The 72,089-nt window shown below is 34.7% G+C and overlaps 2 protein-coding genes across 4 annotated transcripts; both read right to left on the bottom strand.

Moving 5' to 3' along the window:
* Positions 1 to 56,176: 56,176 nt before the first annotated feature.
* LOC116006494 (protein PHOX1-like) lies at positions 56,177 to 60,384 on the bottom strand. 3 transcript variants are annotated; one of them, XM_031246892.1, is made up of 4 exons: positions 60,257 to 60,384; positions 57,657 to 59,691; positions 57,317 to 57,554; positions 56,177 to 56,620 (listed from the first exon to the last, which is right to left on the bottom strand). In XM_031246892.1, exons 2-3 carry the CDS (start codon positions 59,614 to 59,616, stop codon positions 57,412 to 57,414), a joined length of 2,103 nt encoding a protein of 700 aa, XP_031102752.1. In that variant the 5' UTR covers positions 59,617 to 59,691; positions 60,257 to 60,384; the 3' UTR covers positions 56,177 to 56,620; positions 57,317 to 57,411. The 3 variants fall into 3 exon arrangements, with proteins under 3 accessions (XP_031102752.1, XP_031102751.1, XP_031102753.1); XM_031246891.1 differs by having other exon boundaries at positions 57,322 to 57,554; XM_031246893.1 differs by lacking the exon at positions 56,177 to 56,620 and adding an exon at positions 56,659 to 56,853 and having other exon boundaries at positions 57,322 to 57,554.
* Positions 60,385 to 66,545: 6,161 nt separating this feature from the next.
* LOC116007052 (calcium uptake protein, mitochondrial-like) lies at positions 66,546 to 71,175 on the bottom strand. The gene is made up of 7 exons (XM_031247628.1): positions 70,797 to 71,175; positions 70,580 to 70,647; positions 69,763 to 69,986; positions 69,520 to 69,603; positions 68,768 to 68,981; positions 67,592 to 67,888; positions 66,546 to 67,065 (listed from the first exon to the last, which is right to left on the bottom strand). The coding sequence occupies exons 1-7, from the start codon at positions 71,143 to 71,145 to the stop codon at positions 66,838 to 66,840; spliced, it is 1,464 nt and encodes a 487-aa protein (XP_031103488.1). The 5' UTR covers positions 71,146 to 71,175; the 3' UTR covers positions 66,546 to 66,837.
* Between the last annotated feature and the right edge of the window lie 914 nt (positions 71,176 to 72,089).

The raw sequence follows: 72,089 nt of genomic DNA, 5'->3' as shown, positions 1-72,089 counted from the left end.
GTCTTTTTCTCAAGTTCATATATTAATTTGGAGCTTTTTCAAGTTCAATGGCTTAAATGTTGTTTTTGTAAAACTTGAATGATTTATTTGACATTTATCCCTTAAGAGATTGAGAGTTGATTTTGAGAGATAATTTTAAAAGTGATTATGGAGACAGAATTGAGAATGTGAGGAGAGGGTAGAAGATATGGGGAAGTGATAAAGAGAGGAGAGAGAAAATGTAGTGCTATTATCTTAAATCTCATGAATTTATGCATGGGTAGATCTTTTATCCCAACTAGTATTTTCGCCCGTGCGTTGCACGGAATGAATTTTTTATAATGTTTTAAGAATATTTAGATCGATATATAATTATATAAATTATCAATATTATATAATGCAAATGATGAAAATGGTTGGATCGATTATGTTTTATAATGTTATCCTTGCTTGAATTCAAGTAAATAATTGCTCAATTACCAGTGCGATGCACAGATAAATATTTTAAATTATATATTTGGATAATAAAATTAAAGATAGAATAATTAAAAAAATTCTAATATTGAACGTGCACAATTATTTTATTATGTGATTAATGTAAAAATATCACTCAATATATAGTATAGAAGTATAGATTATATAGATATAGATTATTAGCATATATATATATATATATATATATATATATATATATATATATATATATAATATGATTGACATTCGTAATATATTAGCATCTATATAATATAATATGATTGACATTCGTAATATATTAGCATCTATATAATATAATATGATTGACATTCGTAATATATTAGCATCTATATAATATAATATGATTGACATTCGTAATATATTAGCATCTATATAATATAATATGATTGACATTCGTAATATATTAGCATCTATATAATATAATATGATTGACATTCGTAATATATTAGCATCTATATAATATAATATGATTGACATTCGTAATATATTAGCATCTATATAATATAATATGATTGACATTCGTAATATATTAGCATCTATATAATATAATATGATTGACATTCGTAATTTTTGTATCTCAGCCAGAATTCGTAATTCGTGTATATTCTTTTTTAGACAATATTCGTGTATATATAAATATTACTAATTTTTATTGCCAATTACGATAAATGATTGACATTCATAATTTGATTTAATTTTACATGGCAATTGCCAATTACAATTATTAGATATTATTAGCATATATAAAATAATATGATTGACATTCATAATTTTTGTGTCTCAGCCAGAATATGAGTACATTTAGGTAAATATCACTAAAAATTGTAACAATCAAAACCACATTCTTATCACATTAATATTATTCTATCATAATAATTACCATAATTACTAATAACCTATTACAACCAATTATAATTAATATTATTCTATAATAATAATAATAATAATAATAATTAAGATTACTATTATTACCATATTACTAAAATACCCCTACGTTTGGGCGGGAAAATTCTAGAGGAGGATAATGCTTTTATATATAGTATAGATTATTATTATTATAAATATTTTTAATTTTTTAATAGCGTGAAAAATAAAGTCTTTTTGGATTAAAAATATTTTTTCTAGACTTCTATCTTTGTATTTCATATGTCTTTTTGGATTATGACATTATGTTTCTTACTTTGTATCATTATAGTGAAATCTAAATGTTTAAAAAAATCTCTTTTCCCTTATCTTTTTGTCTCTCTATAGTGAAATCTAAATGTTAAAAAAAGAATCTGTTACAATGTAGTATTTGTTCACTGAGACTCGAACCCACAACCTCCCAAATAGGAGTATAACCTTGTGTCACTAAATATTTAAGAAATATGCAAACTAAATTACTCTGTATATTGTAATTTTACTCTATTATTATATTTATATTGCAATTTTACTTTATTATATTTAATTAGATTGCATCTCAAAATAAAAATAGTGAAGGTACAAATTAACTATTACATAGGGGCCTCTATTTTTAATAAACCGGCTTGATTACAATGCAAGCTAATGTTCCCAAAAATGTGATGCAATGCAAACTAAATTGCAAAATGATCACTTATTCTTGAGAACCATTAATTAATTTTTTTAATACAACTAATCCTATTACATTATAGTATTTAGAACCATTAATTAATTAAGCAGTCCACAAGACACACCAGCATCATATCATATCATATCTGCTTCGCATGGGTACCAGAAGTTGAGGAGCACATTAGATCATTGCTTCAATTCCTAGCTTGAAAACCTACACCAGATCTGCCTGCAAAACCAACCATTCCAATCAAAACATAACTAAATATGCCAAAAATCCATCACATTGTACTATGCTTTTAGACAATTCTAAAACACTTTTTGTTTTCATATATTTACTATATGTATGTAGGAACTTACCACATCGAGGGAATGAGAGATGGAGTTTGATTTTGGTAATGGCTCAGCAACTAAAATGTAATAGTAACCCATGACCCCGTATGCATTTGGACATTGCTATAATTTGATATAATAGTTAGCTTCTCCATTTGAGCAATATTGACTGAACCAGGTTGAGGGTAACAGGATGACATTTCAATGACGTAACCAACTTCATTTCCTGCTTCTGTTCCGTTCCCATAAATTGGAAGTGAATTGCAGAGAACCTGTCCATCCTAAAGCATCAATATTGCAGGTATTGTATCGACCAGATTTCTTAATTAAATTTGTTCATTTAACTATCTATATACATATTATCAAGTAGATAGCAGAGAAACATAATAAGTGGAAGAGAGAGTGCACCTAACAGATCAGATGTATCACTGTATCAGTCCATTAGAATGGAACTACCATGTTTGGCAGGCAGGGAGAGAGAGAGAAACCGACACTAATAGCTTTGCAACACTTAGGATGCACATGGAGAGTGAGGGGAGAAGGCGTGTAAATCTGGTGTGATCACCAGATCTGGAGAGATACAGTGAGGAACGTGTTTGGTTGGTAAGAAATGGAGTACATAGACAACTTACCACCGATGTATTTGATCGCACCGAAAAGATAACCTCCATGCAACTCATCATCCCCGTCGATGGATATAAAGCATATGAATGTGAGATAAGAAAGGAGAGTGGGGTGATATATATAGAGTCATAGCTAAGATTAAAGCGAAAATTGAGAAGAAGAGTTAAAAGGGAGAAAAGCTGGCGTACAGTATATAAATTTTCTTGCAAACCAATTACAACTTTCTTTATTCATATCCATTCCCTAAAATCACTCCATTTTAATCTTCTTAAAATTTCGAGAGAAAATGGTAAGGTAAACCAATTACAACTTTCTTTATTCATATCCATTCCCTAAAATCTCGCCATTTTAGTTGCCTAATTCCATTTTGCGGGCAACGGAAGAAACCACCCGATTTCTAATGATAAAGATTCAATTTTCTCCAAAAGTTTGATATATATAATTACTAATAACCTATTATAACCAATTATAATTAATATTATTCTATCATTAATATTATTCTATAATAATAATTAATATTTAATATTATTATTATTATTATTATAATTACCATATTACTAAAATACCTTTACATTTGGGCGGGAAAATTCTAGAGGAGGATAATGTTTTTATATATAGTATAGATGCGTGCATGAACAAATTTGAGGATAATAAATTGAGGAGAGAGAAAGATAGGGGTATTCGCAAATTATACTATGGACCGCGCATCAAAATGAGTCGTTTTGATTAATGAAAACAGACGGATGAAACGGCCTCCGTTCCGCGCCTTTCACTTTTAGTTCATATACACTACAGTTATTACATTTCAACACAATTTCAGTATCAATTCATATACACTGTAGTTACATTTCAACACAACTACAGTTACATTTCGATATAACTACAGTTTCATTCGATAATATAAAAACACAAATGTGAAATGTTATTCAGTATCAGTTCATATACAATGCATTTACATTTCAACACAACTACAGTTACATTTCGATATAACTACAATTTCATTTGATAATATAAAAACACAAATGTGAAGCTATTATTCAATATCAGTTCATATACACTACAGTTACATTTAGGGTCCGTTTGGAAAGCAGTAAAATGACTTCAGGAAAATGTTTTTCGGAAAATGAGTCATTTTCCGGAAAACAGTTTCATTTCCTGTGTTTGGATGTAATATGGAAAACTGTATTTGTGTGTTTGGGTTGTTTTCTGGAAAATGAGCAGTCTCCATTAACATACAAAGCAAAAACAATCTCCATTAGCATACAAAACAAAAATTACATCACAAACATATACGGAGTATACATACATATATATATATATATATATATATATATATTTGTTCAGTATTACAAGATCTGGTTTCCGCACAGATAGATGCGGAAACCAGATCTGGTTTGTTCGAACTGGAAACCAACCAGTTCGAATTGGTTTCCAGTTCGCGCGGCGAACTGTGAACCAGTTCGGCGGACTGGTTCTGAGTTCGCCGACGAACTGGAAACCAGTTCGTTTACTGGTTTCCAGTTCGTCGGCGAACTGGAACCTCTAGTTCGCCGGCGGTTGGCGAACTGGAAACCAATTCGTTTACTGGTTTCCAGTTCGTCGGCGAACTGGAACCTCTAGTTCGCCGGCGGTTGGCGAACTGGAAACCAATTCGTTTACTGGTTTCCAGTTCGTCGGCGAACTGGAACCTCTAGTTCGCCGGCGGTTGGCGAACTGGAAACCAATTCGTTTACTGGTTTCCAGTTCGTCGGCGAACTGGAACCTCTAGTTCGCCGGCGGTTGGCGAACTGGAAACCAATTCGTTTACTGGTTTCCAGTTCGTCGGCGAACTGGAACCTCTAGTTCGCCGGCGGTTGGCGAACTGGAAACCAATTCGTTTACTGGTTTCCAGTTCGCCGCCGGCGAACTGGAACCTTCAGTACGCCGGCGGACTGGTTTCCATAACGAGTCCGCCGAACTGGTTCCAGTTCACTGGCGGACTGGTTTTGAGTTCGCCGGCGGACAGGTTCTAGTTCGCCGTCGCCGGCGAACTGGTTTTGAACGATGATGGTTTCGAATGCAGAAATCAGGCGAGAAGGAAGGCGTTGGTGGAGGCGTGTTGCTTGAAGGAAGGCGTGAACAAAATGTAAAATGACTTACGCCAAAAAAAGGGGTAAGTCGTTTTACAAGGAAATGAGTGGATTTTACATTGACTATGTTGTCATTTTACGTTGACTTCCATTTTACATTGCTTACCAAACACTAGAACCCGGAAAATGATTTCCGAAAATCATTTTCCGGGTTTCCAAACACACCCTTAAACACAATTACAGTTACATTTCGATATAACTACAGTTTCATTCGATAATATAAAAACAAATGTAAGACAATATCTTTTGAGATGAACTGTAGTATCAGTTACAGAGCTCCGTTATCTGCTTGGTGATTTCTTGCTTGAGCATAATAAATGCCACTGAAAAGTAAATTGACTTTTCTCAAATTTATTCTCAGCTCCGAGTAGCAAGAATATTTGAATTCACCTTTAGGAGTCATCCCCATGCCATATTCAGGAAAAATAATATTTCTCTTTTTAGAAGTGTTGTTGGCAGTTTGGACTCCTTTGGAATAAATAAAAATAGGTCATCCTATTTTTATTATTGATCACGCCGTAGCCAACCTCAAAATAAAATGGTTGCATTTCTTCCCCCTAAGCAGACAACCTGATGAAATGGATGGTAACCTGCTATCAGGTGAAATTGCATACATTTAGAGTGTTCAGTGGCCTATTTGCACTTTTTTTTTGTTCAACGACCTAATTGCACTTTCATGTTACGTTCAGTGGCCAATTTGAAGCTTATTCCAATGAACAAATATATAATTTATGTACACACACACACACACACATACACACACACACACACACACACACACACACACATATATATATACATATATATGTATATATACACACACATATATGTGTATATACACACACATATATGTGTTTATACACACACATATATGTGTATATATATATGTATGTATGTATTAGATTATATGAGAACGACAAGTTTTTAGGAGAAAACTAAAGATAGTGTATTCCATCATGACTTTTATAGACTTTTATGAACTTTAAAAGTTTGAAGGTATTCGATTCAAACTGTTAGGGAGTCTTTAAAGCTTTGGCAGTATTCAATCAATATTTTTAAAGAGTCTTTCAAAGTCGAGTGGTATTCGATTAAGTCTTTTAAGAGCCTTTAAAATAAATATATATTTCATACACACAACACACACACACACACTTACAGTGCACATTTTTGCCTTCCAGAGTTCTAGTGCACATTGTTCCTTCCTCCAGAGCACATTATTGTGCCTTACAGTAAGATGGCTACTTAGACTAGAATTGTACTGTGGTCCTGTTTTCTACATCAAGTGGAAGTCTTGCTGATGGGCCCAAGAAAGCTGAAGAAGTGGATTCTCACACCACTACCAACTTAGAAGATGATGATGATTAGTAGGTGTAAAGATTAGGCCATTGTTGGATGGAAATCTTGTGAATCTTGTATCATCTTTGATCATCTAGTGGAGTAGTTGGGTTTCACCTTTGTGTGGCCCCGTAGACGTAGGAGAAGTTCTCCGAACTGCGTGAACATATTCTGGTTCCATTTATATTTCCTGCACTATTTTATTATTTATCATGTTTCTAATACAGTAATAAACCCAGATGATTAATTTGTTTTAGAAACAAAGTAAGAACCAGGTAGGTCATCACCTGCATTCAAGATTCACAATATTTCAGTTATATTTCCTAAAAGTTTGATATACCCTATCCCATTTGGCCAATCTAATGGGACGTGTCCAAAAAATGATCAAACAGGACTAATGACCATAACGTGTCATTATTATATATGATTTTTGTAAACAATTGATTTAATTTTATAAACTTGGTATCAACTTATCTCAAAAAAAATAAACTTGGCATCAACCGTTTAAATTAAAGTGTTTTTCTTTTTAAAAAAAAAATAAACTTGGCATCAACCGTTTAAATTAAAGTGTTTTTCTTTTTTTTTTTTTAAAAACTTATACATAAATTCAACTTTGAAGCAATTTTAGTAGGAAAAATAATAAATTAAAATGTAATGCACTTACTAATAAGTGTAAAAAATTAAGGTGAGATCTCTAACTAGGTGAAAATCAAGAAATGATAAGTTTAATGCATCATGCACTAATCCTCTCACCTTATGGGGTCATGAGTCGCGATGATTTACATCTCTACTATCTTGTCAAGTCGGGTGTGGGTCTCAGTGAGTTCTACTATCTTGTCAAGTCGGGTGTGGGTCTCAGTGAGTGAGCAGTGAGTGAGTTTCGCCTTTCATGTTTACTACTGTACCCTTAATTATTCTCCATGTGAGTTTCGCCTTTCATGTTTACTACTGTACCCTTAATTATTCTCCATGTGAGTTTCGCCTTTCATGTTTACTACTGTACCCTTAATTATTCTCCATGTATAGAGTTTCAACAGAGTTGCCTCCACTGAGACTCGAATCCACTCCCATGTGGAAGTGTAAACCTAGACACCGGGTGCCACTAGACCGCAAGGTCTTTGGCTGCCGAAATTATTATTAATATATTAACATATTATTAAAAATATCTTATTGGTATCTAATAATAAAATCAGTTTTACAAAATATATTATTAAAAATATCTTATTGATATCTTTTTGAATGATATGATACTCATATTAATATATTTTGCATCGTAGTTATTTATTAATGGACTTACAATATTGATAAAATAAACCACCTGTATTGTGAAGATGAATCTCTAGTATTCTCTTAATGAACATATTTTAGTTGCATTATTATTGTAAAGATGAAAATTCTGTATTGTAAAAATGAACTATTAATATTATAAAAATGAACTATTAATATCATTCTATTTAACCAACATGGCTGACGTGGTGGTTCAGCACATCGTTCCTTAAGCATAAGGTTGCGATTCGATTCCCGCCCATGTGAATGGAGCAAACTGCAAATCATTTGGCAAGTGTCTTCATTGAAGAACAAGCCGCATTCTGGAGGCCCTTCAGCTAAAGTGTCAAGTCAAGTCAACTGAGTGGAGAATCATAAGATTTTCTTGATAGAGATTTTGTACCTGCGCAATTTGAAATTTAAATATACATATTTTGTTCATCTTTTTCTTGTTCACCGATTTTGGCATGCCTAGTGGGACAACTCTGCCTCTCATCTCTTCATAGGCACATACCCCTCAACTGATATGGGAGTAAACCGTGTATAAATTTGAAATGGAGCAAGCTAAACGATACTCCTTGACACGAGTTAAAACGGCCTCATATCCTTCAAGGCTCCTTGGCACGAGTCAAAACGGCATCATATCTTTCAAGATACTCATTGGCACAAGTTAAAAATAGCCTCATATCTTTAATTATCGCCATATGAATCTTTAATTATCGCCATATAAGTTGTAGTGTCGAGACTTCCTTGCATTATATACTCTTGATTGGTATATGCTCTCAAGTGGTGTACAAGCAAATCTCGATGGGCCATTTGTTGACATATAAAATTTTATTATTAGTATGATTATTTTCTAATATTAGTATAATTGANGCCTTTCATGTTTACTACTGTACCCTTAATTATTCTCCATGTATAGAGTTTCAACAGAGTTGCCTCCACTGAGACTCGAATCCACTCCCATGTGGAAGTGTAAACCTAGACACCGGGTGCCACTAGACCGCAAGGTCTTTGGCTGCCGAAATTATTATTAATATATTAACATATTATTAAAAATATCTTATTGGTATCTAATAATAAAATCAGTTTTACAAAATATATTATTAAAAATATCTTATTGATATCTTTTTGAATGATATGATACTCATATTAATATATTTTGCATCGTAGTTATTTATTAATGGACTTACAATATTGATAAAATAAACCACCTGTATTGTGAAGATGAATCTCTAGTATTCTCTTAATGAACATATTTTAGTTGCATTATTATTGTAAAGATGAAAATTCTGTATTGTAAAAATGAACTATTAATATTATAAAAATGAACTATTAATATCATTCTATTTAACCAACATGGCTGACGTGGTGGTTCAGCACATCGTTCCTTAAGCATAAGGTTGCGATTCGATTCCCGCCCATGTGAATGGAGCAAACTGCAAATCATTTGGCAAGTGTCTTCATTGAAGAACAAGCCGCATTCTGGAGGCCCTTCAGCTAAAGTGTCAAGTCAAGTCAACTGAGTGGAGAATCATAAGATTTTCTTGATAGAGATTTTGTACCTGCGCAATTTGAAATTTAAATATACATATTTTGTTCATCTTTTTCTTGTTCACCGATTTTGGCATGCCTAGTGGGACAACTCTGCCTCTCATCTCTTCATAGGCACATACCCCTCAACTGATATGGGAGTAAACCGTGTATAAATTTGAAATGGAGCAAGCTAAACGATACTCCTTGACACGAGTTAAAACGGCCTCATATCCTTCAAGGCTCCTTGGCACGAGTCAAAACGGCATCATATCTTTCAAGATACTCATTGGCACAAGTTAAAAATAGCCTCATATCTTTAATTATCGCCATATGAATCTTTAATTATCGCCATATAAGTTGTAGTGTCGAGACTTCCTTGCATTATATACTCTTGATTGGTATATGCTCTCAAGTGGTGTACAAGCAAATCTCGATGGGCCATTTGTTGACATATAAAATTTTATTATTAGTATGATTATTTTCTAATATTAGTATAATTGAATATATTTTTGATAATATTGATATTATCTAAATTGTTTAATTAGATAATATCAAAAGAGTTTGAACATATCCAAACTCTTATCTTATAGTTATAAATAGGAGTTCTATTTTCTATGTACAAATCCTAAGAAAATTATGTAAACACTCGAGAGGCATCCTAGAAAGCTTTGAGGCTTATTTAGAGATCATGATCCTGAAAATAAAAGCTCCATGATCTTGAAAGTAGAAAACCTCATGAAGATCATGACAATTATGTTGATCCAAACCTCCAGATGAAGATCAAGCCATTTGAACCCAGAGGCCCTTCAAAAGAACAAACATATAAGTTTTTCTTTGAAGATCCAGCCACTTGAATTCCAGACACCCTTCAATGGAGTGTTAAAAACATCTAGTTAAAGAATCGGATGACTAATCAGAGCTTGTACCCACACCACATTTATACTACATTTAATGAGAAATTTAAATTTTAATATATATTCAAAATTTCTTTGTTCACAGATTTTGGCACGCCTAGTGGGACATCTCTACCTCTGATCTCTTCACAAGGATCTAAATGGCATCAAGAATTTCAAGGTCCAAGATGAATTATACTCAAGCTACTAGCTCCAAGGCATCATCCGTGGCCAATTTCAATGATAGTCGCGAGATGCAAGGTCTAATGACTAGGAGTCGAGCGAGGAACCTGAGAGAGCAAATGGATGAAACTCAGACACTGGTGCATAATATCATCGGAAGGATTAAAAGCAACTCCGCCATGCCAAGGAACCCTACATATGATAGGGTTTATCCTCAACAACAGAGACCGTTGGTCGCAAGCACTACTACAAAAAAATGATATTACGTCACCTAATTAACGTCGGTTATTTACTAACCGACGTTATAAGTCAATAAAATAAAACAAAAATAAATTATATTATTTACGGCGTCAATTTTTTCCAAAACCAACGTCATATGTTTAATTTTTTTAAAAAAAATAATTTAATATGACATACAACATCGGTTCGTCGACTAACCGACGTGGTATGTTCTATTCTAAAAAAAATTAATATGACATACGAATCAAAGTCGTATGTTCTAATTTAAAAAAAAATTAAAATTAATATGACATACAACGTCGATTCGTTAACTAACCGACAATGTATGTTCTAATTTTATTTTTAAAAAAAATTAATATGACATACGACGCGTCCTATGTTCTCATTAAAAAAAATAAAGTACAACATTGGTTTTAACCGACGTTGTATGGGGAAAAAGAGATTCTACAAAATTATACGTTGTAGTAAAACACTCTGGCAACCATATTTAACAGAGTTGGCAATGGTAAGGGCGCTTGGTGCAAATAAATTTAAGAATATATAATAGAATAAATGCTAAAGTGTCATCCCGCACCATGAACCATAAGCGATTCTTCATGCAGCACCTTGTTCTTTCAATTATTCGATCCACAATCTATTAAATTTTTTTCACCTAGAACTTTTTGTAGGTTTCCAGGTTATATGATGACATGGCATAGTTTATTAGCTGATGTAGACTTTCTTTTTAAATTAACCCCAAAATTTTAAGTCAGCTCCTAAAATACTACGGTTGAAACTCGAAACAAAGCTCGCGAAAGAGAGTTGGGCTATACATGACAACCCGTATTTCTCCTGGAGTCGGGGCAAACCTTCTCGGTCAACATTCCGCTGAGCGCAATCAAAACGCCACAACCTACGTCGGAAACCGATGGGACATCCTGACCGATTGGCGCTTTCAAAAGCATGTGCTCATTCATTTCATTAGAGTTTCTAAATTTTCGCAAACTTATATACTAGAAAAACCTGTACATTTAAATCTTAACCTTACCACTAAAATTCATGCAACAGGAACAGCTTCAGTGTCGTTCAGAACATTAATAATCACATCTGCAGTAACCTTCACATGAATCTGCTATATGTTCTTTTACTTTGATATTTGGTACAGATGATATAGAAATATTCAAGTTCATGTTATCGTTTGGGTATTGCTTGTATAGGTTTGGGAGGATGAACTCCCACCGAGCAGTGTTTAAAAGGAACTGATCAGGTACTTCATCAACAATCCAATGCATCTTACCAGCTTGAACAAGGAACAACAATTAAATCGCAATTTAATCAAAGTCGAGTACATAAATGCAAGTTAAATGTCGATGATAATGCAAGCCTGAATGAAATGAAGCCCTTTAGCATCATACAAATAGAGTTAAATTTTCACATATAGACCCAAGGAGATGATTAAGAACTTACTTTGTAATAAACAGATAATATTGATTTTATAACAATTTCATGTAGAAAAATTGTGAAGATTCTGGAGAAGAGTATCATCTTCATCACTCGCACTTACTAGCCCATTGATTGCAAGAGCAAGAGAATATTTGCTTATAACATACTAGTGATTGGAACTTCCTGGAGAAGGGACTGCAACAAGAATCGAGTTTTGCAACTTGCTCGCTTATTTTACTCGAAATAGCATTTTCAACAGCAGAGGTTAGTTTACCTTCAAAAGCATCTACTACCCTGCAGAAATTCTTAAATGGTACATAACACACGCAAACACCCTAATCATACAACAAAAAAGAATTTTAAACAGATTTTTCACCATATTAGCAGCAAAATTGCAAGTCTCTGTGTTCTAAGGAGCTCAATAAAGTTCTTACTCTCAGCTTTGAGAAGCGGCGGAACAACTCTGTGTCTTCACGGCTAATGAAGAGGGATTTGGTTCGGTGATATCTGAAGGGTTCGGCTGTTCAATGTCCAGATGAGATTCGCAACCTGTGGCTAGCTGAGAAGGTGTTAGAAGGAAAAAAAAAAAGAAAAGTCAATGTCAGCATAGTTTACCAGTAACTTGTAGGTAACCTGCAAGAAGTTCTAGAGGAAAAAAATTTAATGGTTTGTGGATCCAATAATCATTTATGAAAGAACATGGTGTAGCATGAAGAATCGCTTATGGTTCATGGTGCGGAATAAATAACCTCAAAGCCAATTCACACAATCACACATATGTAAATACAGCCAAAGCAAAGAAACAAAGGTAATAGAGACCTTCAACAGTACCGCTGCAAAAATAGTGTGAAGACGTTAGCTTGGTGGCAGCATGGACTAGTCGGCGGTGGCAGCGGTGTGGACGCTCTTGTTGAAGAAGAAAGATTGAGAAGTCAGATTTAGGCAATGCGATTAATGCATATTAACGTAACCTTATAATCTAATATTAGGATTATGGATTAATATGATGGATTAGGAACTAATGATAATAGTTAACTCTTCATTTCGGTGTTGGCTGCTCAAGCTTTAACTCCTGAGCTTATTGCATGGAAAGGATCGATCGACGAGAGTATTGCATGTACTGGCTCAAGCTTCAACTCTTCAACCTCACTACTGATTAGAAATCGATCGACGAGAGTATTGCATCGGAAGTGTTAGGTGTTGGCTGCTCATTCGGAGATACGATTGCATCATATTCATGGTTGTATTTTTTTTCTTTTATTATTTTTGTTTTTCTTTAGATTTCATCTATATCATCGGTAAAGGAGCTGGTGTGCATATTTGTGAAGCTTAAGCAAATGATATGAAGAAGGAGAAGCCGGTGTCGCATGGCATGTTGTACCACCGGAGATGAAGCTGGTGTCGGTTATGAAGAGAATATTTGTAACCGCCCTACATTCCATGTCTCAGATTTGTGAAGCTTAAGCAAATGATACCAAGAAGAAGGAGCTGGTATCGCAAATCTGTGGTCGCCCTCCATTTCCTCCATGTTGCAGACGGACATTTTTTTTAAGATACAACGTCATAACCGACGTTGTATCTATTATATTTTTTATTTTTAAATTGTTACACAACGTCGGTTATTACACATAATCAACGTTGTAACTATTTTATTTTTTTTAAATAGATACGATGTCGGTTATGTATAATAATCGGCATCGAATCCTTACTTTATATTTTTTTAAATGACATACGACGTCGGTTTTCGGAAACCGACGTCGTATCATTAATTTACTATGTCGTCCACAACTACGTCGCAAAATAACCAACGTTGTATGCACAAAAAAAAATCGACATTAAAAGAATTTTTTGTAGTACTGAAGAGTCCTACTCCCTCAAGGAAAACTACTGGAAGCGGAAGTCCTTCTCCTACTCCTTCGAAAGGAACTGCTAGCAGTGGAAACTCATCTCCCATATCTTGATTACCACCTCTATGGAAAGCAACATCAGAATGGACTCGTGTTTACACAATCATGCCCGCTATGGCAACTAATGCAGCTTTGGTGGAAGAGCAACTAGTAAGCATCACCAAAACTCTTGAGGGGGTGACTGTGCTTTTTCATAACCAAAAGAGGCAGATAGATAACCTAGCTAAAAAAGTAGATAGCGTAACGAATGGATAAACAAGTCGAGCTTATGAAAAACAACCCGAAGCCCAAGAAGAAGTTGACATAGAGTTACCAACTCATGGCGGTAGGCCCACTGTAGGGATAGAAGAAGCTTTATCTCGCCCACCACCTGTTGAAAAGAGCGTTCCAATCTCTGGGGGCATGATATATGTTGAGCAACTAAATGACTACATCATGGGAGCCATCAAAAAGCTTGAGGGGGGACAACGTTCTTATACATATGCCAAGCGTTACATTCAAAAGATTGGGGAACTAAGGTTGCCACCTGGGTATCAGCCACCTGGATTCCAACAATTTGAAGGAAAGGGGAATCCTAGGCAACACATCGCCAATTTCGTGGAAACTTGCAACGAGGCTAGTACATATGGTAACTACCTAGTTAAGCAATTTGTTCGTTCGTAGGGAACAGCTTTTGACTGGTATACTAATCTTGAGCCAAGTTGTATTGACAGTTGGCATGACATGTAGCGTGAATTCTTGGATTGTTTCTATAGCACAACAAGAACTGTCAGCTTCGTGGAACTCACCACTACCCACTAGTGGAAAGGAGAGCCTTCTGTTGACTACATTAAAAGGTGGAGAATCTCACACTTAAATTGTCAAGAAAGGATATCACAACGTGATGTTATTGATATGTGCATTCAAGGAATGCGATTTGAGCTTTCCTACATGTTCCAAGGGATTAAGCCTAAAACATTTGTGGAACTATCTAGCCGAGCTCATTACATGGTGCTGAATATCGCAGTCAGAGGTGGGTTGAGTGCGTTCTCTTTGAAGGATAACGGAAAACAAGATTTTAATAAAGGAGGCAAACACTTTCCAAAGCATGAAAAAGGAGAAGCAATGAATGTGAAAGCTGGAATAATTAAAGTTTTTACTAAGGCGACGGAAATCCCAAAGCCAAGGTCATTCTATGGTCCACCAAGCGGAAATAGGATGATGACTATAGAGGAGAAATAAGAGAAGCAATACCGATTTCTAGAATAAGATGTTTCCCCTATGTTTGATGAATTGTTTAAGCTAAAGTTGATTGAGCTGCCAGAAATGAAGTGTCCCGAGGAAGCTTCTAAAGTTAAAGATCCTAATTATTGCAAGTATCACCGCCTCATTAGTCATCCTATTGAAAAGTTCTTTATTTTCAAGGGCAGAGTCATGGCGTTAGCTCGAAGTGGAAAGATAGAACTTGTTGATGTTGCTGCAAGCACTAATCAAATTACAATATCACTTGGAAGGTTTGCTCCACTTCTCAAGGAAGATTTTGGAGAAAAGAAGCAATATAATCGTGCACTCCCGTTCGTCGTTAAGCATGCTACTCAAGCAAAGTTGCAACAAGTTGATGATACCTCTAGGAGTGACTGGTAACTATTACCCATAAGAAGAATAAGAAGGTGGCCAACACTGTGAGATCGCCAAGGCAAGTAACAAAGAAATGGATTGAGAAGGATATATTAGAAGGCCCTATTTACAAGCCAAAGATGAAGAAACATATTAACAAAATGCGAACCCCTATGACACTGGCTCAATATATACCAAAGGAGTTTGATTTGAAAAAAGTAAGCATATCTAGCTCATGTTTGAACACTAGTGATGCGCTAGTTGAAGCAGCAGAATGCTCATCCCATGTAGAAGACAAAGGGGAGAAAGTCCAAATGTATAAGGTTATTTCTTATTCTGTTAAGATCACATTCAGTGATGAATATTTTCTACTTAGTGGTACACCTCAAAATCGCCCGTTGTTTGTGGAGGGTTATGCATGTGAGAAGAAACTTAAAAGGATTCTAATTGATCAAGGGTTAGCTATCAATATTTTGTCCCTTCAAGCCTTGAAAGATCTTGGTACCTCTTTAGATTATCTCGCTCAAAGCTTAATGATCCAAGGGTTTAATCAAGGGGGGCAAAGAACATTGGATATCATTAAACTTTATCTGACAATTGGGAAGCTAAGTTCAAACACATTATGTCACGAGAATGGGGTGATTCCATCTTCATGGCATGAGAAAAATGGAGTAGTGGAGAAGGTGGTGGTTGATGAGAGCCCATTCACCGAGGCTGAGTCTTATTTCGCTGATGCGAAGTTCTATATGAAGAAGCAAATTGTCGTGGAAGAGATTGACAAAAGTGAAGTTGATGCACCTCCTGAGCCATAATGGACATGGAAACAAGTTGTTGAGCAGCATCAACCAAGCAAGGAGCTTGTTTTTCCTCTTACAAGTATTGACATGCTTAAAGCCAAGACAGATGCTTGAAGATAGAAGCAATGATAGAACAAATTAAGTGTTGTCCATGTAGCGCACTGAGGGCTTTGATCCAAATGCTTATAAACTCTTAGCTAAGTCCGATTACGATCCTAAGGAGCCGCAAGTGTTGGGAAAGCTTATCCCAGAAGCTAGTGGCAAAGGGATTTCAAGACAACAGGAAGTTCATACACATAAGGGGTTGGAGTATGTTCCACCAAGACCCGTGAAGATATTCATAAATTGAGATGTAAGTAACTGCATTACTATTGGGGAGCATAGTCAAGATAAGAAACAATATGTTTTTGATAGGATTTGAAAGATGGAGTCACGACAATAAGTCTTTAACAGGTTGGGGTCAAGTCCTAAGGAAGCCAAGAGGAAGTATGTGCATGAGAGACTTGGACTTATCCCTGTCATTAAGAAGTATACCAATTTCTCTCTTGGGGTAGAACCATCAAAGGAAATCAAGAGTGTAGCCCCTTCTCGTATGGGACGAGAAGTTGATATCAATATTTTGTGTGGGGAAGTTTTAAAGGTTTAGCCGAAGAATATCGTGCACACTTCTATACAAGAAGAAAATGAAGAAAGTATGGAACCAAGTTATACGACATATCAAAATGGTCAAGATGTGGAGGCACAAGAGTTAGGGGTGACAACATGGCCATGGTACATTAATGAATGGCAAAATCCACCAAAAATGTTGCACGTAGGTAAACTGCTAAACATCTCGCTTGTCTATGAGTGGGCCCAAATCATAGACACTCCTAATCCACATGAGCCTAAACTGCGTACGGTGAGCTCCTGACCCAGAAGATTTTAAACTGCGTACGGCATTAACTATTCAAAAGTTCATTTTAACTATGTTTGACTTGATCTCCTTCATGGGAGAGCTTAGACATTTTATTGTCTAAGTTCAGTCATAATAAAAGAAAACTCCCATTTGTGTAAGGATAATGATGCTTTACGTTAAGCATACATTAATTATTAGCATGGAGAAGAGGGAAGAAGCATAGGAAGTATTGCAAGACTTGGAGTAGAAGAGAATTGTCAAGGCATGCATTCACGAAGCAACTAACCACTGTTTAGTATTTTGGTCATATCTCGGCCTACATTGATCCGATTGAGGTGATTAGGTGAGGTTGGAAAGCTAACTTATCGATCTACAAATTTCATGAAGACATCTAGGCTTGAATACGACTTTTTAAGGCTTAAAAGTTTGAGGGGAAGTGAAGGCATGAATCTGTCCAGAATTTCCTGTGTTCAAATTTCATTTAAATCTTTTAAGGAGAAGGTTTACGAAGAGTTGTTATGATTCTCTTTCATGTTCCGTGCCAATAAAAAAATATTCTTGTATTAAAGTGAGAGAAGTATGCTTTAACAATTCGATAAAGGAAGAACGAACTAAAACGAAGCAATCATGCGAATCCGAAGCTATAAGGGAAAAAGCGAACTAAAGCGAAATAATGATAAAAGTTTGAAGCTAGAACAAGTTGAGATTCGTGAGGTCCTCTTTGTGTTCTTACAATTCCTTCTTAGCATCATTCAAGTCCTCTTTAGTATCATCAATTAGCACATCGTTGTTTTGAATGCGCAAAACCTCTTCTTCTGCATTTGAGACGACACCTTATGCGTCATCGAGTTGTTGTTGGGCCTTAGTGATAAGAGCTTCAAGATTTTTCTTTTGATCATGGATTTCCTTGAGCTTTGCTTTGGACCTTTTTATTAGCTTTTTAGCATCCTTAATCGTGATCTCAAGATCATCTTCTTGCCCGTTGGAGTCTGCCAAAGCTCTTCGGTGATCAAATAGTAACTCTTGAGATTTAGAGTATTCTTCTTGGGCATTTTGTAAGAGCATCTTGTGCTGAGGATAACATGTTGTCTTAGATTTTTGTGAAGTTGCCTCCAAAGTCTTAGAATGAATTTAGTCGTAATCCTGAACCCTCTCAAAGAAGTTGGCCACTCTTTGCTCTAAAACTGATAGATCTACTCCGTCCCTTTTCATCAATTGAATGTTCCTTTCAGTGATTTCTTTAAGAGAGGAAATCTCATTGATCAGGGTCGCACTCAATGTTTCATGAATTGTTCTCCAAAAGTTAGCAACAAATGTCTTATATGTTGAAATGAAGTGATCTGTACGTTGGAAAATAGAAGCCTAAGGTGTCAGTCTCAATACTTGAGGCATGACGGAAGGGGTCTTTTCGTGAACTTTCTCTAAAGAGTTTGATGGTTTAATATAGTTTAATTCCTCATTATTCTCTTTGTAACATGTGAATGGAGGTTGGTTTGAAGACTGCACATCTTTGGTCGTATGATGTTCGATTATGACCTGTTCAAGGGAGAAGAAAACATTTAGAAGATGTTTGTAGGAAGGGTGATTTGCGGAAGAAAAAAAATAGAATGATTATAACCTCTTCTGATGAGTCTTGTTTAGGTCTTTTTTCAATGCCGACCCTTGCGGCTAGGGGTGTTCTCGTTCGAATTCTTCTCAAAATGATCTTCTATCCTTGATTTTCTTTTATGAGCATGATCAGAAGATAGTTAGGAATCTTTGTCTTTCTTGAGAGTAATAGGTTTTTTGTCTTCTCCTCCTTTGGATGTGGATTGGTTTTCATGAGTGATTAATTTTGAGATGTGATCTTCAAGTAAGTTGGCATTCACTTGTCGAAGACAAATCGTATATTTGCTAGAATGATGTTTCTTTTGCGCTATTGGGTTCGTATGAAATGTCGCCTTTGATTGGGATCTAGTATGAGATATTGACGTCATTGTTTTAATCCTTCGTCAAGTGAGATGCGACGTTGTTAGTTGTCCACATAATAATCATGTTGTGAACAATTAATAGCTTCGCATCTCACTTGACGAAGGATTAAGACAATGGCATTAATATGCTCATACTAGATCCCAATCAAAGGCGACATTTCCTACGAACCCAGTAACACCAAAGAAACATCATTCTAGCAAATACAGGGCTTGGCTTCAGCAAGTGAATGACAACTTACTTGAAGATCACATCTCAAAATTAATCACTCTTGGAAACCCATCCACATCCAAAAGAGGTTAAGACAAAGAACTTATTGCCCTCAAGAAAGACAAAGAGACCAAACTATCTTCTAATCATGCTCATAAAAGAAAATCAGTGATAGAATATCATTTTGAGAAGAATTCGGACGAGAACACCCAAGGGTCGGGATTGTAAAAAACCTAAACAAGACTCGTCAAAAGAGGTTATAATCATTCTTCTTCTTTTTTCACAAACCACCCTTCCTACAAACATCTTCTAAATGTTTTCTTCTCCCTTAAAGAGGTCATAATCGAACATCATACGAGCAAAGAAGCGCAATCTTTAAACCAACTTCCATTCACATGTGATGAAGAGAATAATGAGGAATTAAACTCTATTAAACCATCAAACTCTTTGGAAAAAGTTCAAAAACAAGACCCCTTCCGTCACACCTCAAGTATTGAGATTGACACCTCAGGCTTCTATTTTCCAAAGTAGAGATTACTTCATTTTAATATATAAGACATTTGTTGCTAGCTTTTGGAGAACAATCTGTGAAACATTGAGTGCGACCCAGATCGATGAGATTTCCTCTCTTAAAGAAAGCACTGAAAAGAACATTCAATTGATGAAAAGGGATGGACTAGATTTATCAGTTTTAGAGCAAAGAGTTGCCAACTTCTTTGAGAGCGTTCAGGATTACGACTAGATTCATTCTAAGACTTTGGAGGCAACTTCACAAAAAATCCAAGGCAGCATGTTAACCTCAGCACAAGATGCTCTTACAAAAGCCCAAGAGGAATACTCTAAATCTCAAGAGTTACTACTTGATCACCGAAGAGCTTTGGCAAACTCCAACGTGCAACAAGATAATCTTGAGATCACGATAAAGGATGCTAAAAAGCTAATAAAAATGTCCAAAGCAAAGCTCAAGGAAATCCATGATCAAAAGCAACAACTTGAAGCTCTTATCACTGAGGCCTAATAGCGCAGCAACTCGATGATGCTGAAGAAGAAGTTTTGCGCATTCAAAACAACGATGTGCTAATTGACGATACTGAAGAGGACTTGAATGCTGCTAAGAAGGAAGTGGAAGAACACAAAGAGAACCTCTATCATGAATCTCAACTTGTTCTATCTTCAAACATTTATCATTATTTCGCTTAGTTCGCTTTATCCCTTATAGCTTCGAATGCGCATGATTGCTTCATTTTAGTTCATTCTTCCTTTATCAAATTGTTAAAGCATACTTCTCTTGCACATCTTGACCATTTTGGTGGAACATACCCCAACCCCTTATTTGTATGAACTTCATGCTGTCTTGAAATCCCTTTGCCACCCACTCTAGGATAAGCTTTCCCAACCTTTGCGGCTCGTTAGGATTGTAACTGGACTTCGCTAAGAGTTTATAAGCATTTGGATCAAATCCCTCAATGCGCTGCGTGGGTATTGATTTGTTCTATCATTGCTTCTATCTTCAAGCAACTATTTTGTCTTGGCTTTAAGCGTGTCAATCCTTGTAAGAGGAAAAATAAGCTCCTTGCTTGGTTGATGATCTTCAATCCACTTTAGTTTGGCTTGATTTCTTCAATCCAGAGCTTCTCCAAGTAGAGCTGTCAAAATGGGCTGGCGGGCGGGCCATACGGGCTTATGGGAGGTTGGCCCACCCCGCCACGCCTTAAGCCCGCGAGCCTTGGCGGGGGCCCACCAAATTTTAAAATTTTAAATTTTAATAAAAATTAATATTAAAAAATGTAATAAGTGTATATTAAAATAATTTGAATAATTTAAACATATATTGATGCAATTGTAATTTTTTAAACACAATAATAATTACTGTAATAAATAATCAAATACATAATGTATTAATTCATAAGTCAATAACAAATTATTTATACAATATACTAATTTTTTTAACTCGATTATATATATATATATTTGAATTTGGGTTTACGTACACTGTACCAAAATTCAATTGTAAATTGAATTTTTGAATTTGAGTTTACGTACAGTGTACCAAAATTCAATTGTAAATTGAATTTTGGGTTTATGTACAGTATACACTAAACTGTAACAAAATTCAATTTACAATTGAATTTTGGTACAGTGTACCGTGTATGTAAACCCAAATTCAAAAAAAAAAAGAAGAAATTATATATATAAAATACATTTGGCAGGCCCCCGCCAAGCCCGCCAAAATACATGCTCAAAATATCAAAGTCCGCCCCGCCTTTTTTACGGGACGGGGCGGGCTAAGCCCGTTTTGACGGCTCTATCTCCAAGTGTCTTAAATTCTTCAAGTGTGATATTTGGAATGAATGAAGGGCTCTATTTATAGGGGAGGATATGAATGACTTTCGCTATACTTCAAACTTTTTAATATTATCCTTATATTATCAATTAATATTTAGGATAATATGAATATTTATCCAAAATGTATCTTGCCACTATTGCTTCCAAGTTCATGATCTTATCACATATTTAAATTAAATAATTAATTTAAATATATAAATATTTCTTGTCGAGTCAAATATGAATCAGTCCATCCTTATAATTTGAGTCCACTAGTCTTCAATTATATTTAATTTAGATAATTAGGTCAATTTAATTGGACAATTTAATTAATCCTAATAAATCAATAATTAGCCCAATTAAATAAAAAATGAAGCCCAGAACATATGAATCAACCATAACAGAAGGCAAAGACCCGCTTAAACTTAAAAGCATCTAGATCGTGGGCCACCTGGTTCGCCACTTGCCAAAGCATTTATATATGCAGTCATAAATTAACCCCCTTTTTAATTAATGCATTAAAAGGCAATATTGTTGGTCTAATAATCATAAAACAAAATGATCTTACTACCTCTGCCATCAAAATCCTCCCAACACTCAAAATCAACAGCAAAAAAGTTTTGAAAGTTTAAAACCAATCAATCAAAAACATTAGTGTATATATATATATATAGGTGTTATATAATATCAAGAAAATAAAATAATTTTCATATTACAGCAAAAAGAGGAGCTAATTAAGTATCAAATTCAACATGAAAAAAAAAAAAAAGAGACAAATTATTATAACAGATGCAGATTTCATAGCAAAATAGCAAATTAAAAGAATTACCACAGAAATAAACAAGGAAACAGAGAAAAATGGAATCAAATACCATGTAGAGAATGGCAGCAAAAACAGTGCATTGAAAGACGGTAGTGTCCGTTGCAAAGCTGAGAAGCCACTCCGTTATTGCAGCATGAAAACCCAAAACTTCGCCCACTGCTTCCATTCCGATCCTCGGTTGGCTCCTTGGGGGTAAATTGTAGGGAAATTAATGCCGGAGAGAAACTGAGAAACAAATGCAAAGTGATATATGCGTCGACTATGCATTGTAGCAGTGAAACAGAAGTATATAGATATAGATATTCAAAGAGATTTCTTGCAAAATCCTAATTCGAGTATACAAGTTGAGTGAGAATTCTGCATGATTTTAATTAATTCTTTAATTTTTACAACTAGAGTTTTGCTTGGAGTGCTCCAGAGGTTTTTTTTTTTTTTTTTTTTTTTGTCATATTTGTGTCATATAAATAATATAATTATTAGTAGCTTGCATCATATGACAATGTTTGCTTTAAAATATTAGAATTGCAATCATAATTGGAATAAAATACTTGATAATTGTAATAGATTTAACTAGATCGAATTTACTTGATAATAAAAAGAATTAAAATTAAATAAATAAAAATAAATAAATATATAATTCTCACACACACAGTGTGTGTATTGGATCATATAAGAACAAGTCTTTAGGAGAAAATTGATAACCAATTTTAGCTTTACATCTAGAAAAAATCGAACGAATCAGATCAAAATTAAAAAAAAAAATTATGATAGTATTTTCGTAATTATCATCAACTTTATTATGCAAACTTGAACACTAAAACCTACCATTGTCAAAATTTTTTTTTAAAAAAAAAACCTACAATTCTCAAATTTTTTCAAGTTTGTACATTTAATAGTAACATATTGCACATTTAGTATTAAAAAATTGCACTTACAAAAATGCGAAAGTGCATTGCACTTAGGGTTTGGATTCTAGAGTTTATGACTGAATTTTTTATTTTATTTGGTTTAGGGTTCACTTTTTACTGCTTAGGTTCTAGCATTTACAGTTTAGATTAAAATTTTAACTTTTTTATTGATTTTTAAAAATTTATCCAGGTTTGGATATTTAGTTGTTGCATATTGCATATTTAAGTGTTCATGTTTGCAAAGTGAAGTTAACTATAATTACAAAAATAGCGTTGCCTTTTTTATAAATATGGTATGATCAGTCCAATTTTTATAGATGTAAGGTTGAGATTGGTTTTAGTTTTCTCCTGTGAGTAATATTACAAATCAGATGCAGTGCTTCTCGCTCTTAGGTGAAAAACGGGAGATCAAGCATCCAAAATGAAGAAATTTATATATATATATATATATATATATATATATATATATATATATATATATATATATATGCGGTGGCATTATGATAATTTTGTGTAAGTTCATATTTATTTTTCTTTGGGTGCATTATTTTTCTTCTCCGAGTGCATATTGTTCCTTCTTCTAGTGCATAGTTTGTCTTCTATAGTGCATATTTAGTTTATTAGCTTCTCAAAAGATGGGTTCATTATTTTCTTTCTTCGAGTGCATATTGTTTTTTCTTTGAATGCATATTGTTCCTTCTTTTGAGTTCATAGTTTCTCTTCGAGTGCATGTTTACTTTATTAACTTCTCAAAAGATGGGTGCATTATTTCATTCTTAGTGTGCATCACTTTCCTTCTCTTTAAATGCATAACTTTGAACATTCGAATGCATGCATAACTTAGAACTTAAGGTGCATAACTTTAGATCGTTAGGTGTTCGTCACCTTCAATCTTGCGATTTGAATAATTCAATTTTCAAAAAGCTAAGCGTTTTTTTTTTTCCTTCATTCTGGCAGTTGATCTAGATCAACATCTCAAAATAGCCCATGATAAAAGAATGAGAGGTAAATAGGTAATTATAGGTGCAATGCACTAAATTAACAATATTCATTATACCATAGACTATGGTCTACCATACACTAGTACAAAAAAGGTCATAAGCTACACTTGTAAAAGTGTTTTCGCTACACCTGTAGAGGTGTAGCCTATGCTACTAACGCTAAAAGGTAACGCTTTCCGCGGCACCGGTAATGGGTGCCGCGGAAAGCATTTAATTTTCTTTTTTTTTAATAAATACTTTCCGCGGCACCTGTAGCCTAGCAGGTGCCGCGGAAAGTAATAAAATAATAATAAATAAATACTTTCTGTGGCACCTTCTCCGCTACCAGTGCCGCGGAAAGTAATTTTTTGTTTTTTTTTTTAAATACTTTACGCGGCACCTGCTAACATTTTTTTTTATTTTTAAATTTAAATTACAAATATTCCAATTTTTTGTATTTAAAATCTGCTCAGAATTTTCCAAATCATCCCACTCAACATCAAAATTTATAAACCTATATCTATTATCTAGCTATTCACAATTATATTTTCAAACTAACAAATACATGACTAATTTCAAATTAATAACCAACCCAAATAACAACTTTCAAAGAAACACAAATATTTAATTTTAAACAAACACACATACTATTTAAAATCAATACAAACATCACCATCCACCAACACTTACATGCAAACATCACCACAATTCACAATATCTTTCACAATTAATAATAACAAAAAACAACATGCATCACAATATATATATAACAATAGAGATAATCATGTTTATAAAACGAAATAAAGTCTAAACGCACTTTTCTAGAAAATATTTTGCCCACAACTCTCAAACTTCTTCTATTTCATTCATTGAGTATGTGGTATCTTCCAATGCCTACAAAACAAATTAATTAGGGTTATTAGTCAACATATTAATTTATAAATTATAGTTTAACTATACATATATATATAGATCTATTTAAATTTCTTACCGTATCTAAACGATCAAGCATTGAACACTTGGTAACGATATCATAATGAATCGCATTGTGTAGTATCCACATTCAAAACCTCCGGGTTGTTGTGGACACTACAAAATATAGATATATATTAGTTCATGTTAATATATAGCATATATATTAAAACCATAAGAAAACACTAAGGTTAGTATCATATATATATACAAAAACTTTAATTTTAACTTTATACCTTGCATTCCTTCCAAGCACTACTACAAAAAAGCACATAAAACACTACCATTTAGCTACCGTTCTTGTTAGAACGGTAGTGTATTCTTAAAAAAAACGCGCGGTGGCAATTTTGTAAATAAGTGAAGAATATTTCGCTACTGTTGTTTAAAGAAACGGATGCGGATTTAAAAAAAAAACGCTCATGATATTTCGCTACCGTTCCTAAAGGAAACGGTAGCGAAATACATATACATTTCGCTACCGTTTCTACATGAAACGGTAGCGATGTAATTTAAAAAAAAAAAATTCGAACAAATTAAACGAATAGATCAGAATTGGACTTCTAACGAAAAACCTCCGCTATTCGAACACCGCACGCCGCAGCCACTGCCTCCGCCTCCACGACCACCGCATCCACGACCACCGCATCCACCGCCATCGCCACGGCTTCGAACGAATTCGCAACCCCGCCTCCGATCCGCCTCACCATTCAAACACCGCCACCGTTGCAGCCTCCACGGCCACCGCCACCGTCGCAGCCTCCACGGCCACCGCGTCTGCACCAGCCACCTCCGCCTCCCCCTCAGCGACGCCGCCGCCTCCGCCTCCGCACCAGCCTCCAGATCTGCAGGTTAGGTTTTTTTTTTTTTTTTTGTTAATGATATAAATTTTTTGTTGTTGCTAGTGTTAATTCTGAATGATAATCTGGTAGTGTGAATTAGGCATAATCTGGATGATAATCTGGTAGTGTGAATTAGGCATAATCTTGAGTGATGCAGTAGTGAATTAGGCATAATCTGGTAACACAATTTCAATGTTTTTTCTAGAACCAGACAATAATTATGATTAATCACCAATTTAATTTAGTTTAATATTTATTTTCGATGGGTCCACTGATCATTGATTTGGAGAGCAATCCAGTGGTTCCATTTGAGAAATCTCAACGAGAAGAATCCATAGTTTCACATTCTTAACGTTGTAGAAGAATCCATAGTTTCACATTCTTAATGTTGTTTGTTTGAGAGATTTTGGTTAAAGATTGGAATTGTTACGTGAGGCATTTGTAGTATTATGAGACAAATGAACATGTTGATTAGATGATTAGATGATTACAAAGGGTTCGTGTGAAACGTGAAGGTGTTCAATTTAACTTACACACTCTTCATAATTCTCAAAGTAAAGTTAATCACTTACACCTAATGGTCGGTTGTGCTGTTGGTGACTTTGTCACGTTTTGTGTAGCTTTTAGTGCTTTGTTCAATTAGGCATAATCTTGAGTAACAGTATAGTGCTGCTGTTTTATTCTTATAAAAGAGAACAGAGGTGGTGGAATAGTGATTGAAGTGGTGAGAGTGGTCTGTGGAGTGGTTTATGTGATTTAATTGCAAAATAAACTTTGTGAAATAGATGAAGGGTAGCTTTAATTGATTTCAATGCTGCTGCAATTTTGAGTGGAAGTACAGTTCATGTTGCTAAAGCAAGGTATTGCTGCTAAAGTTCGAGGCTAACAATGTCATCTGGCTAATCTTCTGAAATGTTTGAGAAAAGGAGTAGTGCAGAAGTATGTGTTTTTAATGTGATTGATGAACCTATTATGTTTTTAAATTTTTTATTTTTATTTTATCAATTCATAGTTTTAAGAGTTAATTCGCGCAAGATGAGAAAGGGTGACTAAAAATTGTATGGATTCGGTGGGAATTGTAAAAGAATTTATGGGAAAGGATAAGGTGTTTGAGAGTGACAGCTCTTGCGTGCATAGGGTGAAATGTCAAAAGATATTTGTATGATAAAACGGAAAGTCTGTGACTCCCCGAGTGTCGGTCTCGAAGGAGGGACGTGGAGGTGTGTCAAGCGTTCGGGAGTTTACTTGATTGGATCATGCATAAGACTCGAGTGTGGTGAAGGGTGGATTTGTGAGTGAGAGTAGTTCATTTTGTTGGTTTGAGTGCAAGAGGGTAGTAAAGTAAAAGTGATTTTGTGAATTATGTAAAAGGGGTAGGGATTGGATAAAGTTCATGAATATTGCATAGTGGAGTGTCTAAGGTCAAGGATTAGGATTGCTAGGATATTGTCTATTCAAGAGTGTGTTGTCTTAGTCCTTTTCCACCTTGTGTACTAAGGCTTCTTTGACTTAGGAGTGCCTTCAAGCATCCAAAGTTCTAAGAGGAATTTTATCAAACACTTAAGCTACACACTATCCTACTATTCTTAAGAAGTCCATAGGAACTATGATTGTGTCAAGCTTCAAATCCTAACTCTAATCAAAGACATGAAAGAGTCAAAAACTCAATCTCTCATCTAGATTGGCCAAATCCAAACAAGATCTCATCAAAACAACAATCAATAGACAAGAATAGATAATCCATCAACACAAACTCATAGATCCAAGATATAGAGATAAGATCATCACACAAACAATATTCAATCACACAATCCAAATCCCTAGACTAAACTAGCTACTCATAGTATGAAATGCAAACAAAAGCTAATTTAATCCAAGAATAAGATAGCTAAAATTATAGAAATGAAATAGAGATCACCTAGAGAGAAGAAGATCTTCAATCCAAGCTTGTTGTCTTCTACAATGGAGATTGATCTAATCTAAAAAGCTAAGAAAAATGGAGAAAGTTCTCCAAAGGAAAAACTAAGAAAAGGAAAACTAAATTTCTGGGGACCTCCTTTGAAAATTCATCAAAGGGGTTTAAATAGTCTTCGAAATGACAACCCTAGCTGAAATTCGCGCATCACCGTCTCCATGCCTCTCACACGCGTGTGAGCGTGCGTGGGAAGCTTCTGGAAAGTTTTCACGCCTGCTCACACGCGTGTGGCCTTCCAGTTTTGTCCTCTAGGGCTCCGCTCTTGCCTGGTTTGCTCTTTAAGCTCAACTTTTGGTCCTATTTGCTCCCGGGGCTCCTGTTTTACTTTTTTTAAGCTAAAAGTAGCTTTTGTGCATCAGTTAGTGATTTTCAAGCATTTACGCACATAATTTACCAAATAAGGATGCTATAGACGCCATAAAACACCCTAAAATGTGCCTAAAATAAGGGTATCTCGGAGTCTTATCAAATTTTCCACACTTTGTTTCTTGCTTGTCCTCAAGCAAGACATTTTTTCCACACTTTGTTTCTTGCTTGTCCTCAAGCAAGACATTTTACTCTCTAAGCATATAATGCTTGTCCTCAAGCAAGACATTTTACTCTCTAAGCATATAAATCTCTGAGATACTCTCTCATGCAAAACAAAGCTTTTGGCAAGTCAAAATGATGGGTGTCTAGGACTGTTGAAATGGGGGAAATCATTTGTGTTATCTACAAAGGATTTTAGTCAGATGTCAGCAACTCAAGAAATATTTTCGGGAAATAAAACCTTTCGTAGATAAACAAGTAAAACAAGGGATCACACTTCTCGCACCATACGCAAGCATGCATTTCCGAAGTTCTGGTTCACCTTTTATTTAAATAGGACATAGCCGATTCCACTAGTGGGAACGATGTGCACTAGCTAATCAACTTTCCATCCTTATACGCCAAAGCCCAACGTAAATGTAAATGAGGGTAGGGGCATGGACCACTCACCGCTTTTGGCTTAGCGCGGTCCCTCTTTCTTCGCACTTCCTAGGATAACGTCATCGAGCCGCCCGACTTCACATGGAGATCCATGGTTTTTCGAAGGTCAGTGCAATGGGTACTCGAATCCTAGCAAAGCGGCTCACCTCAGCTCTATTTTCTCAATTCTTGGGATCTTTTTATGTGAACAACCGACTCCAGATAAAGCTTTTTGCTTACCGAAGACTATGGTTTGGACACAACCCAACGAATTGGCTTCCCTCAATTTTAAACTCTTTGGTGATTGGCCTTTTGCTTTTTCGACTTCTCCTCATGTCAACCCCTCATGCCTTTTTCTATTTAATGTTTAAGGGTTTTGTTTTCTCATTAAGCTCACCATTAGGCTCACCTTTTGCCCCATGCCCTACCAAGGTTAGTTCAATTCCGGGCCTCGCTAGTTTTATCTTTCTCAAATTAAAGAGTGCACACTCCCACTTCGAGAGATCCTTGACTAAGGTCCTACGTAAATAAGAGGTGAACATCATGCAAGCAGGCAAGAATATAAACTTATTTCGCTCTAAACACTCTCATGGGTGCGAAAAGTAACTTCCTCAAAGATATTTCGAGAGTAAAAATTTTTGGGCATCCAGTCAAAATTCTCCCTAGATAACACAAATAATAACTCTCTTTTCAAAACTGCAAATGCACCCGCTTATCAATCCCAAGAGCTTCAACTTCTAATACTAAGCATGTAAGCATGTAAAGCACGAAGTGCGTCCTTTCCACACTTTAAAGTAAACATCATCCTCGATGTTTCCATACGTACAGGGTAAAGGAATGAAACAGAGATTCGAAGGATAGACAAATAAAAATCCCTTTCCACACTTTGGAAATTGCTCTGGGATATAGGGTATGCATCAAACGATCCTATTAATCATGGTAAGCTCTAATATACTCATACACAAAGCTATAAAGAAAATATTTCCACACTTTAAAGATCAAAACGGAGTTTAAAATTAGAAAAGGGATAAGAGGATAAACCAAGTATGCATCCCTCTTTCCATACTTTAGCTTCCAGCATAGGCCTGCTCCCGTTATAGATGCTCTATAAGAAATGGAGACATAACATACAAAAAAAAAGGGGTTTTGGAGTACTATTCAATTATTATAAGCTGATAGAAATATAAAAGCAATAAAGATAACAAAAACTTAGATAATAAAGCATATAAATAAGTAGAATTATTCGAATAGAAATGCAGAAAAGTAAAGCAGTTGGAAATTAAATAACATAAAGCGATAAAGATAAGTAAAGCATAGTAAAGAAATAAAGGAAATAAAAGTCGGAACCCCGCGCATAGGGATCCTAATGTTCAAATGGGGCTAGCAACCATAGTAACCACTGTCAAGGAACTCAGTATCAAATGTCAATAGGTCAGGATCGAGAAAAATCGAAGGAAGGCATCAGTCATCACCGAAGGGATGGAATTGCCTGTCGAATCTAGCTTCAAGAGCAGCAATTCTCCTATCATTATCCTCCACCGCCTGTCTCATGCGGTTGAGGTCTTCGGTGTGGACATCCTGTCTCGCGGAGATGGATGTGAAGTGGCCTTCTTGCCATGTATGCTGCTCATGCCAAAAGTTCATTTGTTCCTCATGGAGCTGTCTATGAAAATTCTGCGTCGTGGCCCAATCCATTGGAATAGGGCCTTGCTCTTGTGCAGCATCCTCCTCCTCATTCTCTTCCTCGTCCTCATCATCATTATTAGAAGCCTCTAGATTAGGTTCGTCATCACCTCCAAGCTTTAATTCTGCGGCAAAGAACTCACCCACGGAGAAAGAAATTGTGCAACCTTCAGATCTCTCTCCCATCAACCAGTCCAACAGGCCCAACCCGATGCACAGTTTAGTAACAAAAGGTCCAATAAACACAGTCTGAACCTTAGGCTTTTGCTGGGTCTGGAGCCACTTTCTAGCTTGAACGCCCATGTTGATGCCAACATCATTCTCCATGCACCACATGTAGAATAGATCCTGCTTGTATACCTTGTTGCGATTTGTGGTTCTGCCTGAGAGATTTATAGCAAATACTAATCTAATAGCCTTCAGAGCATTTCGGGTGATGAGTTTTGCCTTCAAGTTTGAAGAGTTGTATGGGGCGTTGTTTGTGATGCTTCTCCAATATTGTCTAGCAACTTCGTCTGAATCAAAATCTTCCTTGAAGTCTCTGAAATATGGCATGGACACGCTCACTACATCATGGAAACCGAGTGTAACACCCAAAGTGTTGACAGACATACAGTAGTGGTTGCCGAAAAGAGTGAATGAAATAGACTCTCTTGCATTGTTGACTTCCCTTCTAATTTCCAAGGTCGCCAAAAATTCATAAGTGACAGGCGCATAGGTGGGTCCTCTCCACTCAAACAGATAGCGGAGCTGTGGGTGCCTAAGAAGCCTATTTACTTCGTTCAAACAACCAAATTCTCTTAAAACATTATCTTCGAAGTGACGACCAACAGAAAGCTGCTTCCCTTTATAGTTATCCACTGTTGCGAGTTGGATGGGTGTCAAGTGTCGTAATGACCTTGACCCTGGCTCTTGTGTAGCCTGTTGAGCTGTAGCTTGCTGTCGTGTCCTTGATCGACTCGATTCTCCTTTATCATGCTTTGATTTCTTCGCAATTTCCTTCGAGCGTCCCATCCTACAAATTATAGAAATTAACATTCATGGTAATTGGCTTTGAATAAGTCACCATTATATTTGTGTAAAATTCCTTGTCAAGATAATGGATTGCAACATATAGGGCTAAGGATTTTCGAAACTTTTGCCATAGTTTCCCCTATATTTTGGACAATTCTATCATAAGAATATCAATAATATCATTCCATTATCACACACATGCATAAATTCATCATAAGATATATCAATTCGATAGTCAAATAAGAAGTCAACTACAAAAGTCAAGAATTTCAAAAAGTCAACTTCATCTTCTTCCCCAAATTCAAAATTAGGGTTTGAAATTGAAAATTCAATTTGGGCAATGTAGCATGTGAAAATTCAAATTGATGGCATATAATAGTTCTACAACAAGTTTATTCATCAATTCAAGCATCAATTTCATAATTTAAACAAGAAATCTAACAAACTCATTTGTTCATCCATGGTGTTCACACTTGAAGCTCAAAAATATATAACAATCTATCAATGTAACAATCAACAATGAAAGTAAACATCAAAGGATAGTTCTATGAGGCATTATAAACCAATTTAATCATTCAAAACATTCAAAATCATGCAAGGAATGTAGAATAAATTTCACATTCAAGCTCTTCCAAACTCATGAATATTCAAGGATAAAGAGTTAAAAAGATGAGAAATTACCTTGATGTTGATGTATAAAGAGTTAAAAAGATGAGAAATTACCTTGATGTTGATGTTTTTGATCTTAAAAAGATGAGAAATTACCTTGATGTTGATGTTTTTGATCTTCTTTGAAGGTGAAATTACCTTGATGTTGATGTTTTTGATCTTCTTTGAAGGTAAAATTACCTTGATGTTGATGTTTTTGATCTTCTTTGAAGGTAAAAGGTAAGAGATATGTTCAAACCTTGAGTTTGGTTTCACCTTGCGTGGAGAAGAGAAGAGAAAAATAGTGTTTTGGGGCAAAATGGCGTGGAGTGGCCGAACAAGGGTTTTAAATCCGTAGGGGGGCTTCCACGCCGGTCACACTCGTGTGACCGTGCGTGGGAGCTCTCTGTCTCGCTCCCACGCATGGCTACACGCGTGTGAGCGTGCGTGGGAGGCTACTGCCTCGTTCCCACGCACAGCTACACACGTGTGAGCCTCGTGTAAGTCCACTGCATTGTTTTCTTCCGATTTTTTGCTTTTCCCTTCATACCTATGTCCAATTTAAGCCTTTCCAAAGCAATTTTCAGTCCCGACTCCTACAAGTTAGTCCTCAAAACATGGTTCCATTTGATTGTAGCAATTTATTAGAACAAAAACATTAAAAACGAAAGCATAAAAATGATGTAAAAACATATTATTAAAACCTTGGGTTGCCTCCCAAGTAGCGCCACGGTTTACGTCATTGGCTAGACGCATTATACATTGGTTAAAATTCAACCATATTCCTTGGTAGTGGGTAGAAAGCATTTTGGTACCCACGTGTTCTTCCATGTAAGCTTATCATTCCTCCGCTTCGGTTTTGGTTTCATCTTTGATTTGACCTTTGCCCTTTCATCATCATCAGTTCCTTCTTTTGCTTTTTCCTTGTCATCATTCGTGGCTTGTCCCTCGAATCTCAGGGTAATTTCACCTGAACTAACATCTATTCGTGCACGACAAGTAGCCAGAAATGGTCTTCCAAGAATTAAGGATTCATGGGGATCATCATCACCCATCTTACAAACAATAAAATCGACAAGCACAATAAATTTTCCTATTCTTACTAAAACATCTTCCGCCAAGCCTTCAGGATACCGTGTGGTTCCGTCAGCTAAACGTAGAGTCAGCCTCGTCGGTTTCAAACGTGGTAAGTTCAATTTTTCAAAAAGATTTGAAGACATGACATTAATAGAAGCACCAAGATCAGCAAGAGCGTTTCTAGGTTCCATGTTCTGTATAGAACAAGGAATCAACAAAGCCCCAGGGTCACCCTTCTTTCTGGGGTTTCCCTCAGTCAAACAAGCCGAAGATTCTTGGCTTAAATAGGTAAAATTATCACAAATGTCATTCTCAAACAATTCACGGCATTCTTTGTTATTGAAAAATTTTCGAATAAAAGCATTAATTGTACCTTCTCGAGCCGTTTCTTTCTCTTTTGAACTTTTGATGTTGACTCGTGGTAGCTCCTTTTCTTTTGGGCATTCTTTCGAAGTGGTTTTCTCCTTGTGTTCCTTCATTGATATGGTGCATGAACTGCTCGCATTCTTCAATTCGAGATTCGGACTACAAGAGGTAGTCTTGATTCTTTGGTCATCTACCTTACATTGACATATTCCACAGATAGCATCCATTGGATCACATTTCACATGTGTTTCTTCCTTTGCATCAATGGCGTTGACTCTCTCTTTCGGATTGTTTTCAGTGTTACTCGGGAGTTGTCCGTAGTGTCGATCTGACATCATCTTAAACATTTGAGAAATTTGATTCTCAATTGTCTTAAGTGTGGCTTTAGACTCTTGTCAAAGACTAGAAATTTCTTGTCTAATCTCTTGAGTAATCTCTTGTTTCAGATTTGCCCGATCATTTTTCAGTTCCATAATCGTCCTTGTGAGTCTTTCATCTACTTCACGGATGTCATCCCTCCTTTGTTGCGTAAAATCAAGTTGAGAGTTGTATTGTGGCCTGAACTAGGTCATTTGATTTCCATTTCCTTGGTTTTGATTGTACATCAGTCTGTTCTTGTCATTCTGTCCATATGCAGGTTTGTTTCCATAGTTGTATTGTCTTTGCGCTTGATATCCATCATTGTTGCTATTGTTCCAACCCTCTCCCTGTTTCCAATTGTTGTTTGATCTTTGGTTTTGTCCATAAGCATTGAAGTTGGAGTTCCTTTGATAATCTACCGCCTCAACTTGTTCAGATGCAGACGTAGAAGTGCAAATATTGGTGTCATGAGGTCCTCCACAGATATTACAATAAAGTGCCAATGCCATGCAAGGCTTGGGCTTTCCTTCCATTTTTTCTACCATAGCATGTAGCTTTTTGATTTCGTGATTCATTGCTTCGATTTTGGCCTCGCTTGCCACTCGATTATCAACTTCATAAATTCCTCCATGATCTCCTCTTCGGTCATACCAACAGGATGTGTTCTTAGATATTCTCTCGATTAGTTCTTCAGCTTCTTGCAAAGCTAGGGAGACAAAGGCACCGCTGGAAGATGAGTCAGGCAACATCTTTCCTTCATCTGTCAACCCTCCATAGAATGAGCTAATCATGTCCCATGGGTGCATCAGATCTTGTGGGCATTGCCTTTTAAGAACTTTAAATCTTCGCCAAGCCTCTCCCAAACTTTCAAGTCTTCCTTGTTTGAATTCTTGTATCAATCTTCTAATCCTCATAGTTTTTGTAATGGGAAAGAACTCGTTCATGAATTCACGATGTAACTGTTGCCACGTTCTGAAATGATTGTCGTCTTGGCTTTCCAACCATCGTGCTGCCTATCCTATAACTGAAAATGGGAATAATTTGAGTCGAACTATTTCCTCGCTAACGCCTTCTTGTCTGTACATCCCACATGCTCGTATAAACCTTGTGATGTGTTCGTTGGGATCTTCAGATGGTAATCCCGAATATTGATTGTTCTGAACCAGTGTAAGAATAGTTGGATGCACGTGAAAGTTGACGTTCTCCATTGGGGGTACATAGATCGAGTTGTGCATGTTAAAATCCGGAGTCATGTAATCTGCAATTGATCTTTGTGGTTCTTGAGGATTTCCATAATATTCTTCTTCACGAATGTTCTCTTGAATGTTCTTCATTTGGTTGGTTTGAGTGCAAGAGGGTAGTAAAGTAAAAGTGATTTTGTGAATTATGTAAAAGGGGTAGGGATTGGATAAAGTTCATGAATATTGCATAGTGGAGTGTCTAAGGTCAAGGATTAGGATTGCTAGGATATTGTCTATTCAAGAGTGTGTTGTCTTAGTCCTTTTCCACCTTGTGTACTAAGGCTTCTTTGACTTAGGAGTGCCTTCAAGCATCCAAAGTTCTAAGAGGAATTTTATCAAACACTTAAGCTACACACTATCCTACTATTCTTAAGAAGTCCATAGGAACTATGATTGTGTCAAGCATCAAATCCTAACTATAATCAAAGACATGAAAGAGTCAAGAGCTCAATCTCTCATCTAGATTGGCCAAATCCAAACAAGATCTCATCAAAATAACAATCAATAGACAAGAATAGANATTGAAGTTGGAGTTCCTTTGGTAATCTACCGCCTCAACTTGTTCAGATGCAGACGGAGAAGTGCAAATATTGGTGTCATGAGGTCCTCCACAGATATTACAATAAAGTGCCAATGCCATGCAAGGCTTGGGCTTTCCTTCCATTTTTTCTACCATAGCATGTAGCTTTTTGATTTCGTGATTCATTGCTTCGATTTTGGCCTCGCTTGCCACTCGATTATCAACTTCATAAATTCCTCCATGATCTCCTCTTCGGTCATACCAACAGGATGTGTTCTTAGATATTCTCTCGATTAGTTCTTCAGCTTCTTGCAAAGCTAGGGAGACAAAGGCACCGCTGGAAGATGAGTCAGGCAACATCTTTCCTTCATCTGTCAACCCTCCATAGAATGAGCTAATCATGTCCCATGGGTGCATCAGATCTTGTGGGCATTGCCTTTTAAGAACTTTAAATCTTCGCCAAGCCTCTCCCAAACTTTCAAGTCTTCCTTGTTTGAATTCTTGTATCAATCTTCTAATCCTCATAGTTTTTGTAATGGGAAAGAACTCGTTCATGAATTCACGATGTAACTGTTGCCACGTTCTGAAATGATTGTCGTCTTGGCTTTCCAACCATCGTGCTGCCTATCCTATAACTGAAAATGGGAATAATTTGAGTCGAACTATTTCCTCGCTAACGCCTTCTTGTCTGTACATCCCACATGCTCGTATAAACCTTGTGATGTGTTCGTTGGGATCTTCAGATGGTAATCCCGAATATTGATTGTTCTGAACCAGTGTAAGAATAGTTGGATGCACGTGAAAGTTGACGTTCTCCATTGGGGGTACATAGATCGAGTTGTGCATGTTAAAATCCGGAGTCATGTAATCTGCAATTGATCTTTGTGGTTCTTGAGGATTTCCATAATATTCTTCTTCACGAATGTTCTCTTGAATGTTCTTCATTTGGTTGGTTTGAGTGCAAGAGGGTAGTAAAGTAAAAGTGATTTTGTGAATTATGTAAAAGGGGTAGGGATTGGATAAAGTTCATGAATATTGCATAGTGGAGTGTCTAAGGTCAAGGATTAGGATTGCTAGGATATTGTCTATTCAAGAGTGTGTTGTCTTAGTCCTTTTCCACCTTGTGTACTAAGGCTTCTTTGACTTAGGAGTGCCTTCAAGCATCCAAAGTTCTAAGAGGAATTTTATCAAACACTTAAGCTACACACTATCCTACTATTCTTAAGAAGTCCATAGGAACTATGATTGTGTCAAGCATCAAATCCTAACTATAATCAAAGACATGAAAGAGTCAAGAGCTCAATCTCTCATCTAGATTGGCCAAATCCAAACAAGATCTCATCAAAATAACAATCAATAGACAAGAATCCAAACAAGATCTCATCAAAATAACAATCAATAGACAAGAATAGATAATAGATCTCATCAAAATAACAATCAATAGACAAGAATAGATAATACATCAACACAAACTCATAGATCCAAGATATAGAGATAAGATCATCACACAATCCAAATCCCTAGACTAAACTGGCTACTCATAGTATGAAATGCAAACAAAAGCTAATTTAATCCAAGAATAAGATAGCTAAAATTATAGAAATGAAATAGAGATAACCTAGAGAGAAGAAGATCTTCAATCCAAGCTTCTTGTCTTCTACAATGGAGATTGATCTAATCTAAAAAGCTAAGAAAAATGGAGAAAATTCTCCAAAGGAAAAACTAAAAAAAGGAAAACTAAATTTCTGGGGACCTCCTTTGAAAATTCATCAAAGGGGTTTAAATAGTCTCCGAAATGACAACCCTAGCTGAAATTCACGCATCACCATCTCCACGCCTCTCACACGCGTGTGAGCGTGCGTGGGAAGCTTCTGGAAAGTTTTCACGCCTGCTCACATGCGTGTGGCCTTCCAGTTTGGTCCTCCGGGGCTCCGCTCTTGCCTGGTTTGCTCTTTAAGCTCAACTTTTGGTCCTATTTGCTCCCGGGGCTCCTGTTTTACTTCTTTTAAGCTAAAAGTAGCTTTTGTGCATCAGTTAGTGATTTTCAAGCATTTACGCACATAATTTACCAAGTAAGGATGCTATAGACGCGATAAAACACCCTAAAATGTGCCTGAAATAAGGGTATCTCGGAGTCTTATCAGAGAGCAAGGTGAATGAGGCTTTGAAGGCTGTGAAAGACTATTTGTGGACTGTGTTTGACAAAGAAAAGAATTAAAGGAGTGGTTGGTGTGTTGCTGTAATGATGATGTCTGATCTGTGGATGTGTAGTTGACTGTTGATGCATTGAATTTAATTATAATAGTTGATGCTTTGTGGAAAGGCTGGAAAAGCTTTTGATTGAATAGATAAACACCTGTTGATAAAATCCTGGGCAGATTGGAATTATAATGGAGCAACTGTATGATATTGGAATCATTTAGTTGAGTTGGAATCAAGGTCTGAGAATCATATTTGAATACTATGATAAAATATTTAGGGTCATAAGATTTGAGGAGGATAAATGATGGGCAGTATGGTTCATAAGGTTAATTGCATGAATTAAAGTGGTGGATTGGAATGGGCCTAATACCTTTTTAGTTGTAAGGTTTTTGCCTTGTATTTTGTGAAGACATGGGCCTAGGTTGATTGTAGGCCTTTTGGCCCATTTCTTTGTTAGACTAGTTAGGCCTCTTCTTTTGCTAGACTAGATCTTGCATTAGTAGCCTAATTATGCATTCTATTTCATACATTCAACTCTAATATCGTTTATAAATACATCTATCATTGCGTATCAATATCTTCATATATAGTACTTAGAATACCATTTTACGAAATGACAGATATGGATCGGAGTTGGATGTATGAAAACCGCACTACATTCAAATATGTGCAAGGGGTTCAAGGGTTTATACAATATGCTGAAGAAAATAGGAGTAAAAAGGCGAAAGATTTTATTGTTTGTCTGTGTTGCAATTGTAAGAATTTGAGAAGATATCGTAATTCTAATGAAGTCAAGGCTCATTTGATACGCCGTGGTTTTAAAGAAGGGTACAATAGATGGATATGGCATGGTTAAAGCTTACTTCCTAGTACTAGTGCAAGTAAGGAAACTCATATAAATAGTGACAAAACTCATGCTGCACACAGTGAAAGTCAAGCAAATAGTCAAACTCATGAAGATAATGATGATGAAGATAATGATGATGATGATGATGAANTCCAAACAAGATCTCATCAAAATAACAATCAATAGACAAGAATAGATAATACATCAACACAAACTCATAGATCCAAGATATAGAGATAAGATCATCACACAATCCAAATCCCTAGACTAAACTGGCTACTCATAGTATGAAATGCAAACAAAAGCTAATTTAATCCAAGAATAAGATAGCTAAAATTATAGAAATGAAATAGAGATAACCTAGAGAGAAGAAGATCTTCAATCCAAGCTTCTTGTCTTCTACAATGGAGATTGATCTAATCTAAAAAGCTAAGAAAAATGGAGAAAATTCTCCAAAGGAAAAACTAAAAAAAGGAAAACTAAATTTCTGGGGACCTCCTTTGAAAATTCATCAAAGGGGTTTAAATAGTCTCCGAAATGACAACCCTAGCTGAAATTCACGCATCACCATCTCCACGCCTCTCACACGCGTGTGAGCGTGCGTGGGAAGCTTCTGGAAAGTTTTCACGCCTGCTCACATGCGTGTGGCCTTCCAGTTTGGTCCTCCGGGGCTCCGCTCTTGCCTGGTTTGCTCTTTAAGCTCAACTTTTGGTCCTATTTGCTCCCGGGGCTCCTGTTTTACTTCTTTTAAGCTAAAAGTAGCTTTTGTGCATCAGTTAGTGATTTTCAAGCATTTACGCACATAATTTACCAAGTAAGGATGCTATAGACGCGATAAAACACCCTAAAATGTGCCTGAAATAAGGGTATCTCGGAGTCTTATCAGAGAGCAAGGTGAATGAGGCTTTGAAGGCTGTGAAAGACTATTTGTGGACTGTGTTTGACAAAGAAAAGAATTAAAGGAGTGGTTGGTGTGTTGCTGTAATGATGATGTCTGATCTGTGGATGTGTAGTTGACTGTTGATGCATTGAATTTAATTATAATAGTTGATGCTTTGTGGAAAGGCTGGAAAAGCTTTTGATTGAATAGATAAACACCTGTTGATAAAATCCTGGGCAGATTGGAATTATAATGGAGCAACTGTATGATATTGGAATCATTTAGTTGAGTTGGAATCAAGGTCTGAGAATCATATTTGAATACTATGATAAAATATTTAGGGTCATAAGATTTGAGGAGGATAAATGATGGGCAGTATGGTTCATAAGGTTAATTGCATGAATTAAAGTGGTGGATTGGAATGGGCCTAATACCTTTTTAGTTGTAAGGTTTTTGCCTTGTATTTTGTGAAGACATGGGCCTAGGTTGATTGTAGGCCTTTTGGCCCATTTCTTTGTTAGACTAGTTAGGCCTCTTCTTTTGCTAGACTAGATCTTGCATTAGTAGCCTAATTATGCATTCTATTTCATACATTCAACTCTAATATCGTTTATAAATACATCTATCATTGCGTATCAATATCTTCATATATAGTACTTAGAATACCATTTTACGAAATGACAGATATGGATCGGAGTTGGATGTATGAAAACCGCACTACATTCAAATATGTGCAAGGGGTTCAAGGGTTTATACAATATGCTGAAGAAAATAGGAGTAAAAAGGCGAAAGATTTTATTGTTTGTCTGTGTTGCAATTGTAAGAATTTGAGAAGATATCGTAATTCTAATGAAGTCAAGGCTCATTTGATACGCCGTGGTTTTAAAGAAGGGTACAATAGATGGATATGGCATGGTTAAAGCTTACTTCCTAGTACTAGTGCAAGTAAGGAAACTCATATAAATAGTGACAAAACTCATGCTGCACACAGTGAAAGTCAAGCAAATAGTCAAACTCATGAAGATAATGATGATGAAGATAATGATGATGATGATGATGAAGATAATGATCGAATAGATGAGATGATGCGTGATGTGCAGGAAGATTTTAGTGAAATGCCTCCTGAACTTAAAAGTTTTTTTGAAAATGCTAAAAAACCTTTATTCCCTGGAAGTACTAAATTTACTAAGTTATCTGTCGTGCTTAAATTATATAATTTGAAAGCAAAGAATGGATGGAGTGATAAGGGTTTCACGGAATTATTAGAACTACTAAAAGACATGCTTCCTGGTGACAATGAACTCCCCAATTCAACTTACGAAGCCAAAGAAATGTTGTGTCCTTCAGACCCTCCTCCAGACCCTCCTGCTACTGAACACAAAAAAAGAGGGCCTACAACATGCAAAAAATTGAAAAAAAAAAAAAAAAAGAAGTCTAGTGATCAACTTTCAATTGAGTTTGATGAGAAGAATAGGCCAATCGGAAAAAATGCTGCACCATTTGTTTCATATATTGGGACTTTGGTTCGTACTCAAGTTAATATCAACATCAAGAGTTGGCGTGTTGTAGATGAAACTCTTAAAAATATCATTTGCACAGATGTTAAGGTATATCCAATAACTTTATATTAATATATGTATATCTATAAGGTAAACTAATGTGCATGTTGATATTCAAGATCAATTTGGTATACAAGATGTTTCAAAGAAGTCTGTGGTGTTAAAAATTGCATGGCTGAGATGGAAAGACTTCAAGAGTAGTTTGTTGCGTGATTACGTTCACAACAAGCATCCAAGATATAACTCTCCTTCAGAGGCTTATGAGTTCATGAGTGAAGAACAATGGACAAAGTTTGTAGCAGCAACCCAAACTAAAGAGTTTAAGGTATATTTAGCTCATTTAATTATAAGTAATTCAAGTGTTTTATTAATATTAACATGTCAGTGAAATTACAGGAAAGAAGTAAAAAGGCGAGGGAAAAGCAGGCGCTAAATATGCATCCACACTTGTTAGGTTTGGGTGGGTATGCGAGGAAACAACAAGAGTGGATGAAATCATACCCTCTATCTTCTCAGTCTTCGTGTGCGTCTATTAGCTCGTCTATAATTTCTGATGACCGCAGCTTTGATTGGCTACGAGCAAGAACAAAAAAATCAGATGATGGAAGTTACTTTATTCCCAATGAAAAAACAAAGGAAGTGCTTCATAAAATTGTAAGTATAATATTTTTTTTCAAAAAATGTAATAATAATACATAATATTTATAACAATACTAATATTTTGCTTGTCTTATTTGTTGGAATAGGTGGAAAAATGTGAAGAAATGAATCAAGGGACATTTGAACCAAAAAGACATCATGACATATTATCAGCAGTTCTTGGAAAGGAGGATCATCCAGGTTCTGTAAGGGGAGTTGGTTCATACTCTACCATACAAGGAGTGTTTGGTAGACCAGATCGGAAACAAAGCACATCTAGTGGGATGTACACAGCAGATGATGTCAAAAAAATGATAGATAAATGCAGGCAAGATACAATAATGGAAGTGGAAGCAAAGATGCAACCCAAGATAGATAGCATGGACCAACAACTCCGGTTTCTAATGAAGAACATGTCGGGGACACATCTATTTTCACAAGGGATCTCAGCTGGAACTCCTCAAAGTGTCTACGCCCCATATGATCCACCAATTTGTGATCCACCGCCTACTCGAGCAGTTGTCATTCAGTTGACACATATCCAGTTACAACAATTAAGGTAATATCAAAATGTATTTCATATATCAAAATATCATTTCTTGTTAGATTAAGATTAACACACACTTTTTTTTTAATAATAGAGTCCAAAAAAGTGTTCACTATCAGTATGTCCCGATGGCACACCCTTTGTTGTTGCAAAGGGAATGGCTTACCCAAGTACAGACGGGATTATGGTGCATCATAAACCATTGTTCCCTAATTGTGTCAAAGTTTGGGTTGATGAAGTGATTGATGATGGAGATCGATTTAATCTTCCCATTCCAACTCAGGAGTTTGTCACTGTAGCAGATATCGTTGGTAATTTTGCACAATGGCCTGTGCATTTAGTCATTTTGGATGAGGTATGCATTCTTATATTTAGTTATTAAGTTAGTTTTCGTTATTTATATTTAAAATGGTAGTAAAATTATAATTTTATATTTGTAGAATTTATCAAAAGAAAAAAAGAAAATGAAAGATGAAAGTTGTGATCTATCTGCTACTGGTACACGACCTCACATTGTGGATGATGATGCCTTAAAGCACTTGGGGGACAATTGCAAGTATTTAATGAGTTTGTTGACAAGCGTTCCACTTGATAAAGACTATATTAATTTGGAGATAGATAAGTCAATTCCATCATCAAAATACGACTTCTATTTTTGTGTCGATGGATGATATAAAGGATTTGTTCACGATGAATTGGCTTAGCGTCTCAATCATACAAGTGTTCATTTTGTAAGTTTCTTTAATTATTCTTGAGTTTTATATATATATTTGTTTGTTATATTATTTATCGAAATTTCTTATTATTTCTTAATTTTTCAGATTTCTTCATCAGTTATGCAATGAGTTTCAAGTCACGTCAATTGGGTTTGCTTGTCCGACTCAGATCTCAAAGGATATGCATAAACGAAATGTCCCCTCTGTTACTAAATATTTTATCAACGTCATGGAGCAGAACAAAGATAAGGAATTTATTTTAGCACCATATCATGCAGAGTAAGAAAATTGTTTCTTTTACTTTACTAATATAACTTAATAACTTTATTTGAAGTATTAGATATTAAATTTTTAACATATATGTGTGTTTTTTAAATGTAGTTCTCATTGGTTACTTTTGGTGATTTCTATACGCAAAAGAAGGGTATATGTCTTGGATCCCTTGCCTTGTAATCGCGACATTGCTGAAGTTAAAGCCTCTCTGAATTTGTAAGTAAATACCTTATATATTATTACTATAAGTATTTTAACTTTCATTATATTGTTTATAAATTTTTATGTATGTTTATAACTAATATAGGGCATTTCGGTCTGTTCCTACGAATGGACGGAGTAAGACCATCAACTGGATACAATGCAAAGTATGTATAAAAATTGAATTTAAGCTTTAGTGTGATACTTTGAATTACAATAAATTGTTNTATGTATTTTATAGTGCCCGATACAATCGGGAGGTGTTGAGTGTGGATATTATGTCATGCGATACATGCTTGACATCGTGACAAAATATTCAACTGTTGATCGTTTGGATGGGGTAAGTGAATTTAAATAGAACTATTTATATATAGTTAAATTATATTTTATTAATTAACACTCTTAATTATTTTATTAATTAAATTATTTTGCAGGCATTTGAAAGCAATAGACCGTATTCAATGGATGACATAAATGAGATTCGAGACCAATGGGCTAAATACTTCTTCTCCCAGTGCGTGTAGCTTTTGTTTTATTAATAAAACTATTTTGTTTTGATGATATAAAGTATTGTGTTAGATAGTATTTTGTGTTAAAGCTAAGTGTGATGATTTAAATTATTGTGTTAGATGATAGTATTTTGTGTTAAAGTGTGATGATTTAAAGTATGGTGGTAGATAGTATATATTATTGTGTTAAATTAAGTTTGATGATATAAAGTATTGTATGTGTTAGTATATATAAAGTTTGATAATAGTTTAATTAAGTTTGATGATGATAGCGTTTTGATAGTAATATTGTGTTAGAGAGTGTTTTATAGATGTATTGTAGTAAAATTGTTGGTATGATATGGGTTTTTAGCTGTAATAGGTACAGGAATTAAAAAAAAATTAGGGGTTTTAATTAAAATAAATAAAAAAAAATAGTAATCCGCTACCGTTCCTAGCTAGGAACGGTAGCGGATTGTAATAAAAATAAAAAAAATCCGCTACCGTTTCTAGCTAGAAACGGTAGCGGATGGTCGAATATTAAAAAAAATATATTCCGCTACTGTTCTTTTAAAGAACGGTAGCGGATGATCAGACATTCCGCTACCGTTGTACAACAGTAGCGGAAAGTCCGCGACATTCAGAGACTCTGCCATCCGCTACTGTTGTACAACAGTAGCAAAAAGCCTTTTACAACAGTAGTGGATGTGCAGTTTTATACTAGTGAAGTCATACTTCTAAGACCCTGTCCATTTGTTGGAACGGATCGAAATGCCCTATATTAATAATATAATAAACACTTATATCAATTTATAAATAACATAATAACATTTGATATACATATATTAATAATAAAGTTTTTACTTACATATTCATACTAGGTTTGACTTCAAGAGTGCGCCCACATTTCAAAGGATCAAATACATACACCGTTTTTAAGTTGATACAAATCACGATCAACAACCAATGATTCCTACATTTACAAATATATTATAAAACACTTCAAATAAAGGTATTGAGTTATAGAAAATAGTATAATAAACGACTTACTCTTGATGATACGGTGCCAATATGAATTGTTGATCCTTATGTGTGTCCATAACATGGATCAAATATGATGTAACGGTTTCACGATTGTTGTTGACCATATCCGCTGAAATTTGTGTTGGACATGCAAACCTAATCGATGCTACTCCATACTGCTTACACAGACTATTCAAAAACCTGAAAAATAACAAATCAACCAATTTCAATAAGCATAAATAACAAATGTATATAAAACAAATGAATAATTTAAAACTTACATCNTTAAATTAATAAAATAAATATGTATTTTATAGTGCCCGATACAATCGGGAGGTGTTGAGTGTGGATATTATGTCATGCGATACATGCTTGACATCGTGACAAAATATTCAACTGTTGATCGTTTGGATGGGGTAAGTGAATTTAAATAGAACTATTTATATATAGTTAAATTATATTTTATTAATTAACACTCTTAATTATTTTATTAATTAAATTATTTTGCAGGCATTTGAAAGCAATAGACCGTATTCAATGGATGACATAAATGAGATTCGAGACCAATGGGCTAAATACTTCTTCTCCCAGTGCGTGTAGCTTTTGTTTTATTAATAAAACTATTTTGTTTTGATGATATAAAGTATTGTGTTAGATAGTATTTTGTGTTAAAGCTAAGTGTGATGATTTAAATTATTGTGTTAGATGATAGTATTTTGTGTTAAAGTGTGATGATTTAAAGTATGGTGGTAGATAGTATATATTATTGTGTTAAATTAAGTTTGATGATATAAAGTATTGTATGTGTTAGTATATATAAAGTTTGATAATAGTTTAATTAAGTTTGATGATGATAGCGTTTTGATAGTAATATTGTGTTAGAGAGTGTTTTATAGATGTATTGTAGTAAAATTGTTGGTATGATATGGGTTTTTAGCTGTAATAGGTACAGGAATTAAAAAAAAATTAGGGGTTTTAATTAAAATAAATAAAAAAAAATAGTAATCCGCTACCGTTCCTAGCTAGGAACGGTAGCGGATTGTAATAAAAATAAAAAAAATCCGCTACCGTTTCTAGCTAGAAACGGTAGCGGATGGTCGAATATTAAAAAAAATATATTCCGCTACTGTTCTTTTAAAGAACGGTAGCGGATGATCAGACATTCCGCTACCGTTGTACAACAGTAGCGGAAAGTCCGCGACATTCAGAGACTCTGCCATCCGCTACTGTTGTACAACAGTAGCAAAAAGCCTTTTACAACAGTAGTGGATGTGCAGTTTTATACTAGTGAAGTCATACTTCTAAGACCCTGTCCATTTGTTGGAACGGATCGAAATGCCCTATATTAATAATATAATAAACACTTATATCAATTTATAAATAACATAATAACATTTGATATACATATATTAATAATAAAGTTTTTACTTACATATTCATACTAGGTTTGACTTCAAGAGTGCGCCCACATTTCAAAGGATCAAATACATACACCGTTTTTAAGTTGATACAAATCACGATCAACAACCAATGATTCCTACATTTACAAATATATTATAAAACACTTCAAATAAAGGTATTGAGTTATAGAAAATAGTATAATAAACGACTTACTCTTGATGATACGGTGCCAATATGAATTGTTGATCCTTATGTGTGTCCATAACATGGATCAAATATGATGTAACGGTTTCACGATTGTTGTTGACCATATCCGCTGAAATTTGTGTTGGACATGCAAACCTAATCGATGCTACTCCATACTGCTTACACAGACTATTCAAAAACCTGAAAAATAACAAATCAACCAATTTCAATAAGCATAAATAACAAATGTATATAAAACAAATGAATAATTTAAAACTTACATCATAAACACTTGTATAACCGAGACATCTAACCAATTCATTGTTAGCAAATCCTTGATATCCTCTAACATCACAAAAACACCATTGACATTTCCATGATGGGAGACTATCGGGTCCAAATCCACATCAAGGTATTCCTTGTCACCAGGAAATGATGTCAAGGTCTTGACTAGCCGCTTGCAGTTTTTCCCCAAAAGCATAAACACATTTTCACCTACAATTGGGCCAAGTCTAAGAGTAGCAGCAGCAGATAGATCAACACTTGGGTCTTTTATTGGCTTATTTTGTCTTGATGACCTTATTTTGACATTTTCCTACCAATATAAAATTGTAAATATACTAATATTTAAAACATATCAATTGAATGCATAAAATTGTAATTGTACTAATATTTAACTGAATTAATAACTAATATAAGAATGCATACCTCGTCCAACAGAACTAAATGAATAGGCCATTGTGTGTGCGTACCAACAACATCATTCAAAGTCTTATACTGCAACACTGGCACGGGGAGAAGACAACCCTCTGCACCAATAACCACTTCATCTACCATGACTTTGACATGGTTAGGTAACACCGGCTGATTAAGCACTATTGTGGTCTTAGCTATAGTTGGGTAAGCCATACCCTGTGCAACCACATACATCTTGCCATCGAGACCACATTGTGCAAGGCAACACTTTTTTTTGCTCTATTGTTAAAAATATAAAAAATATATATGTTAGGTTTAAATTTAAAAGAAAATAATAGTTTGAAATTGAAATAATTTTTAATATTACCTTAATTGTGCTTAATGGATATGCATCAACCGAATGACAGCTGCTTCGGGTCGGAGGTATATCACAAGGCGCATCAACACTTTAAGGAGTGCCAGCTAAAACTCCTTGTGGACATTGGCTTGAGGTTGACATGTTCTTCATCAATATATTGAGTTGCTGAGTGAGCATGTCAATCTTGGGTTGCACCTCTAACAATGTAGCTTGCCTACACTGTTCCAACTTCTTTACCTCAGGAGTAGGCGTAACTCCACCCGATGTGTGCTGTTTCTGCTCTGGTTTACCAAAAACTTGTCTGATGCTCGAGTATGAACCAATTCCTCTCACAGTACCATGACCAAGTTTTTCCTCTGATGTACCAAGAGCCGATGTCAATATGTCATCATATCTGTTCGGTTGAAATGTGCCTTGACTAACTTCATCACAGTACCATGATCACGTTTTTCCTCTGATGATAACCTAACCGATCAAAATCAACCAAAGTAAAACCCAACTCATCTGTCCGAACTCCTCTTCTATTATCAACCCAACTGCATCGGAATAAAGGAATTTTAAATATGTTGTAATCAAGTTCCCAAATTTCTTCAATCACACCATAGTAAGGCATAGCAACATCAATCGGTTTAGTATCTTTAGCACTTGAATAATCTGTTGATGTTGCTACTAATGTAACCCCACTATTTTGCACTACACTCTTATCATCTTGTCGCTTGGTGTAAAATGTAATCCATTTATGTCATAACCTTCATAACAACTCACAAGTAGAGCAGGTCCATATGCTACCCATTTGATGGTTTCACTGACATTATTTGGCACTTGAGATAGCTCTTTCATTACAGTATCTTTGAACCATCCTATGAGAGATAGCTCTTTCATTACAGTATCTTTGAACCATCCTATGAATGTGCGATTGTGTTCTACAGTATCTTTGAACCATCCTATGAATGTGCGATTGTGTTCAATGGCTACCCATCTTTCACCCTTTGATGTGCGATTGTGTTCAATGGCTACCCATCTTTCACCCTTTGATGGATTTTGTTGTCTTATCATGGACATGTGTTGGTCTAAGTACGGATGAACCTCAGAAAGATGTTCCAATATGAGATGATGTGCCTTATCTCGCAAATGCAAAGGTGGAAGAACATAATTTAATCCAATAGTACCTTTCCCAATGAGTCTTCCTTCATGACGAGGTTTGGGAACACCAATAGACTCAACACCAGCTAAATAATCAGAACAAAACTCAATGATCTCTTCAGAACTATAACCTTCAATTATACTTCCTTCAGGTCGATATCTGTTTCTCACATATCCTTTCAAGATTCCCATGTATCTTTCAAACGGATACATATATCTCATAAAAACGGGACCAACGATCTTAATTTCCCTCACTAAATGAACAATCAAGTGCACCATAATATCAAAAAAGGATGGGGGGAAATACATTTCAAGTTGACACAAAGTAACTACCACATCACCCTGCAAAGCATCTAACATATCTACATCAACAACTTTCATGCAAATAGCATTGAAAAAGATACAAAGTTTTGTTATAGCTTGTCTAACTTGTTTCGGTAAAATATCCCGAATAGCAATAGGTAACATGTACTGCATTAACACATGACAATCATGAGACTTCAAACCAAGCAATTTAAGGTCCTTCATTGACACAAGCTTTTTAATATTTGATGAATAACCAGAAGGAACCTTGACACCATTTAAACATGCACAAAAGCTTGTTTTCTCTTTTTTGGACAAAGTATGACAAGCTGGAGGTAAGTATGTTCGTTTTCCCGATTCTTGTGGTGCTAACTTCTCTCGTATTCCCATTTCAACCATATCCTTTCTAGCTTTAATATCATCCTTTGTTTTTCCCTGAATGTTCAACAATGTGCCAATAATACTGTCACAAACATTCTTCTCAACATGCATCACATCAATACAGTGTCTAACTTGTAAATACTTCCAATATGGTAGATCCCAAAATATAGACCTCTTTTTCTAGAGAGTTTTCTGAGTAGTCTTACAAGTTTTGCCAAAAGCAACATCAACATTTTTAACACGCTCATAAACTGCATGTCCAGATAAAGGCAAACGAGCTACTCGAGCATAAACTGCATGTCCAGATAAAGGCAAACGAGCTACTCGAGTCTCAACTGCATGTCCAGATAAAGGCAAACGAGCTACTCGAGTCTCTACTGCATGTCCAGATAAAGGCAAACGAGCTACTCGAGTCTCTGGTTTTCCATTAAAAGCTTTTTTACGAGCTACTCGAGTCTCTGGTTTTCCATTAAAAGCTTTTTTTTTCTTTCGATAAGGATGACCATCTGGGAGAAATGCCCTATGACTCATGAACACATTCTTTTTACAATTACTCAACCATAGATCAGGAGTTTCATCTTCACAAATAGGACATGCCTTAGCTCCTTTACAAGTATAACCTGATAGGTTACCATAAGCTGGAAAATCATTTATGGTGCAAAAGATCATTGCACGTAAGGTAAAACTGCTTCGACTATAAGCATCATACACCGACACACCTTCATTCCGCAACATCTTTAAATCTTCAATAAGTGGGGCTAGATATACATCTATGTCATTTCCTGGTTGTTTAGGCCCTGATATTAACAAAGATAGCATGATGTATTTTCACTTCATACACAACCAAGGTGGAAGATTATAGACTACTAATAGGACAGGCCAAGTACTGTGTCGACTGCTCATGTTACCATGGGGGTTCATTCCATCAGTACAAAATCCAAGTCTAAGATTCCTATTTTCAGTACCGAATTCAGGCCACCTCCTATCAATATTCCTCCATTGTGGTGAATCGGCTGGATGTCTTAGTTTTTCATCATCTTTTCTCCCAATAGCATGCCATTGCAAATTTTTTGCTTCTTTTGGATTAGAAAACATGCGTTTAAATCTTGGTATTATCGATAAATACCATAATACTTTCGCTGGTGGACCTTTCTTACCCTCACATACATCATCAACATTTTTCCTTTTATAACGTGATGTCCCACACTTTGGACACACATGCAAGTCATTGTATTCTTTCCAATACAGTATACAATCATTTGGGCATGCATGTATCCTCTCAATGTCCATACCCAACGGACACAACAACTTCTTTGCTTCGTAGGTTGAATGTGGAAGTTCATTATCACTGGGAAACATGTCTTTTAGTAGTTCTAATAATCCCGTGAAACTCTTATCACTCCATCCATTCTTTGCTTTTAAATTATATAACTTAAGCACAGCAGATAACTTAGTATATTTGGTACACCCAGAGAACAAAACAGCAGATAACTTAGTATATTTGGTACACCCAGAGAACAAAGGTTTTTCAGCATTATCAAACAAACATCTAAATTCAAGAGGCATTTCACTAAAATCTCCAAACAAACATCTAAATTCAAGAGGCATTTCACTAAAATCTCCCTGCACACATCTAAATTCAAGAGGCATTTCACTAAAATCTCCCTGCACATCACTAAATTCAAGAGGCATTTCACTAAAATCTCCCTGCACATCACGCATCATTTCATCTATTTCACTAAAATCTCCCTGCACATCACGCATCATTTCATCTGTTCGGTCATTAATTTCATCATCCTCATCATTGCTAACATGAGTTTCATTATTCTCCTCGTTATCTGCCTGAGTTTGACTATTTGCTTGATTCTCACTCTCGTTATCTGCCTGAGTTTGACTATTTGCTTGATTCTCACTCTCTACATGAGTTTCACTTTGACTATTTGCTTGATTCTCACTCTCTACATGAGTTTCACTCTTACTAATTGCTTGATTCTCACTCTCTACATGAGTTTCACTCTTACTAATAATTGTACTAGGAGGTAAGCATTCACCATGCCATATCCATTGATTGTACCCTTCCTTAAAGCCACGACGTATCAAATGGTCCTTCACTACGTCAGAATTACGATATCTTCTCAAATTTTGGTCCTTCACTACGTCAGAATTACGATATCTTCTCAAATTTTTACAATCACAGCACGGGCACGATATAAAATCCTCCGCCTTTTTGCAATCACAGCACGGGCACGATATAAAATCCTCCGCCTTTTTGCTTTTATTTTACGGGCACGATATAAAATCCTCCGCCTTTTTGCTTTTATTTTTTGGGCACGATATAAAATCCTCCGCCTTTTTGCTTTTATTTTTTCAGCATATTGTATGAACTCTTGAACCCCTTGTATATATTTGACTGTATTGCGTTTCTCATGCATCCAACTCCGATCCATATCTGTCAATTGACAATACTATGAAGATCAGATATGGATACTTGATTATGGATGCATTTAGAAACGATATATACCTAGTTTATAACTAACTAATTCAAATCAATGTAATTCATCAAAATACTTAACTAACTAGTTCAAATCAATCTAATTCATCAAAATACTTAACTAACTAATTCAAATCAATCTAATTAATCAAAATACTTAACTCATCAAATTCAATCTAGCTAATTCATCAAATTATTAATATCTCTAAATACCTATTTAATCAAGTACATACATAACTACTAAATTCACAAAATATATTGTACAATCATATATAAATGTAAATTAAATTTTACATTCAAGTAGCTCTATCTCTCTCAAAAATAATAATATTAATAGTTATTTTGTTAATTAATACTAATTTACGTAATATACTTAGAAATAACATTATTTTAAATTGTTTGACAACAAACAATTTATTTTCACAAATTTTTTTAAAATTCAAAATAAATATAGCACAATAATAACAACAAATTCAAAATAAATTTGTCAACATAGTTTAAGATTATTAAATATTAATTATTTTTGTCAACATAATTTAAACTTATTAACTATTAATTAATTTTGTCTTTCACAATAATAATAAAATTCAAAAATTCACAATATATATTCAAAGTAATAATAAAATCCGAATATTCAAAATAAATAAATAACAAATAAATGAAACATAAAATAAATAAATCACAAAATTCAAATATATTTGAAATAAATCACAAATACAAGAAAACAAATCAAATAAATAAACAAATATTTCAAAATTCAAATAAAGAAACAAATAACATATAATAAATAAATAAATAGATAAATGAAACATATAATAAATAAATAAAGAAATATTGTCAAAAAAATAAATAAATAAACTTACCGATCGGAGCCGAACCGAAGAAGAGGAGCGTCGGCGGCGACCAGGGTCGGCGTCCGGCGAGGAGCATCGGCGGAGGAAAACCGGCGGCGATGGAGGACAACCCGACGGCGGAGCGGTGTAGGCGACGGCGACTATGGAGCTGCGGTTTCGGAGGCAATGGCGGTGCGGAGCTGGTGGCGACGGCGACTATAGAGGAGGACGGTGGCGACGGCGCTGCTGGTGCGGTGTGGTGACGACGGTTCCAGATCTTGGAGCTGCGGCGGTGGAGCTGCGGCGTTTTTTTCCAGATCTACGCGTTTTTTTTTGAGCTGCGGTGGAGTGTACTGTGGAGAGCTAGCATCGTTCCAAATCTACTGGGAGCGACTCTTTTGTCGTTTTGTGGGCCGGTTTTACGCGACACCGATTCCTAGCGGTGCCACGTAAAGTGAAATATTATTTTATTATTTCACTTTACGCGGCACCGACAAACCACAGGTGCCGCGTAAAGTTAAATAATAAAATAATATTTTACTTTACGCGGCACCTGATCTCTTTGGGTGTTGCATAAAGTCTGGGATCCATCGAATACACTACACCTGTTTAAACCGGCGTAGTGTAAAGTGATGCTTATATGGTCAATTTTGTACTAGTGATATAAGGTAAACCACTGACATAAGATTCATTTTTAATATAATAAAGATTCATTTAATACATTGAATGTTCATTTTTTTTTATAATTTAATTTTTGTGTATTGAAAGTTCATTATTTGGTATACTATCAAATAATGAACTTTCAGTACATAAAAAATAAAAATTTAGTATATTAAAATGAGCATTTATTAATAGTCCATAATGCAATGTAAACCATGGCTCGTAGTATAATGAGTAATGCTAAGTATCCCTAGACCCTCCTAAAAACTTCCCTCTCAATTTCTTCTCCTTATGTGCAATTTTTACCTCTTTCAAGTCTATGTGGCTTTGGTTTTATTTTTATTTTTATTTTGTTATTTTTTTGAGTCCTACTGACTCTAATACAATGTAATATCTATCCATACATACTTTCTCAACCTATTGAAGCACAAAGACTTAATGTCTCGCTGGAGTTCAAACTTGTGACTTCCTATTTGGGATAACCACCGCTACGCCGCTTTATTATTAATTTATTGTTGTTGTTATCATTATTATTATTATTATTATTATTATTATTATTATTATTAAATGTGATGTAAAAGTGAGTCTACTTTTGGATGTGGGAAAGTATTGCAGCGATCTAAGAAAAATAGTGAAAGTATTAAAATTTTGATCATGTGAAAATATGACCCACTCTTGAAAGTGAGAATATTACAGGAATAAAAAAAAATAGCCTTAGAAATGTGTGAAGTCTGTCAATACATAACACCCAATGAATATAAGCCAAGCTTTTGCAAATATGATAATTTTTAAGATGCTTTAATTATAAAAATTTACTGTTTAAAAATGTTCCCACCTCACTCTAAACAAACTAAAGAATAAAAGTTCAAAAAAAATGATTGTTCACTAGTACTCCCCTCATATGGCTTATTCACACTTACACTGATCCCCCACCATTCATCCCCTCAATCTTAGTAAAGAATTTAAACATATTAAATAAGCCTTAGGCTCCTTAGAAGTTAATAATTCTTTTTTAATTTATTAATAGGGGGTGTATTCAATCATAACTTTTATAGACTTTTAAAGAGTTTTATCAACTTTAAAAGTTTGGTAGTATTCAATTTAGACTTTTAACGACTCTTTGAAAGTCTACCGGTATTGGATCCAAACTTTTCAAAACTCTTTAAAAGTATGCTGGTATTAGATTCAGACTTTTATAGAGTATTTAAAAGTCTACTGGTATTCAAAATGTTATTAACTTTCATAGACTCTGTCAAAATAGGATTTCAGTAGACTTTTTCTTCATTAATATAAATAGATGAAATCCAACCTTCCAACCCCAAACTTTTCAAGATTCTCTACAAACCTTTTTTTTCCTCTATTTAAACTAGACAAATTTTTCATTAATTGTACAATACGTCCCAAACTTTGTTACGAAAAATTATTTGTTAATATTGACTGCAATTTTTTTGAAAGAGGGATTGCTACGAATAACAAAAAAAAAAAAAAATAAAAAATAAAAAAAATAAATGATGTGCGAACAGCAGCAGCTTGCTGCTGTGCTGTTCGCAGCATTAATTTGCTGCCGCAACCAGCAGCAAGTTGCTGCTGGTTGCAAAATTTAGTAAAACATCATATTTTACAATTTTATTTAATTAATATAATTTTAAATAATTTTATATTCATTAAATATTAATATATGTATTTATATAAGAAAATAAAAATATATTCAATGCATTTAAAAATATATTAATTAAAATTTTATTTAATGTAAAAATATTTTTGTAGTTGCTGTTGGTTGTATTTTTTTTTTACAATGCGCTAATTTATTTTTGTAAGGAAATTATAAATAATATATTAATAGAAGTTATGGAATGTTTGTAAGGGTGTATTCAATTTAGAGTTTTAATGACTTTTGTAGAATTTTTAATATGAAAAAGTTTTTAAAAGTTTATAAATGTTTGTTGTACGGATATTTATAAACTTTTATAAAGTTGATGAAAGTTTAAAAGATTCTAAGAAAATCTACAAGAACTCTACAAAAGTCAATTAAAATCCATCACTTTAAAACTCTTTGAAAATCTTTAAAAGTCTTGATTGAATACACCCCCGTTAGTAAAGAATTTAAACATATTAAATGAGCCTTAGGCTCCTTAGAAGTTAATAATTCTTTTTTAATTTATTAATAGGAGGGCGTTTTGGGAAAGGATAAACACAAACCCCAAACGCTGCATTTTGCAATGTTTGAGATTTCAGTGGTTTGCTCTACACCGCTGAATTACCAAACGAATTTTTTTACGCAAAAAATAGCGGATTCATCAAAATTTTGGTAGATACGTTATTTACCAAACAAACCCTATGATATAGTCTTTAAACCAAAACTGCTGTCTTGAAACATATTGTTACAAATTGGCAAAGCTGACAATCTAAATTGACTGACAAAAATATGAATACTATGTGGGCCACTGACAATCTATGAATGGAAGGAAAATACTCTATCCACACTCCACGCTCATCTGTTGGGAACCAAAACAAAACAAAACAAAAAATGGATGCAAACCACAAAGACCTACTTTGTGTGGTCTGGTCTATCACAACCAGCAACAAAAAATTTCCAAAATGAATGATATATAGACAGCTTCAAACCCCAAAAAATAAAGCCACCTGCTCGAAATCCAAGCACTTTGATGGTGAACTCCCGGCCATCTGCTCCCAAAAGCAAACGACCGAATACAACAACATGGATGCGCAAACAAACCTGCAAGAACGTAAGATGATCAATAGATCAGAAGGGTATACGCTTGGTAGCTAAGAGCTCCTTGAACATAAATATGCCATGTAAAACAAGAAGTTCTTTCCCCAATTAACTGAAAGCGGAAGTGCCAACTAGTCAACTACTATGTAGTATGATGGCACCTCTGTTATCATTTCAAATAGGTGGTGGTCACAGAATCAAATCCCGGTGGTAAGGGCAGGCATTGACTCTTTGGGCTGAAAAAGATTAAGTATAGAACATATACATGTAAAGAATCATGACTGTTTCAAAAAAAAAAAAAAACTTAGGCCCTGTTTGCTAACATAGTTAGATTATCAACCAATTTTGGCTTATTTGACCACTATTAGCTTTTTGTAACAGCTTATTGCTCCAAAATGCTAAAATTCAAAAAGCTGCTCAAAGTAACTTTTTCGATCAGATGTTTGAGAAAGTCATTTTGCATGTAATCAGCTATCAACTAACAACTAATTTACCAAACACTATCAGCTAATGTTATCAACTAGCCAAATCCACTAACCCAATCAGCTAACAGCTAGTTACCAAACACCCCTTAATGGGGTAAAAACTTGGTCTCCAGTTGCTATGGTTCAATAATGTTAAGAGGAGAGGTAGAAACAAAACCATCCCATTCAATAAAAATAAAAAATAAAAAATAAAAAAGTATGAGCATTGATTTACCTTACCTATTATAATTGGCAAAGCACATACCAAAAGTAAATGAAGGTACGCCAAACTTCTGCCCCTATGAAAAATCCAATCTCAAATATGATAATTTAATAAGTCTCCAACACTGACTGAAGGTGAGGAACCCGTCGACGGAACAATGGTTCTAGCCGGAAAGCCGGGACACCAATGCGCCACCTATTACTATCATACATCTCATTCCACGCTTGTACTATCTCGTCAATCTTGAAACCTAAAATAGAACATATGTAGCTTGATAACTAAAACAATATCCTACTTAAATAGCAATGAAGGATGTGTAGAAGAAGAGCGAAACTATATTTCAGTTCTTTACCTTCCAATGCAGTATCATTAGAATTGTGGTTCTTTATCATGACTGCAATATCTGTTTGAGAAGCTCCGGCTAGCTCAAACTTTTCAACTGCAACTTCTAAGCATTCTTCCCAAGTTGGCAAATTCAGCTTATACTCCATAACAGAACGCTCGTACAGCAAAGTACCCCACAACAGGTAAATCTGAGACCTCATGTTTGCAGCTCGCTCTTCAGATTCTTCGGGTGTGACATCTTTGAGTAGCCCATCCAAACCCATTTTCCGCAACAGAGCTTTATGTTCTTCACATTTGGAGAGTCCGTTAAGGCGTTCTTCTTCCATCTCCTCCCATATCTGCATCCCTCTTTCCATACTATCCTCGGCCTTGTTATACAGATCCAGGACTTCAGCAGATGGCCCAGTCCCTAACTCAGTTCCACTCGCGATTTCATAATACCAACATAGTTTTGCAAACTCAAATTGTTGTTGTCCAAGTGCAAGAAGGCCTTCGTAGAAGTCCGGTTTGAGTTCTACAGCTTCTTTATACCTTTTTCCAGCCATTGCATATTCTTTCCGTACCCACTCATAAGCAGATTTAACCTGTTCCAAGACTGAATCTGTCGAGTCGTCTTCTGTAATGTGTACCCGCTTCCTTGCCCTTGACATGTGAATATTTCCCCAATTAAACAATGCCAAAGCTGTCATTTCTTGGAACTTTCCTGCAGCGATGTCAAAAAGAGGTGTTGCATTTTCACTTGTAACAGTATCCTCCATAGCTTCTGAGTATAGCTTCATTCCAATCTCATGAATATCCAAATATGAATCACATTCAATGCCAACATGATTCTTAAAATAGCGTGCAAATTGGACTATCCATTCCTCAACACAGATTGGCCCTTTTTTACCACCGCCCGTTACTTTAGTATTATCATCCTCAGAAACTCTAGATGATTTGCTATTTCTGCTCTGCAGTTCTTCACTTTCCTCGACACTCATTTCATACACTGGTTCTTTATCGGGGCTAACTTCTGCAATGTAGAGCCTTAACGAACCCTGAGGATCAACAGATGCTTCAGCTAACCTGAGCTCGTCGTTTGTTGTAATGGTCACCAAGTCACCTTCTTCATCCCGATACTTAAGAAGTGCACCCTTCAGATTAGGGAATCGATCCATAACTATTTCTCTTGCATATCGTATACTGCAGTTAACGGGTAACTGTGCCCATCTTATATCCTCCCCGAATACCAATTTCACATTCTTTGTGACTACTTTTTCTTCCTTAATGCTTATCTTCTCCTCTACCACCGCCTTGTCCTCAGTCTTCTTCTCATCCTCCTCTTCAACCTTCTTTGCCCCAACTTCCTCGACTTTCTTCTTATCATACTTATTACTCCTCCTCTTTTTCGACTTATCTTTCACTGACTTGCTAGGAGATGAAGTAACATATTCGGGAGCCAAGACGATCTCCTTTTCTTCAATCTTTTGACCCTTCTCTTCCATTTGCATTTTTATTGAATCAGCAGTCTCCAACGCAGTCAAATTATTAGGTTCGATGTTCAAGACATAGTTCACGTCCCTCCAAGCCAAATCTAGCCTATTCAAAGCCTCGTAACACTTTGCTCTCTTCAACAGAGCTTTGGTATACTTGGGAGCAACTTCAATCGCCAAATTGCATTCGTTTATTGCCCGTGGGTACTCGCCAATTCCCATGTGCATATAGCAAGCCGCCATGTTGCTGCGCAAGTAAGCAACATCGATATGATTCCCCGGAAGCAATTTAATGGCTTTCTCATACTTCAACATTGCACCCTCGTGATCCCGCCTCTGAAACAACCTGTTCCCTTCCTCCTTCAGCTCTTGAGACATGTTGATGAAGACAGCCGTGTCCTCGTCAAACGCCTTCGAGGTTCGATCCCCTCCACCCTTCCCCTGCTGCTTCATGCCCCCAACATTACTCTTCTTTCTCCCAAGAGGCTTTCCCATTGCGTCTACTCCAACAAGCTACTGCTCTGCAAAAGCCCAAAATCAAAGCTTTGGAAACAAAACTTTGATTTTGTTCTTCAAACAATAAAGCAAACCTCAGATATACATTCAAACCTCACAAGACATATCAAATAATCAAAAACAAACTCTGGTTTTGTTCTCCAAACAATAAGATATCCAATCAAACCTCACAAGACATATCAAATAATCAAAAAAACTTTGATTTTGTTCTTCAAACAATAAAGCTTACCTTAGATATCCATTCAAACCTCACAAGACATCAAATAATCAAAAATAAAATTAAAAACACAAATTAAATCTCAAAACAAAGCTCAACAAATCCCAAAAACATCCTACAAATTGATTGAAACACCCATAAAATGAATCAAAAAAACAAAAACAAAAAATTGTTTAAATATTTTCATTCCTTAGATGGGGAAACTCAAAGTTAACACCTTTGACAAATTCAGATTTTCTTCATATCAAAATCCCACATAGAGAATAACAAATATACTTGCAGGAAACATCAACCAGAAAAAAGCATCCAATTCTGATTCCATAAGATTGCAAATTCTAACAAAGATTTTTAAAAGAAATTAAATAGAAAAAATAATTTTTTTTTTTAAACAAAGAATTTTACCTCCTGGAGTAGACCTGAGGAAAGTCTCTAGACTCCAAACCAGAAGAAGGATTAGTCAAATGATAATTAGAGAGAGAAATGAAACAATTACAATGATGAGAGACAGATAATAAAAGAGAAGAGGGAAGGGTATGTTTGGAATAAAGAAAATTATTAAATATTAAATTTAATGCTCCGCGCCTCCGCTAATACTAAATCCGGGAAAAGCTTTTACACCAACAAAATATTGTCTGTATAAAATATAAAATATTGTCTGAATTGGAGATCTTATGTTTAAAACGTTTTTATATAAATTACAGGTTAATTAATGCTTTTTATTTTATATTTTTAGAAAAACAAATATAATGTACAATATATAAAATGTTAATTTTATCACCATAAATATATATGTACACTACGTAAACTATGAAAGAAAATACAACAGAAATTAATCGAGTCATTTTTTAGCGTCAATGATCAATCAACACATCATAAGGCAAAGAGTAAAATGGGTGTCATAAAACTTTCAATTCGGATGGTAAAATATGTTGATTATTGTATCACACATGATAAAATTAATCTAATCAAGTATTGAGTGGACAAAATTTGTGTGCAACTCTATCAAAGTAATATGTGACGGGATTATTACTCTTGAAATTATTTATTTTTTGTTTATTTTTTCACCTAATTAAGAAGTAACACGTGACGAGATTATTTCTCATGAAAAGATTACTTACTCCGTATCATATTTCCATATTAAAAAAGGAAGGCTTTATGTATGCCTTCCATTTAAGCTGGCTTTTTCTGACTTGGACGTCAACTTATTATTGCCAACGATGGTGGGGCCTCATTCATATTGTCACAAAAATACATAAAGGCCCCTTGACTATTAGTAGTCACAGAAAAGATCTAACTTTTTCCACCTTTCCCGCCTCCCTTTACATCTCAAGATCAATTATCTTAGCTTAATTGTACACTGCCCCAAGTAGGAAAGATACGTGTAAAGTATACTAACATACTACATATATCACAATACTATTTTATGATTTTCATATTAAGGGTGTTTTTGGAAATCCAAAAAATTATTTTTGAAAAATTATTTTTCGATTTTCAGTGTTTGAGAGAGAGTTGAAAATTGAAGTCAATTAAAAATGATTTTTGTTTAAAAGGAAAAGAGCTTAGTTTCTCTAAAAAAAATGACTTTCCTTTTTTTTTGGGAAGTCATTTTTCGGATCCAATTGCTTCATCTTCTTCTTGACTTCTTCCGAGAATACTTCCTCGTCTTTCTTCCGACATCCAACACTTGCTACCGTGACTGGTTTCTATTGGAAACTAGTACAAATCATATTGGTTTTCGACGAAAATCAGTACTCAAATAAAACATTGAATATTTAATATATTAAAAATGTATTTTGTTCACCTTACGAAGTGGATCATTGTCCTTGCAATGTAGACTCGTATTCATTTACATACTGAATGTTCACAATTTACCTATTGAATGCTCACAATTTAAATTGTGAACATTTAATATGTAAATTGTGAATATTAAATTATGAACATTTAATATGTAAATTGTATATTTTAGGCTTGGTTCATTTTGTAAGGTAGACCGAAATCCACAGAATAATTTGCCTACCTTGTAGTGTATTGACAACTCTAACTTGTTCAAATGTGGATTGTTATGCCGTGGACCTGAGTCTACATTCACATACACTATACTCTACATTCACATACACTATGCTCTACATTCACAATTTGTAAACTTCACATTCGCACATTATAGGATTATATGTTTAGTAACTATACTCTACATTCACATACACTATACTCTACATTTACAATTTGTAAATTCCACATTCACACATTCAAAACTCTATATTCACAGGCCCTATACTCCACATTCACAACTTGAGAACTCCACATTCACACATTACAGGGCTACAAGTTGCTAGAACTTCTTAACTCTATTACAGATTCACACATGCATAACTCTACATTCACGATTTTTATACTCCATATTCACAATTTGAAACCTCTACATTCACACATTTCTGGGCAACTCTACATTCACACAATCATAAATCTACATTCACGATTTCTATACTTTACATTCACACTTTAAAACCTCTACATTCACACATTTTTGGACAACTTTATATTCAGCAATATATTTACTAATTAAAAAAACAAAACAAAACAAAACAAAAACGACGTAGTTTTAGACCCAGGTCGGTCCACAGCATAATTTGCCTTCAAATGTCCTACCGTGTGGTGTATTGACAACTCTAACTTGTTCAAATGTCCACATGCAAAATAGGCCCAGAAGCCCTAAAATAATTCCTTCCATGGCCATTGATGACCATTTCAGACCCCTTTCTTGGTCATATTTTGATTTGTCAACCACCAGCTAGCCGTCCACGTATCCAACTCACACCACTCATTTTGTCTGCATAATTATTAAATAATGTGCTACTTGTGTTTTTGTTATTAAAATAAATAAATGACTAAATTAACCTTTTAATCACAAGGACAAGTCAATGTCAACACATTACCATAATTTGGTAATTACAATATTTCATTTCGATTTTAACTCTCAATAGGAGCAAGCAATTGGTCTTCGTAATTTGAGCTGATTAGCTCACAACATAGACTGGTTTACTTCCTTATAGTCCTTTGTCGACTAGCGTCAAAATGTACAATTTACGCAATGCACATCCTCAATAATGACTTTTAATTTTCTTCAAAAATAATTAAAAGTAGTATAAAATTTAAAACACGCCAAACACATGTATAACCATCTAACAAAATTTGATATTTGAATTTTTTGAAGCCCTACCTTAATACATAATTAGAAGTGATATTGATTCTTCATATAATTAAGTGAGTAATGCGGATGTGAGTAAGATGAAATAGATTTTCAATTTAACTAGAGTATTAACTTAGAAAAACTTATAATAATCGCCGCAGCAACAACAACAACTACTACTATTATTATTATTATTATTATTATTATTATTATTATTATTATTATTATTGAGTAATTTGATTATTCATTTCTTACCATCTTTAATTTAGAGCAACCATATCAATGGTTTTTCTTTTTTATCAAATCATAAATTTAGAAATATTTTTTTTTATTGATGTGCTGATGATTTTTATGATTTTTTTTTACTCTTGCAAAACAAAGATTTTATCAAGAAATTAAAAAAAAAAAAAAAAAAAAAAAAGAGCTTGCCTGCTAGGGCGCTTCAGAGTGGCCGCAACTAGCGGCCATTCTGAACAAGTAGGCCCTTATTTTTTTCTTTTCTATTTTTCTCCTTATTCTCTCTCTTAGGTGACACATAAAAAAACACAAAAGTTCAAGACTGAGCATCTATATCAGTTTGGTATTTTGCACAATGTTTTAGAAGCCGCATAAGAAAGAGTGTGAGAAAGAGAAATTAGAAGAAAAAAAAATATAAAGGAAAACAACATTGTAAAGTGTTCTCTCTTTCTCTCTCTTTGGAACCTACAAAAACTATCTCTTGAAGAGTAAAAATTTGATACTCTCCTTCTTCTCTCACATCCACCTCACCATGAGCTCCACAAAAAACCAACAAAAATTCACTAGTGTGGATGTTATCATCTCCATCAATACTTTTTTTGTGCCGCTTGGAAGAATGCATGATGATGTGGAGGAAAGAGAAGTCGAGAAAAAGAAAAATAAGTACGCCCTACAAGTGTTGGTTTTTTGTGGAGTCTATCAAGAGGGAGAAAATCATGAAGCATACACAGTTGTATGCATTGCCTTTTTTTAAGCATCAGATCAATTTTTTTTTCTTTTTTTGTTCTTTTTTTTCCCTTTATCTCTCTCCTAATTGACACCTCAATAATACTAAAAAAAAAAAAATTAATTGATGTAAATACTCTAATGAGTGTACAGTGGCACAGCTACATGAGCGCGCGAGGGTAACAAACGATGTATAATAATCATGTGAGCCCAACATTCATGAATGAAGTGGATATTCCACAAAGTATTATTCTTGTTAGTGTTTTTTTTTTTTTTTAATTACCGATCAGCTTTCAGGAAAACGCGCTTTCCTTTCTTGTCTTAGTTGCCCTGCCGACTAGGTTAGGGCTGATGATCATGTCGGACAAATTTCCCTCTTTTTTTCTTTTTTTTTTCACATTAAATTGGTTGTGTTCCATCACTTCCATGTTTCCTAAGACATGCTTTTCTCTGCGAATTTCAACAAATATTGGCTTGAGGTTTTTAAATTGCAAATAAATTCAATTTCTAAAAATGATATTCAAGGCATCATACGTTATTGATCAATACATACATATCTACACTTATAATAAGAGTCAATAATTTGAACTAAAAAAATATTGATATAATAATATGCTATAACATATTGTACTTTGTGTTCTTTTTATTGTGCAACATCCTATTAAATTCCTAATATATCCTAATCCTTTATAATTTTACCAAATTCTTTCCGTCAAATATAACGAAACTTTAGTGTCAAATTCTTTAGGCAATTTGTTTCTTTATTGCGATTTTCAAACAAATTGGCAATTTGTTTCTTAATAATCACAACATCTCATAAGTTAATTTTCCTAACATAAAATTAGAATATTGAAGTATTAATATAATTCTATAATACAATTCTGTATATATTCCTAATTTAAAATTAGAATATTGAAGTTTTAATAGGGTTCTATAATACAATTTTATATAGATTTCTAACTAAATCATTATTTTACCCAAAACAACCGTATATAAACCCCTCCACTGTTATTCACTCAAAACAAAACCTAACATATACTGTTATTAATACTATGAAATTTTTTTTAAAAATAATTTGAAGCTAAGTATATTAACTACTTGGGGATTAGTTGACAAAGATAGTACTCAAATAACCCAACAAATTGAAGCGGAATCGCTCTATTTTACTCTTATTGAATTAAATAAATTAGTAGTTACACCAAAAAATGATACATATGTATTTAATATCTTTGGAATATATAATATTTTAAATTTTTAAATTTTTATTAATTTATTTAATCTTTTTTCTTAAACTATGGATTTCTTTATCCACAATAACTCATTCAACAATAATAGTTGAACCAAATGAACCCCAAGTAGAACACCTAAAGGAAAGTCCATAACTCCTATATCATAATTTCATTGCATGACATTGTCATCTATGCTACCAACAATAATCGAATTGCAAATAACACACTATCAACAAAAAGGAATAGAACAAATAGTAAAGATAAAGACAATGACAATGTTACTCAAAAGAGAATTAAGAACACTTAGAAAAATTCAAATGAAAAGTAGTATTTATTTAGACTATCATTTTTAGACCAAATATTTACACTATCGATTTTACAAGGTTGCAAACATTTATTTTAGTAATAATTATAATGAATTTTCTTTATTATCTTGGATTCATATACTTTGAGTTAGATATTTAAATAAAAAAATTCGACATTCAATTATCCATGTATAAACTTCTCCTATATAATCTTGCATTGATATACTTTCAAATATTTATTTAAATATAAACATTGGTCATTAACCCATACGTGCAATGCGCGTATAAAACTAGTAACATTAATAAGCATCAATATGCGTTCCGCAAATGTCTAAAATTAATGCGATAATAAATAGCATTGAAATCTTACCTCATTTATAATTGATAAAATCTTATTCATTTAATTATAAAAAATATTTGTTAAGTAAAGAATCATGAGTAATTATAAAAATATTTTTTGAGTTTTGAGAAAAAATGTAATAATTTTAAATTAAAATGTAAAAATATTACATTATTTCTTTAAAAATACTACAATAAGTAACAAATATTTTATTCTTGATTAGTATTACATTTTTCATAAAATATTATATTTTCATCTTGACCCAATACATCTCACAAACAATGATCCATGACCAGTCTCATATAAATTTTTGTCTAAAATTTAATATAATATAACAATATAAGTATATTCACTTTTTAACACAATATGATATCCCTCCCCCTTTTTTTTTGTTGAGGTTCTTTCTTATGATTTAATACATTAAATATTTCTTCTCCAAAAACAAAAAAAGTGCATTCACCTTTTAACACAATATGAGGTAAACCAATTCATGATAAGCAAATAATAAAGAATTTTATTTCTATGGTGACTTCTGTATGTCAATTGTCAAAAAAACCTAAACGTCGAACTTTATATAGAAAACTCCAAATTTGGTTTCCATTCTCGTACGGATAAAAAAAAAACATCATACATTTAACATAAACTACACCTTCTATCTCACACATAATTTGGAAAAAAAATATTAATCTTGTTTATTTAATTAAAAATTGTGTCCAAAACAACTATCCTTTGACACAATTATCCCTTATAAAATGGGAGAGATGAAGTACTCGTATATTATAAGGTTTACATTACATATGGACAGGATACCTACTACCTAGTTTGTTCTATAGACTTCCCATAAGACGATTACATCAAGCAGGTTGTATTTCAGTACGGATGGACCGTATTTATCCTAACATAATAATAGAGTAAAGAATCCCCAGTTGTGAATGTTTCAAATTATAAGCAAATACTAGTCAGTCAGAGGTTAACATTGAGAGCAACTTATCTCTATAGTTTCGACTACAATTCCAACAACAATTGATGAAGTTAAACACGCCAGCTTCTGTAGGGTGGCCAACATCTGTTTCCCGCTTCATTAGAACCCTAATGAACTCATCTGAGCTTAAACTTCCATCTTGGTTATCGTCAAATACATGGAAAATTATTTCTATCACGTTGTCCGTGAGATTCACCCCGCAAACCTGTATCAGTAAAGATAAGTACAATGATATTACTCTACTTCTTCTACTGCTGATTTAAATTTCACTTAACATTTCCACCTTAGTGTATGGGATCACGCTAAGGGAGGGTTCAGGTGAGAACATATTCCAAAGTAAAAAAGTGAGGACGAATCTGATTCATCCATCTGGATAGATCAACGGTTGAGAGTTGTTAAAAAATTAGGGGAAATAGGGTGAGATTCATTTTATAAATATTGCGAACTTGAAAGTTCGCAATAATTATAAAATTGACCTCGTATTTTTTTACTGAACCCCTCAACCATCGATGAACCATAATGGGCGGCGGAGATCAGTCGTCAATTTTTATAGGAAGACCCTGTTATCATTTGATCATGCCTATATATATATATGTCATGCCTATATCATTTGGATGCTGCTCCACATTATAAAAATAGCACAAAGAACAGGAATTCATAGCTGCTAAGTTATTGCCATATAAGAAGTATGCAATAAAGTATAGAAGCGAATAGCAAAGAAGATTGCTTACTTGGGAAGCAGCTCTTTTAAAATCACTTCTAGTCAAAAGCCCGTTTACCTCCCCATAGCTGAAAAGTGCCAGTGAAAATGGAAGTAACCTTTTGCGCAGCTCTGCAAAACTCTTGAATTCATCAAATGAGATACGGATGTTCCTTAATTGTGGATTGTTGTCCAAATGATCAACTTGTCGAAGCAGCTTGCCCAAATGCTTTAAATCAGCAGAAGCAACCATGGACAGTGCAAAATCCTTTGCTGATATGGTTCTTCGTAACTTATAATCATAATGAGCAAACTCCAACCTTATAATCTGTTGAGTACATATAATAGAAAAGAAGAAGGCAGGATTACAACTAGAGGTGTAACCGTGTAAGAGAGATCATGGATGTGTGAATGGAGGGCAGGTAAACTGTAAAAAAAATCCCGAATAAGCTATAATGCAAATGCATACTCAACTAATAATACACTAATGTTGGCATACATTAAACAATTGCCATACTAAAGAGAAATGAAATAGAAGTGGAACTTCAGGTCACTTTATAAATGCATAAAGAAAAGAAAAGCAATGACAACAGCCATTAAAACATAAGGTGGCTCTATGAACAAAACACTACTTTAAGACTACAATTTCTCTTCCAAGAAAAGCCTATTGACCAGTAATATCTTGAATGTCTTTAAACAATATGATTCATTCATTCAATAATTAATACTTCATTCAATACTAAATAATAAATGTTATCAATCTTACACTACTACTAGTTGAACCTACTGAAACTCTCCTTTTAACTCTATTTGGCGTAGCATCAGAATGGGGCAGATGAACTCAGAGGCCAATGGAATTCATATGAATTCCACTACTGCTTACCAACAGGGGAAGAGGTTCAGTGAAATCAGAACAAAATTAGACTAATATTTCCTAATGCTTCACAAAATGGCAACATTGGAGACAGAAAGGAAAAGCCAGCTCATAAATCTGTACAAATCTAAATCTTGAACCACCTGCCAATTCCTCATCATCACTAGAACTCCAGACAGTTATAAATTCTAATTCATTGTGATTTTTTTCTTTTCTTTTGTTCTTAGCTACAGGCCAGAGTATAATATCATGAAAGGACACAATACATCATCGTAGCATAAAAATTACTACACAATTTGGTAAGGTATTACGAGATGGTGAAAAAGGCCATACTTCATCATGCAGATCTCTTAAAAACTGGACAAATTTATCATGTTGAAGTCGCTGCTTCCCATCTTCCCCAAATAAGTACTCTAGTAGGCCTCCATTTTCCACTTGACCACCCAAACTATGCCCTGCTCGAAGTCCATCGCTATGATGAGCACCTTGCCTATTGTGGGATTGCATCAACCCCATCACTTTCTTGAATTCAGCTAAATCTATCTCTCTGTAAGTGCACAAAGCATTAACTAAATAAATCAGAAAAAGTTGGGTAATGGATAAAAGCCTTGATGTATAAAGTGGAGAATTGGGTAGTTCATAATCCAAGAGAACAAAGAAGCAACAGGATACCCCCTGACTGAGATGGCAAGACACAATCGACGGTAATATCTATGCTGCATGAAACAATAAAAACTAAACACGAAGTTCCACTGGCAGCGGAGTAATACACACTAAAGTTCAGACCCCCTTCCAGCTTATCAGCACACCAATGTTTACAACTGCTTCAAGTAACACCAAGGATGCCGTGGGTGACTCTTTTCTACCTGGTTGTTTTATTAAAAATCTAAAATGCATATACTTAAGTTTTCATGGTTATGCATACAAGTATAGGTAAAACAAACAAGGTATTACAAGCACCACTTCAATCCAGAAAAGATTGTGAAGATCTAATATGTAATAAGTACAAAAGGATCATTCGTTAACCTGATTTAGCAACACCGTGAATTGCAATTTCAAATTTTTGAATTCAATTAGACACTTACCCATTACAATCACGATCAAACATCTTGAATGCCACTGAGAAACTTGATTCAGGGATACTGAGTAGTGTAACAAAAAATATATACCTGTAACAACATAAAATCTATGATCTTTTCAAGCTTCTGAAGAGATAGATTCCAAATGAAAAAAAAAAAATGAAAAAAAAAGGAGAACAGAAAGCTCCGAAAGCAGGCAAACATAGTTAAAGAAACAAGAAATCTGCAAAAACACCAAGAATCACTCACTCTTTAAAAGATATTAGGCCATCACTGTTTGTATCAAAGAGCATAAAAAATTCTGAAGGAGCACATTGGAGTTCACCAGGATCCCTTTCCCCCCTTAGATATCCCTCCCTCACAAGGTTGGATTCAGATGGAGGGAAGACAGGAACAACTGCTCTCATCAAATCAGCTGGTGTCATAAAAATTTCTCCATCATGGCCATGAAAGGACGCAAAGTACTCAAAAACCTTCGACAACACCATGAACACAAGTAAGATGGCATTGGAAACAAATAAATTATGATCCCTGTTTGCATAGAATCCTGCTAAAATAGCTTCCACACAACTTGAAAAGGTAGTTGTTTACATAATCACATCTTACAAAATATAAGAAAAAGAGCAAGCACACTGTGCACAAATAAATTAAGGGGGTAAAGCATCTAGATTCAAATGATAATGCTCCAGGTGGGTTCAGAAAGAAAAAGAAAAGCTCTGCAGCACAATCAATAAGATGTAGAATTTTGATTTAACCACTATCTAAGTTCTTGATTGCTCATAATAAGCTGCCTATAAACCTTTAGTTGTAATAGGATTTCCCAACCTTAAAGACATATTTGGTTAAAGATAAAAGCAGACATGCTCCACTGGTTTCCTTTGTCTGGATACCTTAAAAACAGTTACAACACAAAACTAATGGGGTGTCAATTTTCAAAACAATTCTATTTCAGGAAACCCTAACGATCATTTAGCTAGAACCATTTTATCAAGTGAGCATGAGTAACAAGCCTGATTAATTCATTTCATAAATGAAAATGACATGCATAGTTTACGCAGTCGATTACCTTTTCAGGAGGACTTCGCATCCTAATGCGCCTCTCGTAATTGAAAAACACTTTTCTTCTAAAAGCATCTGCAAATAAAATCTCAGCATTCATTTCCAATCCAGAAGAACTTTACCAGAACATAATACAAAGAATGAATACAAAAGTCGAATGCGTATCCTTAAAATCGAAAACACAAGAAGCTAAATAACGAATCAAAGAATAATTGAACAGCTACCTCCAAAGAGAAACTTAGGTCGACAATGATCGACAGAAGACGACGGGACGGCAGTAACGGTAGCGGGGGCCGGTGTTGCCCAGTCGGCGAAGGAAACGGATGGAGAAGAATAGGAATATACAGCGAGAGAAAGAACGGAGGTGGTGATGATCCCGGAGACCCACCTCAAAAACGCCGACGAGTCGTCGCCATTTGGATTATTGCAAAGGTTTGATGTGGCAGTGAGGGAAGGGGGAGGAGGTGACTGCGCCGGCGGCGAGGTGGAGAATCGGCAGAGCTGAGAGTGTGGGAACGTGGAGAGGCGGCGGAGAGGCGGTGTTGATCGTCGGAGAGCTGACCAGGTGGACATATTCTTCGTTTCAGATGGGAAATAACGCGAAAACCGGTCGGATTTCTTATCATATAAAACTAGAAAACAAAATTACAAATACACCCCCAAATAGTTTAAATGTTACTCCCTCCGTTCTGAATCGGTTATCACATTTTTTTTTTCACATTTTTAAGAAATTAAAGTAAATGTTAACGTATATGTTTATTCACTTTTGAAAATAAAATCAATAAAATAAAAAACAAAACTCATAAAAGTAAATTTAGAAAAGTAAAATGATGTGATGTTTAATTTTGAGAAGAGAATTAACAATTTGAGATAAATTAAAAAGAAAGGTAAAATAAGTCAAATGGAACAAGAAAGTAGTAAACAAGATATACTCATGCCTAGTTAAAATATCTAGATATATTTATTTACAATACTCCTCCTTGATCATACTCATGCCTAGTTAAAATGTTTAAACCGATTTGACCCACCTATTTACTCATACCTTGTTAAAATATTTTAAGGGGCCGTTTGGTTCGCGGAATCTCAGATTACCCCAGGTAATAGGATTACCTGCAGGAAGGTAATGTGAGATTTTGGGAATGTAAGATTACCTGATGTGTTTGGTTAAAGTTGTAGGTATGTAATATTAACTTGTTTGGTTGAAGGTTATGTTTTAGGTTATATTACATCAATTACATAAATGCCCTCATACAAATTAAAGAGTGTAAATTGCAAGTTTCTTTTTATTTTTTCATAGTTCAAATTTTAACAAGATGCTAATAATAATAATAATAATAATAATAATAATAATAATGGAATGCATAAAGTACTGTTAAGTACAACTCTCCATTCAATTTCCATTTTCCAGTAGCATATTACCATTCAGAATTAATTAACACCATTTCAGTAGCATATAAAGCCATAGCAACCTCCAGTTTTATCAATCACCATTTAATTCTCCATCCCATTTCCATTTT

Source organism: Ipomoea triloba, chromosome 15, assembly GCF_003576645.1.
Source record: "Ipomoea triloba cultivar NCNSP0323 chromosome 15, ASM357664v1".
In the NCBI taxonomy this organism is placed as follows: domain Eukaryota; kingdom Viridiplantae; phylum Streptophyta; class Magnoliopsida; order Solanales; family Convolvulaceae; genus Ipomoea; species Ipomoea triloba.
Note: the sequence above shows the minus strand (reverse complement) of the source record. Positions and strands in the feature narration are given on the sequence as shown.

What these genes read in the sequence shown, in the direction of transcription:
- LOC116007052 (XM_031247628.1), bottom strand. Translation starts at nt 71,145, where the DNA reads ATGTCCACCTGGTCAGCTCTCCGACGATCAACACCGCCTCTCCGCCGC. An exon ending in TTTGATCGTGATTGTAATGG is followed by an intron (nt 68,982 to 69,519) that starts GTAAGTGTCTAA and finishes GTGCACTTACAG; the next exon opens with AGAGATAGATTTAGCTGAAT. An exon ending in TTAAAAGAGCTGCTTCCCAA is followed by an intron (nt 67,066 to 67,591) that starts GTAAGCAATCTT and finishes TTACTGATACAG; the next exon opens with GTTTGCGGGGTGAATCTCAC.
- LOC116006494 (XM_031246892.1), bottom strand. Translation starts at nt 59,616, where the DNA reads ATGGGAAAGCCTCTTGGGAGAAAGAAGAGTAATGTTGGGGGCATGAAG. An exon ending in TAATGATACTGCATTGGAAG is followed by an intron (nt 57,555 to 57,656) that starts GTAAAGAACTGA and finishes GTTCTATTTTAG; the next exon opens with GTTTCAAGATTGACGAGATA.